The sequence below is a fragment of the Hippoglossus hippoglossus genome, chromosome 14, assembly GCF_009819705.1.
Source record: "Hippoglossus hippoglossus isolate fHipHip1 chromosome 14, fHipHip1.pri, whole genome shotgun sequence".
Lineage (NCBI taxonomy): Eukaryota > Metazoa > Chordata > Actinopteri > Pleuronectiformes > Pleuronectidae > Hippoglossus > Hippoglossus hippoglossus.
In genome coordinates this window covers 6,473,029-6,544,659 of record NC_047164.1, presented here as the reverse complement: position 1 = coordinate 6,544,659, position 71,631 = coordinate 6,473,029, and the positions used below count along the sequence as shown (strand labels likewise).

The 71,631-nt window shown below is 41.9% G+C and overlaps 3 protein-coding genes, 1 long non-coding RNA gene and 2 other non-coding genes across 13 annotated transcripts in view; 1 reads left to right on the top strand and 5 right to left on the bottom strand.

Annotated features, from left to right (window-relative positions):
* Positions 1-3,247: 3,247 nt before the first annotated feature.
* On the bottom strand, positions 3,248-4,958 carry waif2 (Wnt-activated inhibitory factor 2). The gene has a single exon (XM_034605623.1). The coding sequence runs from the start codon at positions 4,708-4,710 to the stop codon at positions 3,649-3,651; it is 1,062 nt and encodes a 353-aa protein (XP_034461514.1). The 5' UTR covers positions 4,711-4,958; the 3' UTR covers positions 3,248-3,648.
* A 14,242-nt stretch (positions 4,959-19,200) lies between these two features.
* smyd4 (SET and MYND domain containing 4) lies at positions 19,201-25,686 on the bottom strand. The gene is made up of 10 exons (XM_034605612.1): positions 25,482-25,686; positions 25,026-25,170; positions 24,180-24,269; positions 21,949-22,948; positions 21,045-21,296; positions 20,601-20,797; positions 20,364-20,511; positions 20,161-20,277; positions 19,628-19,751; positions 19,201-19,394 (listed from the first exon to the last, which is right to left on the bottom strand). Exons 1-10 carry the CDS (start codon positions 25,613-25,615, stop codon positions 19,271-19,273), a joined length of 2,331 nt encoding a protein of 776 aa, XP_034461503.1. The 5' UTR covers positions 25,616-25,686; the 3' UTR covers positions 19,201-19,270.
* Positions 25,687-26,367: 681 nt separating this feature from the next.
* Positions 26,368-26,441, bottom strand: trnak-cuu. The gene has a single exon. It is a non-coding gene; the product is annotated as a tRNA-Lys (tRNA).
* Positions 26,442-26,904: 463 nt separating this feature from the next.
* On the bottom strand, positions 26,905-26,978 carry trnak-cuu. Its single transcript has one exon. It is a non-coding gene; the product is annotated as a tRNA-Lys (tRNA).
* Positions 26,979-27,509: 531 nt separating this feature from the next.
* LOC117773856 (replication protein A 70 kDa DNA-binding subunit-like) lies at positions 27,510-60,323 on the top strand. Of its 8 annotated transcripts, none has more exons than XM_034605618.1 (18): positions 27,510-27,635; positions 28,081-28,128; positions 28,793-28,871; positions 29,042-29,150; positions 29,236-29,327; positions 29,419-29,502; positions 34,533-34,575; positions 34,636-34,869; positions 36,835-36,937; positions 37,056-37,124; positions 39,639-39,831; positions 43,984-44,120; positions 44,679-44,827; positions 46,583-46,712; positions 52,547-52,723; positions 52,960-53,067; positions 53,483-53,569; positions 59,657-60,323. In XM_034605618.1, exons 1-18 carry the CDS (start codon positions 27,603-27,605, stop codon positions 59,792-59,794), a joined length of 2,013 nt encoding a protein of 670 aa, XP_034461509.1. In that variant the 5' UTR covers positions 27,510-27,602; the 3' UTR covers positions 59,795-60,323. The 8 variants fall into 8 exon arrangements, with proteins under 8 accessions (XP_034461509.1, XP_034461512.1, XP_034461511.1 ...); XM_034605621.1 differs by having other exon boundaries at positions 34,533-34,588; positions 34,709-34,869; XM_034605620.1 differs by having other exon boundaries at positions 34,530-34,575; positions 34,696-34,869.
* A 10,795-nt stretch (positions 60,324-71,118) lies between these two features.
* Positions 71,119-71,631, bottom strand: part of LOC117773863 — a 4,146-nt gene continuing 3,633 nt past the window's right edge. Inside the window, exon 3 of the long non-coding RNA XR_004615985.1 lies at positions 71,119-71,259. This is a non-coding gene — a long non-coding RNA (uncharacterized LOC117773863). The remainder of the gene's footprint in view (positions 71,260-71,631) is intronic.

The window sequence follows — 71,631 nt, the reverse complement described above, 5'->3', positions numbered from 1 at the left end:
TATGTTTTAAGGTGAAAGAGAGTTGCACTAAAAAGTTTTGCTCGCTGGTTTTGTGTAGGACAATGATACCAGAAGCAAAATGCATCATTTTTTTACTTTTCTTATGCCGCTGGCGTTACAGTTAAAGTTTAATTCAAGCATCAAACTTTCAGCTTCCTTCTGCACAGCTGCAGTTCTCCCTCTCCTCTCTCTGCCAAACCTTTTCTCTTATCTCCAGGCAGCAGGAGACGCACGTCCAGCGATCAATAACCCGTAATCTGCACAAACTACCAAACTCATCCTCATACGTCACATCATGAACTTCTTATATTCAGCTGCCCAAGACACCGGTTCCCCCTGGGAAGACCGTCAACATTTACTTACTGTTGTTTATGTGTGACTGCACCCGGAGCGGTTTCACGCAGCCCTACAACCTTAGTGACAATGCTATTCAATCAGAGGTTGATGGGCTGTGAGACCTTAAACAGCACCTCATGCTGAAAGTGTCCCTCGGGAGGAGACAATTTAAAAAGTGATCTGAGTTGCAGATGCTCTGATGTGATTGAATTCTTCGACAGCAGCAGCTGTTCTACAATAAAGATAATATTTTCACGTTTGAACCCCCCCATAGTTGGAAGTTGGGATTTGGCCAAATGTTCATATATAGAGCAAGAGGATGAGTCATCATATTGAACGAGGGAAGGACACCGGGTTCCCGGACTAAAGGACTCTAATGAACTCTTTTCTCTACTCCCCCTTTTCTTTATCTTCCTTTTCGCTGCTCTTCCCTTTTGCTGGGCTCAGCTTAAACCCCCCGTCCCCGCTTCCTTACAAAGTCACTCAGCTGGATAAAGTCATTTACCTGGATGAAGGGGAGCGAGAGAGGGGAACTGACAGAGGGGGAGAGTGTAGGTCAGAGAGGAAGTCTTTGACAAACGTCGTGGGAGAACACGGCAAAATAAAAAGCGGAACAAAGACGTGGAGGAATACCGAGTACAGTGCACGGGAGAACGAAGAGTGGAAGCCTGACTGCTTTGAAAGGCAAATTCACTCTTTTTTGATCAGCAGCTGAACATTGTGTTTCTGCTTCTTTATTTATTTCCCAGAATCCTAAAAAGACAGAAAACGCCGATGGTTGAACACAGAGGAAAGATGGAGGACGTACAGTCAGAGACAGGCTGGAGTGAGATGGTGATAAATAACAAAGAAAAGATAATGAAATATCACTTTATCCTGTACAGTGATGGACTGTGTTAAATGGCACTTTGTAGTCTTACTCTATAAATTACATTCCTACGTTCACACACACATTCAACGTTACTATTTTACGGGTGATCCATCCATCTGAATCTGTATCTTTGATTAAATGTGGTGGTGAATAGAAATGTCTATTAATAGCTAGTCTTCTGGGAGTGCTCTGTTTCTGTCTTCTTATTTGATCCTACTTTGTGTCCTGTGCTAATCAACATCATCAAGTCTACACTGTAAATGATGATGTTCTCTCCACTGTGTTAAACACGGGGTATCGATCATGTTGACGGGGGAATAGTGAACACACAAACACACACACACACACCTTATCCCGAAACCTTAACACACGAATCACCCCTGACCTTAACTATCACAACTAAATGTCTAAACATTAATCCATATCGTAACTCTAACCTAAACCTAATCCCAACCCTAAAAGAAAGTGTTAACCTGCAGCCTTTTGAAAGTAAAATGTCCACACACACACACACACACACACACACACACACACACACACACACACACACACACACACACCTACTTCCTGTTTGTTTTCCTCAGATTATTAAGTTTGACATTGCTTCCAGAATCCTTGTGATCATAACTCAGACCCTTTAGCCAACAGGGTTGATGAGCTCTGGGCCGAAGAGAGACACTGACTCCAGAGCTCGATCATAATTTTCAGCGGTTTATTAAACACAAGCCTGATTAGATTAAAACCATATTTCCCTCTTCCCAACAAAAACTCAGGCAGATGAGAAATTGTCTTTTACTTTATTTCATTAGCGCAGAGCTGGTCACGATCTTACAATAGTCCAGACTATGAGTCACGGAGAGCTCACACACACACGCACAGACACACTCTCACACCTTCTTCTACCAAATGTACAACTTTATTTCCTTTTACAAAACACAATAGGGAACCACTTCCTGTGTTTAACGCCTGGCACGGTGCTGCGTGAAGTCAACATTCCCTGACAGTGACGGTAAATAGCACTGACATAAAGAACACTGCTAACTCACCATTTTGTATTTGACCTTTTTATTCACGTTTTGGTTGGTTTCCTATGTCTACAACAATCACATGCATGGTTAGACTTTGTCTCTTCCTCTTTAGCCCCTTCACTGATAAACTGACCTCATGTCAAATGATACACACACGTGGGCTATTTCCAGAGATCGACCACTGCTCACGAAGACAGGGTTGGTAACCTATCCCATGGGGTCGATGATGAAACATGACAGCTTGCTCCGGCGTCACCTGCTTGCACGAACATGGCACTCCGACGAAACATGTCAGCCTCACTCCACCAGTAGATCATCCGCAGAAATGCCTTGTTCTCCCTGCAGGGTGTCCTGAATGGAGACTATTACACAGTTTATAAGGGCTGCACTGATTCATCGTTTCATTCCAGCATCAGAAATTCAATGTACCATTACTGTATAGCTGTCCCTTGATAAATAAGATAAATAGGCCTAAGTTAGTCTGATTAGCTGCTGTAGACTGCGTGAGTTAACGTGATGAGTGAAAAGCATAGCTCTCTTGAGAGGATGCTTATATACAATATGTACAATAGGCTACTGCTTAGAAGTTGTGCAAGTTGAACACTTCACGGTCTCAAAGCTGCTTTCAGACATTCACTGAACTCCGCAGAATCTCCGGACACATTCCGGAGGGGCGGATATATGAGAAGGCAAATGTCCAAGTGAGAAGATCTGGACTTTGTCTGGAGTGTATCCAGCCAGTCCCCTGGTAAGAACTCCAGAGAATGTCCAGATGATTCCACGTGGAAACACAGCAGGAGATTCTCCTAAGGATTCGCAGAGAGCGAGAGGGCGTGTTGAGGAAATTTCTAACACGCGACAGATGCAGAAATGATAAAAAACAAAAAGAATACAAATACCCCAGGATGAAAAGTGCTGCCATACATGTAGAAGACTCCGACGAAGATGTGAAGAGAGCTTCAGGTGATAGGAACCAATGCCTGTGTCAGTGTGCTGTAAAAAAAAAACGAAATGAATAGCCTACTTTACGTCCTGCTTCTGCCTGCTGCACCCCCCTTCACCGAAACAATTGAGTGGAGAATCTCCTGCTGCGTTGTTCATGTGTGAAAGACAAACTCCAGAGAAAGTCCCAAGGAACCGATTCTGCGAAGTTCATATCTGAAAACAGCTTTATAGTCATTTCACTGTCTTTGGCTCTGTGAATATCCCACAGTGAGAGGGACACCACTTACAGTTAATGTTCCAGCTGCTGAGAATGATGAAAATGGTTTTAAAAACGATCGATTTTTGCTTGTGACAGGACACAGCCAGGGAATGACCTCAGTATTTTGTGTATGAAATACTTTTCCCAGCTGGACATCCCTCCTGAAACACTCCACGTCTCCTCACTCATGTTTCATCGGGTTCATTGTGTTAAACAGCTACGTTGGCCAGTCTGGGGTCTGAGTCCTGCTCATAGCGGTAATGGTAGACCTCCATCTGGTCCCTGCACGCGTCTCTGATGTTGTTGAGCCACCGTTTGATGCCCCCACGGTTGAGATAGAGCACCATGAGAAACACCACCCCAATCAGAGCCAGCACTAACCCGAGGAACACGTAGGAGACCGCCTCGAGGTTCTCGTTCATACAATCCATGTCGTCTTCCCGGAGCATCTCCACGGGGACCCCCCTCTTGGCCTCCGGCTCGCTGCACAGGAGATGCCCTGAATCCGCACACTGGGACGAGTTCTTTAGCCAGTAGTAAAACGCCTCCAGTCCACAGTTGCACCGGAACGGGTTCAATGCCAAGTAGACACGTAGGCGCGTTTGCTGGTACATGTTGGTCACGTTTTCCCAGCCGATGCTCTCTATGGAGTTATTCACCAGCACCAAGGCATGCATGTTGTAGATGTCCAACCTCAGCATTGGTATAGACCTCAGTCTGTTCCCCGCCAGCTCCAGTCTGTGCAGGTTTTGCAAAGTTTGTGTGTCGAGCGCGTCAGAGAGCTGCGCTGCGGCTGAAGGTAAAACAGAGTTATTCAGGTAAAGAGAGCGCAGATCAGGTAATCCATGGAAAGCTCTGGATGAGATCAGCTCCAGCTGGTTGTGGCTCAGGTCCAGCAAATGCAACCGGGGGAGCCCCAGGAAGGCGTAAGGCTCAATAGCCTGTATCCCGTTATAGGACAGGGAGAGAGTCGTCATGTCCAACTCCGAGCCGTTGCTCATGAACGCACCGCGCTGTAAAGTTGAGATGTTCCTCCCCCGGAGGATCAGGGTGGACGTCCACTCCGGTATGTCCCACGGTACCTCCGTGTCCTCCCCGTCACGGCAGGTCACCGTCCCCGAGTCTCTGGCACAGACGCAGGAGGAAGGACACGCGTCATCCGTCCTGACGGGCGAACACAACAAACACAACACCGCAGCGTAACGCAAGCACCACTGGGTCCAAGTGGAGGAAAGACGCACTGAACTGTTGGCACCGTGAAATATCCACATCTTCCTCCTCGGTTTCGTCCCAGAGCAGAAAGCTACCGACGAGTCTGGCGACCAAACACAATCCCCTCAGGTGAAGTCGATTCAAACCGGCGGCACCGGTTACTTTGAGCCACCGGGACACAGAGACGCTGTGTCCGGTGTCATGTCTCCTCTGCCTGCTTCTGGAGAAAAGACGCGTCTTCCTGAGGGTTATTACGCATCGGAAACGCGGACAGCAGCCGCGGTGTGGCTGCGTGGAGAGAGCTGCTGATCCGCGCTCCCTTGGTGGTAATTTTGACGCCTGTCACAGAGAGAGAGGGAGAGGGGGAGAGAGAGGGAGAGGGGAGAGAGAGAGAGAGAGAGGCTGCAACACACATACTATAAATGTATCTTTAATATATTGTTCGTTGTTTTACTATCATTATTATTAATATATACTTTTTCTACTCTGTATTTCTTTGAGTCCAACCCCTTACAGTATACATTTTCCAATATAATTACAAATTCTAACAACAACAACAATAATAATCATCATCATTATACATCTGAAGTAAGAAATGTAGGTTACATGAATAAATGAATATAATTATTTGACCAACATGAAACAAGAAGAACAAAAGGAGAGATGAATAATTAGATGCATAAGTGAATTAGGTTTTTTCCGAGGGAGTATCTTCAAATAAAGACTAGAGGCAATTTTGTTTTGCATTTTGTTCCCGTACGATATTTGTTTTCTGTATACTCCGCCATATCTCATCAAATGGCCTGGCTAAGTCTTTGATTTGCTTACTCCATGTTATTTACATTGTTTTCAGAAGATAGTTTTCAAAAGTGTTCACTGTTGTGTTGAATGTTATTTTTAGGCCGGTTTCCCGCATTTTGAACTCAAACGACCGCAAACATCATGACCAGAGTGCTAGAGGATAATTTAACAACCAAAGGAGTCGGCTGTTTTCTTTCCATCATGTTTCCATTATCTCAGCGTTAATTTACAGCATCGTCTTTGCTGCAAATCAGCTGCTGTAATTACATGCAGGCACTAGAGCCTGTTTAATGAGGACACTTCTTTCCAATTGATCCCTTTTTTTCCGAAGACACCAAATTTGCTTTCGGGGTCTTGCTCACGCTCGCGACGTCGGCAGTATAGACTTGGCAAACAAATCAATAGGCTTGGATATATATACGCTTTCAACTGGGAGATTTGCATCGGGTTGTGAAGCTGGAAAGTCACATGGGACTAATCTGTCCTTTTGTCTCTGCTCACAGCTCACCTGGATGAAACAATGGAGTTCTGTATCTAAGTCAGGAAGTAGGCTAATGAGGGCGCAGTGAATTACTCTAATTATGAAATGACTTGGCTGTGTGAGGATGTCATACCAAAAATACACTGCTAAAGTTCAGTAGTATTTGGACTATTCTTCCACCTAGCAATATAATTCTGTGCTCAATAAAGTAATTAGTGGCAAAAACACAAATAAGGTCAAAGAATGTAGAGTATAATAAAGTATTTTTAGATTTTCTAGATGCTAGTCTGTTAATGTTAGAGATTCGGCGGTTCAGTGCAGGACTTAGTTTAGGAAAGATGAAAAGGAGGAAGGAAGGAAGGAAAGAAAACACAACCTGAAGTGAAGAAGGAGACAATATCTAAAGAGTGGACAGTGAAAAAGTCAGCTTCAGCACCATGGACAGCTCCGAATGAAAGCGCGGCACAGTTTTTCTGTAAAAAAACTAAACGAGGGAAGAAAGGAAAACAAATAGAGAAGTGAAGAGGAACAGAGTCTGTTTAAGACAAAGAAAGAGAGATTCAGAACAATGGATAACACAGGATAGTAAAGAAAAGCCAAATTTGACCTAACAGTAATAATCGTTATCAGTGGGTTTAATGTGGTTTCTATTTTTAACAGGACATTGGACACAAAAATAAGTTTCAGGCCGACCAGACCACATTCACCTTTCAACAAGTCAGGTTCAAATCAAATGGTTTGGAAGTTATTTAATTGAATTAGCTGCATTTTATAAACAATAAAACAAGTATAAATAAATGGTGAAGTTTATCAGTGTGTTAAGTAGAGTAAATTATTGTTAATTATTGTCACAAAGTTGGAGGTATTTTGACCAGAATATGAAAAGAACCATGAAAAACAGAATATCCACATTTACTCAATAATGCATTTTTTAGACAATAATGAAATAGGAATGTGATGTGTGTGGATGTGAAAGAGGTATTGATCTTCTCATCTAACTTTCAGCAAAAAAACTAAAACAAATAAGAATTTTATTTCCCCCCCTGAAACAGGAAACTTATTTGAAAAGGTCAATGCGAATGATAGAAGGTTATTTTTTGCAGAACTCTATCTGGAAGAGAGGGACAGAACCGGAAGAGATATAAATACAGAGGGAGAGACGGTGAAACTGAGACAGAGACAACGAGACGGAGAGAGATAGAGGATGATGGAGAGCGGGCTTACTTCTGGTTCTCCTGATAAGCACAACGGGCCGTAATAATGTCAGCTTGTTGTGCCTGTTACAGCATACGGGACAGTATTTCTCCCACCAAACAAACAAGGACATCTGCTCGGTCCTGCTCGTCCCCCTCTCTGGACCCCAGCGCCCGCTCTATGGGTGTCCGCTCTATCAGGAATACACAGAGGGCTGATTTAGTGGCGGCGGCTGCTATTCACAGGCTGTTGCTGGGATATTGTTATGGTGCCCTCCTCATGCCCTTCAACTTGACACTGAACCTCGTAATTGATTTACCCACGGCTGTCCACCCCTATCTCCGGATAACAGTGTGTGTGTCCAAACTTGGGGGAGTGCGACCAGTTGCCAGTAACCTCGGCAGTGGAGTTTTCCCCCAGTCCTCGGGTGTGTTGTTATTTCTGACAGCTCTGGTGCACGTGTTCAATTTGCAGTGGAGTACTGTTTTCTGTGTGTATACGTGAACTGTGCGTTATGTACGTATGATTACACTTTGTGTTTATTTGTCTGCTGCAAACTAAGTTTCCACTCTCACATTTTGGTTTCATCATTCATCCTTATTGTGTTGTTTGTCATTGATTAGGATTGTTTTTGCCGTGTTTTCACAGTGAATGAGGGCCCATGAGACCAGGTGTTAACTGAACATCTGGTTCTTCATCACCTCCACCAAGGAGGTTCTGTTTGCTGCTGCGTTTGTTTGTTTGTCTGTTAGTTAATTAGCAGGATTACGCAAAAAGTGCAGCACAGATTATCATGAAACTCGGTGGGAGGATGGGGTTGAGGTCAGGGAACAACTGGATCTGGATCAGGGGGCAAGATGCAGGATACATTGTGAGATCATTTCAACATTTTCATGGATTTCTCAGAGAATAACTCATGGATCTTGATGTCCAGGGGACTGATAGCCATGAATGCAATTTAGATTATCCAAAATCTACCAAACAAATATCCATGAAACTGAAACCTGGTATAGGATAAGAAATGGGTCAATAAAGAACTACTTGAATTGTATCTAATTAGCTGAGCAGCTCTCACATCAACAAATAGAATGGCATAAAACCGGCAGCATTATGTCTAACAATAAGAGAAGAGTTTTAACAGCCAACCTGCTCTTTACTTCATCCTCCCTCCAGCTGACACATAACTGACACTTGCTCATAATTCGTTATGAACCAATCCGCTCAGGTAGAGGACACAAGCAGCGCAGACCATGTGAAGACTGCAGAAACAGACTTCAATGCTTGAAGGTATCACAATTCACAAAGCAGTCAGTGCAGGAAGCGTGAGCTCAGATCTCCCAACGCGACTCAACGCAGCGTCTCAGAACAAATCAGAATCATTACCTGCACTTTGATGATATGTCAGCTAGAGCCTCACTCAGAGAGGAACTGCTGTGTGAAGATGCAACACAAAAGAAAACACTGCAGCTTAGAAAGTTTGTGCACAGATTTCATTTCTGTGATAATAGTGCTTAGAATGTGCGGTTTGATGGCAGAGAAGTTCATCTTATAGAATAATATTAAAGGTGTTGTGTTATTTGCACTGAATTAAAAACATAAAACTCAAATTTCCCTTTTCCAACTTCTCCCATAGTCGCGTTCAGAATCCCATTCTCAAGTCATGACCTTTAAATAAGTTTATCTTTCTCTGACTATGATACCAAACAGCATTTTGCTTCCCACAGTTTCCAATATTACAGCTCTAGTGGTTCCTGCCCTTCTTCCCTTTGACAGATTAGCAATATTCATTTAAATTTTGCATGAAAAGGAGGTAAAGTCGAGTAATAACTTTAATAAAAGTGGAAATTTCTTTCCAGAGACTCAAGGACTTGAAGTTGTAAAATGAAATAAGACGCTGAGTACATCTCCGTAGAGGATACAGACAGACAGACACACACAGACACAGTCAATCTGCTGTTTCCCCCGGTGATGGGGCCTAGGGGGACACACTGTGCTACACCAGGGTGCTCATGGGTAACTGTAATTCTATCTAAAAACTTCCATTATCCTTCTCCTTGCCCTGTGTGTGTACGTGTGATAGTCTCCATTACTTACGAAAAAACAATTGGGGTGAGACGTTGAAGGACTCTGCAGCAACTGTGAATAATGTGGTTTACACACACACACACACACACACACACACACACACACACACACACACACACACATGGGCTCTAGTACTATCTACCTGACCTCAGAGAGGAGTGTGGGAGTGCTGTGCTCATATGCAGATGGAGATCAGGCTTCATTAATCTTCCATCCAGACTAACTATTTCAAAAAGCCAGTGAAGATAATAACACAACGTTCGCCTCCCTCTCTACTACTACCCCCCCCCCCCCCCCCCCCATCCAGGATGCAGCTTGCACCCGCATGCGTCTGGTCCACCTGTCTCTCAATCTGCCGATCTGTCTGTCCGCAGACCTGCTCCTTAAACAGTACTCTGCCACCGGATGAATAAGAGATGAGGCCGGAGAGGAGAGGATGGAGGTGGAGGAGAGGCGAAGATGTGCAGCCGAGTCCAGTCGGAGCCTTGCGGGGATCAGGGTGTAAATGGATCTTGAGGAGCTGGTGTCACCTGTCCCGGGACCATTAATTAGTTATTTAGACTTGTAATTGAGTGAGCCACAGCCAGACAGACACAAGCGGCCAAACAAAGCCAAGTCACTCAGTCAGACGAGTTAGCTGTGGCTGCTGATCACTCTGTGTGTGTGTCCTGAGTGGAAAACTGAAGAGCGAGCAGGGGAATCACTGAGTCCTTTTCAGAGCACAACACAAGATAAAACACCTGCAGATGCACATGAGAGTGGAATCTATTGTCTTCCTTGGATTCTGGGGTTTTCAGAGACAGAAATAAAAGGTCACATGCAGGATAATTTATGAGGCAATAATAATAATTTAACTTTAATAGCCTTTTATCAGTGTGCAGTAAAATGAAATGCAAATCAAAGAAGGGTACTTAAAAAAACAACAGCAGTAAATGATACCGATTAAGAGACGGGATAAAATGGACATAACACATTAATATGGGATCTTTAAAAATGGGAAATACACAACAAGTAAGTAGAAGTACATGCACATGTAAACAAGATGAAAGAGAATATTAAAAACAAACTAAACAGGCTTTATAAGATCAGGACTTTCTCTTGGTTCTTCTCTTATTCTCTTCCTGTATTGATTAGTTACGTAATATAAAAATAAGTTATTTAAACAATATATTAATAGATTTAATATAATATTAAATTAACCATCTTACCTGCCCACCAAATATCCTTCATATAATGAAAAGTTAATATTCCATGTCAAGGTTGCAGGTGAAGAATGTTTTTAGACTTTAAAGTGACACCAGAGCAGGAATTCATCACTTTTCAAATTACAGTCTGGACCAGGGAGTATGTAGTTTTTATGTGATGTGTCACATTCACTCAGTGGTGATCCATCGTCCTTTTTAAAACTCTTTTTAGAAGATGATTTGAGAGTCTGAAAGTAACATGATGTGGAAAACAACAGCTATTTACAGACTTAAAGTCACTAAATAGATATGAGTCTCTTTACAGATTTAACTTTAACTTACATTTTAATATATTACTTTATACAAGTAATATATTAAAATGTATAACAATTAACATGCATTATTTCTTATTCTGCTAAGAAGACTTTTAGATTGAATAACAAAGAGTCCCACAAGCATCTTTCAGGATAATTATGACGCTGCAAAAATCAAAATCAGTTTTGTATTTCCTTTAATAGTTATTTACTCACTGTTTGAAGATTCATGTATTTTACAGTCACAAATACACTCTTAGGATTTGAGGAAAGTGAACACATTGGATGTGATCAGAGGTGACAAACACATAAACAGATATCCATGACTTCCTGTATCTTTTTTAACCGTCAGACGTCCTTATGCTTTTACGCAGTTAGTATTGACTCCTCCAGTTTCCAGCTGGATTGGTTTCACGTCTCTTCCTGGTCCATATCGAACACTAATGTTCTACCGATCGCGTAACAGAGAAATGTTATGGATACTTGGCTTGCAATGTCTCTATTTAGATTGAATTACAAAACGGTTGATATCTGATGTGCAGGTGACCTCTGTTTGTCCTTCTGGCGGCCGCTGACTGACGGAGCAGGGCCCCCCCGTGGCGGTTAAGACGCTCCTGCTGTGCAGTGTGTCAGTGACACCTTGGAAAGTGAACCAACTGCCCGAGTCAGGGCACAAGACACATGGGCGGCCGCCAGTCCGGTTAGAAAGGGTTAATGAGTCCCGGTGCTGGGTGATCTGGTTACAGTGCAACCCTACGGATAAAGTGTTTTTGGAAAATGGGATTTACTTTTCATTAATGTGTTAATGATAAATAATCACACTATAGATACTGCATAGCATGTTTTTTGTCTTCTGTCCCAGTAACACGGTCATATATATATCCTATTTTATTAAAATACAATAACACAATGCTGATTTTTAACTGTCAAACTACAAAATAAATTATATTAATAATAGTTAATACAAATTATTAATCATATTATTATTCAAACTTTATTTGTATAGCACTTTTCAAAGCATAGTTTCAAAGTGCTTTGTATGCAAACAGGATTAAAGAGTTTGTCATTAGATAATTAAATATACTTCGTCATTATTAAATATCAACACTGGCCTCTCCAAAAACAATTGTATATAGTTAATAAAATGACAAATAAAGGACTAGAACTCATTTTGTTCATGCATCCAGATACTGACTGATTCACTTCCTCCACATCTCTCAGTAAACTTCGGCCCTGGCAGCTTGTCCTGTGGGGGCACACTGAGAGACAATATTTATGTGTGGCAGGGTCAGACCATCAGCGTTAGCGGTGCCCTTCATCCATCAGCAGCTATACACACCTCTGCTCACAGTCAGGGTGGCGCTTCACGCCTGCTGATATGCTCTGCAGCCGAGGACAGTGCGAAGACGGACGAGTGACCAGAGTGTGGTGCTCTCGACTCTCATTTATTCAATAATTCATGTATTTGTAGCTGCTGAGAGACGTGCGATGGGCAGAACTGTGAGTGATGACAGAGGGTAGTCAGGAAATTTACTAAGTACATTTACCCAAGTACTGTACTCAAGTATTTTCACTGTCCTCTACTTAATACATCCACACTGCAGAAGAATGTACTTTTACTTGTGAGCTTACTGCGCTACATTTACATGACAGTTGTAGTTTCTTTGCAGTTTAAGTAAAAAATATATGATAAGTTTATAAAATGTGGTGATGGTAAATGGTCTTTGTTTATATGGTTCTTTTCTAGTCTTCACGATTACTTAAAGAACTTTACAGTACAGTTTTTGTACACAGATTCATACAGTGCATCTATGTACAGTACTTGCTCCATCACACTCACACACTTTCACACATTTGAACCACCGACCCTCTGGTTAGTGGCTTTTGGTTTGTGATCCACTCTGCTTGAGGCCTTTTGTCATGTATCTTATTTGCAGGTTCAACAAAGATGCATACATTTGTACTATGTTTAAAGTACTTAATATGTTGCGTACTTATATGTGCTGTTTACTTATATGTTTACACAAGGCATCAGAGAGAAACAGCATTTCAATCCAGTCTAGGGAGACTAGTCATTAACAGGAGGACCAGCGAGCAGCATCCCTACACGTTGTCCTTGAACACGACTCCAAACCCTAAACTGTTCTGCAGCTGATCCGACACTTTTCTTTTTGCAATGGAGAAAGTTGAAATGAAATTTCCCCCTTTCAATAAAGGATCACATTACATTACAGGGAGGGGCAGCTGATGAATGAGAAGCATGGACAACCATAAGGGTGAATGTCTTCATCATCCATCCACAGGGCTGAAAATACTCGTGCCATTACGGCCGAGAGCAGAGCGGAACATTTGCAGGGAGAAGGGGGTGTGGATAGATGGGCGAGGAGGAGGACGAGGAGATTATCTTACATTTATTATGGTGGAGCAAATTAAACAGGGGAGGTAATTATTTTTATCTGGAGAGGAGAGGGAGAGGGATCTATTCTTAGCTTTTACCCCAATGGCTGGTCCACAGGACAGCTCCACAGCGTTGAGCCTGTTTTACAACCCCAACCCCCAAAGTCCAGCTCTGCTCCACTGCTGCTGCATCAAACACACACAAACGACAGGAAAATACTTGATTGCCAATGAGTATGATTTTATGGAAGTAATGAAAAAAAAGAGTTGAAGGCCTTTTATTCTTCCGTTAACTTATTTAGCTCTGCATAGAGCGGAGAGAACTGCTTACACCACAGAAGATTTCCTAAGTAAATAAATAAATTTCCCCAAGGGCGACTTTCTCCTCAATATTTTTTATATTGAGGTTCGAGGGATGTCAACGATGTTATTGTTCCCCGGAGTGGGATGAATGATGTCAGCAATATTCAGCTTTCATATCTGGGAACATCATAAGAGGAAAGCAGGCGCTCTAGTCGTGAGATGGGAGAAGAAATCATTCCTCTGTGGAGTTTGCTAATAACATCACTCACTGTGGAAAATAATGTGTTGACAATGAAGCCAGGATTTAATGATTATACAGTAAAAACCTCACTCGTGTAAATAAGATGTAATAAAGATTTAAATTACAAGAATCAACTTAACTTCCTGAACTCAAAAACAAAGACACAACAAGTGTCGAACATTCAGGTTGTCACAAAGTCAGAGGTTCGCCAGAATCACTCGAATCCATCATGAAATAGAACAGTAGTGGCACAACAGTGTGAAACCACATTTAAATCCACTAAATCTCGATTTTTATTTGAATCTCAACGCGCCTGAATTCATTTTCATCAAGATCCATGAATTATTCTCGGCGCAATTCAAGAAAAGGTTGAAAAATGCCCTCATGATGTTCAAAGACAGTAAAAAAAACCTGTCCTGTATCCGCCCCCCTGATCCGGAGTCACACCCAGATAACATACGGATGTGGGCCACTTCAGACAATGATGCAGCACTTCTGGTCTTCTTGTGATATGAGCCTTAAGTGGCCCAAACACCCCAAAACAAATGTGGGTCTTTTCTGGCAAACATGTGGTGCTTTAGGCAAAGTGTAATCTGGATGTGAACCTAAAGTGGCCCATGTGGTAAATGGTAGATGTGGCCCAAATAGCACAAAACAAATTCAGGCCCTATTTGGTTGACATGCGGCATTGCTATGACATTTGGCCCAGATCTAGCAAACAGACATTCCACACGGTCTGTGGGCCGGATGAAAGTGTGGCAGTGTGACAGTGCAGAACCAAACTTTACTGTGATAATCTGTCCAGTATCTTTGCTTAATTCTGCTAGATATCAGACAAACAAACTAAGAAACCCAGATGAAGACATAAGCTGCTTGTAGGAGGTGAATATCTGCACAAAGGGTAAGTGAACCCATCGATCTATCAATGATCAAACCTACATTTCTGTCTGAAGAGCTGAAAATAGGCAAAAGCAGAAGATTTTCACGCCAGTCAAAACCGTGTCTGTGAGCTGCTTAGTCATCAGTGTCTGTCCCAGCAAGGTGAACACGCTGTGTGAGGCGAGTGATTGCCGGTGGGTCCGTTTGCCAACTGACCCCCCCACCTTGTCCAGCGCCGTGCACACCTCTCATGCACACGTACTAAAATTAGCAAGTCCCTCTCTGAAATTCCTCCTCCTTGTCCTTTCTCTTTCTAATAAAGATTTGGACTTTGAACTTGTAGCCTCAGAGTGAAAGACAAAAAAACATACCAATAAACGATTCTTTTTTTTAACTCCATTTGAAATCAAGAGTCTTTTCCAACTGTTTTAAATTTTAAATTCATCACTGTACTTAACATTCAGTGGTGAGTGACAATGATTTACCGCCAGCCATTTCCATAATAGTTGGTAATAACCTTGCCTGTGTGAGAGAGCGATGGGGGATTTTATTTTTACATGAGCACCAGCCACATTACCATCATCTGCATCATGTATCAGATGTCCTCCGCTGTGGAGAGAGGGGCTGAAAGACGGAGGAGACGGACTGAAGGAGCAAATCCACTTAAAGGCAAACGCGGACACCGGAGAGTTTGAGGGGGTCGGAGCTCTCGGGGTGAGGAGTGAGGAGTGAGGGGCTCATGTAACTGTCAGGGGGGGGTTCGATAAAGGTTAACATGAGACCCTACACAGGGGTCTACAGGGAGGCTTCAGAGTGCAGGGTGGTGAGAGGGAGATCATTACTGTGCAAAGACGTCATGATCAAACCAAAAGGAGCAACTTCAAACTATTACAGCAACATATACTGTGTGTTCCATTGGAGTGTTGGTGCCATGCAGGCACAAGAAAAGAAAAAAGGAGAAGAGGAAGACTTTGTTTTCATTTCATTTTCTTGAGAAAAGCTGCAATGTGGAGAAGAAAGAAACAATAAAGTCAAAATGTAGAAGTAAACTTGACATTTCAAGTCAAAGTCAAAATTTTAAGATTATATCAAACGACACCCAAGCGCATAGCTGCCTTAACAAATTATCAACGTGTGACATTATTTCTCTTTTCTCACATAAACACAGTGGTAATCAGGTCGGCTTTGTTCTCCAAGGAGAAAAGAATATCTCTCTGATTTAGTTTGAAGTTTCTCTCAGATTTCTGACTTTATTCTTGGCGTTCCAACTTTATTGTCGACACTTCCACTTTATACTCGAAATACAAAAGGAAAAACTAAATCTTCCTCCTCCTATTTTTGTGTCTGGGCCCAATGCTCTTCCTTGTTGGTTTGGTATGCAGTATTTCTCTCATTTCAACAACTATACAAAACTAAGTAATACACATATATTACTCTTATAGCTATTCAAATTCTATGAACATATCTGAAAAACACAGATGGCCATTCCTTTTTTGGGCTGTGGCTCAGTTTGACTTTTCGGGACAAATGTTATGGGGACAATAGTTTTAAGAATTGAGAATCTGCGTCTCTATTGGTCAAATAAACTGACTTACTTCGGTAAAAAACTATTAAGATCAGGATTAAGATTAAATAAAAGATCTGAGTACTTTGTTTACCTGTGACTGATGGTGTGAGCATGTGTGTTGGTCTTATCCCTCACTCCACCAAGGTCAGAGTTCATTGTCATGGCAGTGACAGTGTGTATATAATTCATGCAGGGGGAGGTTGTAACGTTGATGACCAGCAGCTGAGTCAGGCCGGGCTCGGCTGCCGGTAACTCGGCCGGTGTGTGTCACAGATATTGATGCAGGCCTTGTCACAGAATACACACGCGACAGCTTTTTGTTTGCGGTCTGGACAGTTTTGATTGCATTATGTATAGCAAGACATCTGATAAGATCGAGGTCACAGCCTCTGGAAATGGCCTCAAATGGCACCGGACGGTCAAATAAGGGCCCTGGGATCTGATATGCCAGCAGCACGGGGACGTCTGCAGACTTATTTACTGCTGTTGTCTCTCTTTTTCATCCTCCTTTGTCCCTTTCCCTCACTTTGCAATCTTCCTCTCTCGGCTCCAGGCTGATACAGAAGCACGGGCTTAAGAATACAGGAAGGGATGAGCGAACAAACAAACAACTCTGAGGACATAGGATAAGCAGAGATGTAGAGAATTTGCCAGAGAGTGTGAAAACAAACACAAACCGAAGCTGGTCCGTGATTTGACCCTGTTTTCAGAAGTGTCTTTTATTAGAGTTCATCAGAGGAATATCACCTCATTTGAAATTCAAACACTGTAGCTTCATGATGTCTAATTAATAGGAAAACTATGTTATCACTTGCTCATTATTTCAGATTGTTAGGCTGCATTAGTGAACTGTATCTCTTTTCTCTTGATGTCTATGTAAGCCGTCTTATCTGTGGCTCTAGATATGAAGCTGCATCAGTGACTCACCCACTGAAAGACTAAATCTGTCTGTCACATCCTAACGTTCATATTACTGTCGTTCATTAGGAAAGGAATCTGCTCGGGGGTTTTCTGAGAGGGATTTGAGTGGGGGGGTGGAGTTACTGTATCAAGTTAATTTGAATTTAAAAATTAATTATTTGCACCAGACTGTGGATCAGTGTGATTCATTCAGTCACTTCTGATTTATACCAAGAGAAAGTTACGTGTCTTTAAATATATCATAAGTCATTTCATAATAAAACATGAAGTTTGGTTTTCATAGTTTTGAATAGTTTTGTTGGGATATAAGCTTTTGAACATGGAGCAGTTTAACATTCATTTAAGTTCTGTTGTAGGTCAACAAGACATGAGTCATTTGTTTTGTGGCACTGATTATCCCAAGAAAGCCAGGAAGTAAGTGAAGAAAGCAACTTCAAAGTAAAACAGGATCTGCAAACAAAGCTATAAATTTAAAAAATCAATATAAACAAAACCAAAGTCCAGATTGTGAGTCCAAACTGAAAATCCAAAAATCCACCGTGTCAAAATGAGTCAAACGCAAAGTTTCAAAGACAAATCAAAAGTTCAAAACATAAATTAGGTCAATTCAACAGAAAGTATCTCATAAATTCTTCACAGGGGCCGAATCATGATGTAAAGTGTGTTTTACATTTTAATAAGTTGAATATTGAGGGGTTATAGACATTATTGGTGTGACCTTGGGCTGAAGGAGACTGTTGCGGGCATTTTTCATTGTTTTCTGATGTTTTATAGGCTTCAAGTGATTAATCTAGAAAATAGACAGGAGATTGATAGATGATGAAAATGATTGACTTCGAGGATTCTCTGGTTTTCATCAGAGACTCAATAAGCAAGGCAGAACAATCCCTGTGACACCATCATACTCAGTTTACTTCCGGCAGCTCTTCAGTGTCTTCATTTGTTTTGGTCCTGGACCTGCGGCCCCCCCGTCACTGAAGTAATCAGCAGGAACTTGCCCTGCGGAGCCTCTGGGATTCACCGTAAAGACGCCGCTCCTCAGCTGATTTCACCAGCTGCCTCTGAGTTTTTTAGTCTTGACCTTCTGTTTGCACGTGTGCCCGTCTGTCGGATTGGCCGCCCTCCAGATACTGGTGATGTGTTACTGGCAGATGCCTCAGGAGCTCCAGCTGTGATCGAGATTTTATTGTCTTTGCTCCACGTGAGCTTTCCCTCATCCCTGAAAACGAATGAACCTCAGCAGCAGAGCTTTCAATAAGTTTGACTCATTATTTAGATGTTTATGTGGCACACGAGCAAACGTTCCTCTTCTACTAGTTACAGAGAAAGTTATTAATTAATGCTTTGATAGAAGTGGCTCATAAAGACTTTTAAAATAAAGGTATACAGGTCCTGGAGGACACGGGGTGGGCACTAAAGCTTCAGGAGTCACGGCTACATCTTGCTTTTCTGCCGTCCGAGCATGAAATTGAATTTGTCAGTGGACAACGGCTGCCACCTAAAGGTCAGAGGGCCACTGTACGTGTGTGTGGGAGGTGAGAGTATTTGCAGATTGAATGGATTAATTAACTTGCTGCAGTTTAAACAGTTTCTGCAAAAAGCCCAGAGTCATGAAAACGTAGGTCCTTCGGTTTTATTTAGAGAAATACATTTATCCTGGAAGCACCTGGCGGAGAAGTTGCCTCACGCTGCAGGACCACCACTGGAGCATGAAATTGAAATTATTGATGGATACATTCTGACACCAAGAGGTCAGAGTCACGATGAACTGTACGTATACCAGTGGCAGATTGGAAGTTGTGCAGAGTTACATGTTACTTCCAAACCTGTGTACTTACTCCAAAGTATTAAGTATATAGTCAGTATAAAACTACTTTTATCTGTATTTTGCATATGCTTATATTAATTGGAAGCTCTGCAGGTTACCATGTCACTTCCAAAACAAATTGCTCTTAAATATGTGCCATATAAAACTATCTTTTTCTATCTTTTCTTTACATCTAATGTAAATAATAAAATATAAGCTTATTAGTGTTTAGTTTGTACATGTTGCATGCACACCAGTATACTTACTTTAAAGTGTTATACTGTATATAACTACCATTATTTATACTTTATCTTTCATGCACTGTAAACAGTATTTACTAACATAACAAAAATAAAAAAGGATCATAACAAATGTCAGATAATTTCACAGTTTTATTCAGTTTCACTAAGAATAAGATGTATTGCATAAAGCTGTGAGCTGGAGACTACCCGCGTAGACAGTCCTCCATGGCCTGCAGCTCCTGTAGTTCCGGGCAGTGCGGACCAGAGTGCAGGCGCAGGAGTCTGCTGACCTCGGGGATGAGAGAGAGGGCCGGGCCTCTGGCTCCCCTGGGAGGACGAGACGAGAACAGAAGACCTTTACTGATACCGTCAGTCAAAACAATAAAATACAACAAGTTTTCAAACTGTTGAGTTGTAGACTCGTGTCTAGCTCTTCGCCTTATTAAATCTCATTAAAGGAAATGACTTGGACAGCTGCACTGTGACTACACGCCTCCCATCAGACAGTGGGAAGCGGCGTGCCCTGAAGACTGTCCTCACTGTCGGTACAACTTACTCACCCGTTGAAGTGTAGCTGAGCTAATTTGAAGAGTTGCTGACCCAGTTCAATACTGTCATCTCCGTACTGGGAGCCAATAGCTACGGCGCTGCGCTCCAGATGGGAGGCTGCGTTATCCCAGTCACCTACGAACGACAAAGCAAAGCAGTAAAAATCAGAGCTGCTCATACATCTGGACATGAAGGGTGTCGGAGAATTCTAATATTGGATTTAGCTTAGAAATGTGAAATTTTACACATCAGCAGAGATGTCCGTTAATAGTTAAAGTGCATATATATTTTTAAATATAAATGTTCGCAATGGAGTGGAAGGTTTTCCAAATTTAAATTTAAATTCATATTCAATAACTAGCGCTATCCCATTTGTTGAAATAATTCCAATTTAATTTGTAATCATTCTTTCCACTAAACTGCAATGTAAGTTTTTTTAAATCTGTTTATTTATCTTTAAAAAAAATAAAGTTTGTGTGAAGATGGGGGTGCACTAATCCCATAATGGAGTAGCGCACATGCACATACACATTCATTTCCTCACCCACTGTAGCATATGCTCTGGCCATAGCATCAGCCAGCTCTCCCTGCAGAGGGTGCGTCTCTGCAAGGACTCGTGCAGCCTGACACTGAGTCCTACTCAAGAGTCTCAGAGCCTCATCTGAGGGGAGAATCACATGAAGATGTCACTTTACTGTATCTATGAACTGTATCAGCATTTGAAATATGGTTTCCCAGAATTCCCACCTGGCCTCTCTCTCTCCATGAGGTCCACCGCTTTCTCCAGGTCGACTCTGATCTCCTGCAGCATGAGGCTCACTTCAGATGACGACACACGATGACAACAGGACGACTGGGAACACATGAATCCTGTTCCTTTGTCTGCACCGCTTCTCTGAATATCGTAAAATGTTTGAAAACAATTTAGATGGAAAAGTCAACAGTCGTAAGGTTTAAAAAAGCAACTTTCAGACTAGCTCATACTTTGAGAGATCCTTTGCACTTGAAACACAGGAGTCCCTCCTCGAGCCGAGTACCTCCACCACCCGACCGCTGCTGTCCGCCCCCCGTACCTCCCTCCTCCTGAGTTCGGCTGCAGGCCTCACACTGACACAGGAAGTAGTACTGTTCCTGCAGGAGATGCTGGCGTTTGCGGGTCACCATCCTGCTGCTGTGAGGACCTGGAGGAGAGACAGTGAGGACTGGTGAAAGCTGCTAAACTTATACATAAATCAATAAGACGAGAAGAAGGTTATAGAGCCACACAGGAAACTGTAAATAATGATGTGATCATTTCAGGAGATAGAGGTGTAATGTAGTGGTGCTTTAGAATCAGCATGAGCCCTGACAATGGGTTTTCTTTTGCATCAGTTATTCCAAATCTAAAGTGATTTCTATTCATACACATGCTCATAATCATTTTCTTACCATAGCAGTGCAGGATCTCTTGTCCTGCATCGATAACTTTGGCTGCTCTGACAGTCACAGTGACTCCGGGCTCAGACACACTCTCACTGAGGTCTGCAGACAGATCCGACCCGGAGGGCTCCACAGCAGCTCCGGTGCTGAACGCCAGGCTGGTGTTGGGACAGCAGGAGTGATTCAGGAGACTAAGAGTTGGGAATATTGCCGTGGCAATGCGGATTTCCCTGCGGGACTGCACCGGGGAGTTAGTTGCTCCTGTCAGACGCAAGACATCCAAAAGTAAAAGGTCACCATGTAAGCTGAACAGTTGAAGATGTAATTATTGAAAACGCACAAAATATTTTACTGCCTAGTGGATTGTACCAGACTATAAGCATGGATACAGTTAGAGTGGTGCTAAGTTAATTCATTCAATAAGTTGATCAACAAATAAATAATTATGATAAATGATTAAAAGTCAAATACATACACTGGTTCTAACTTTTTAATTGTCAAGTTTTCTTAGTTATGATATTAAACTGAATACCTCTGGATTCTGGATTCTTAGTCAAATTACATTTTGAGATTTTATCAGCGAATTGATAAATTCGTTGAATAATATTAATTAATTTAGTGTATAAATGTATAACTAATCTATTATGAAAATAGTTGTTCCTATAGACATAAAAAAAAAAATTTAAATACACGTTTGCATAACTATTATCATATTAGAAAGTTAAGAGAAAAAAGATTTAAAACTTTGCACAGTCAAACGCTTTCGCTGAAACTCTGAGTTGATGAGTTTGATCAAAGAATAAACTTAGATTTTTCATTCATGTTTCTCACTTTAACAGTTTTAATTGGTTACAGCAACAAAGTTAAATTTGAAGTCAGGCAGATAACACTGTATTAAATCTGTATACGTTACCTGCATCTTGCAGCGAGACGATCGCCTGGGCGTTACACCTAAGTTGCAGCATGTGCCTCAGAACTGCACTTCCCATCAGCCACAGCTCCGTGCTCCAGTCTGCGTTGCCTCCATCCTCCTCTGGTGCCGCTGGGGGCCCACTGAGGGTCCAAGATGCAGGTGGAGGTCCTGTCTCGCTCAGCCTCCGGAAGAGCGTTGCTATGGTAACAGCATTGAGGAAACGCAGAGCAGGGCTGTGGCGGTTCAGGTGGTGAAGCAGGTGAAACACGCTGAGGTAAGAGTCACCGTAGTGTGAAGCAGCAGGATCGGGTTGATTTGTATAAGTGTCACTCGACTCTGTCCTTGGACCGTCAGGCTCCGACTTTGTGTGCTTGCCTCTGATTGGCTCCCTGGCCGTTTGGATGTTTTTTAACCCCGCCTTCAGCGTTGCCCTTAGTGCGAGCTGTGACATCACACCCATCACCATCAAATCTGCTCCCAGTGGACATTCCCACTGGTGATGTTCCTCCCAGGCATCCTGCTGGCAGTCGGAGGAACAGTATCGGCTGTAACTACACCCGTCACACGGCAGAGGACACAGGGTTTCACTCAAACACCTGTGACAGTGTCGGTGCTCGGTTCCAAACCCTCCTCTCTCTGTCTCCAGCCCTCCTCTCCTCCCCTGCACCTCCTCCACCCCTGGTATGAGGACGCAGCTGTACGGCCTGTCAGTCAGGACCACCTCCCCAGCTGCTATTCCCTGCACAGCCACCAGGTGTCGGCCTTTCTCCGGGCTGAACCCCACCGTAGCTTGAGGACAAATCTCACTCGCGGGAACAGATGGTGCTTCAGCTCTGTCCGGACCTTTGTGATTCTTTGAGGCAGCACCGTGACGATCGTCCTTTTCCTTTTGACCTCCAGAGACGTGTTTGAGACACTGTGTGCGACGCTCTTCAAGTTTGTGGAGGAGATGAGAGGGGTAGCCATTCTTCAGGGCTCTGTCAATGTCATTCAGGCAATCCTAAAAAAAACAGACATTCAGGAGTGTGACTCACAAAATTACTGACTTATGAAAAATGATTTTACCCGTAAAATGCTTTAAGTCTAGGACTGAGTATTAATCCAAACCTAAACCAGGAGGCACTGAGCTGAGAAGGCTGAGAAAGGAGGAGTGAATGCTTCTGTCAGACACTAAACAAAGCTGTAAAGACGACTTATAGTTCATACAAATAAGATAGCAAAATATCTAATATTAGATTTTCTGTCACATTATCACTTGCTGTATAAGCAGTTTCAGTCTTTCTGTTATTCAGCCTATACCCTCATTGATATAAACGCTGTGGGCAATTTTATATAAACACTACAACTCATAGATTCCAGAAGAGTTTCAGCACAAACTGAACATTATAAACTTCACACACGAGGAGTTATTGTAGGAATTCTGTGTTAGACTGCATTAGTTTTACACTGACCTGCATAATACACTTCTAACTGAGTGCATATTGCAAGAGTGACCAAGTGGAGAATATAATTTAATGTCAATGATGCATGTGAAAAGGTCAGAATCCTGACACTATATTCTAAAATCATTCATTCATGGGCCCTTATTCATGAGTCAAGTACAAACAGCGAGTTGAACCTGTGACATTACTGTGTAGCAGTAATAACACGAGTTATGGTAACATTTCCCTGCAGGATCAGTCAAGTGCCGTTTAAACTGGTCCCTCAATCATGACTCTGGCTGTTAAACATCAGCACAAGCAGAGCCGGTTTAAAACTAATTCCATTGAAACCACAAGTCACACCGTGCTTCGTTATTTAACAGGGAAAAACAATACTGATATCAGGAGTGCAGATATCGGCCAATACCGATCTGATACCAGTGTTTTTATTAATTAATAAGTTGTATTCTTCACTGTGTGGAAGAGATAATGATCATTATTTTAAATATATGTATATAATTATTATATAAATAGCTGTACTGAAATGTTATTTATTATACAATCCCAAATGATCATCCACCGCAAGTTGGTAAAACAAAATCTTCAAAATGAACGTTTAAAGCCTTCATATAACTAAATGTACAGGTCTTCAGGAATTTACCTAAATAGATCCCCCCCCCCCCATGGATCACCCCAAATGTCACAATACCCGAATCCAGCTGTGTGAGTCAGTATCTGATTCTGTGACATCAGCGTGGGATCGGTGCTTCCCCATTATTTGAGCAGAAGTTCAAGATGGCAGCATCTCACCTGGTAGAGCTGCAGGTGGTAGAGGGCAGCGGAGCGGTTGGCGTAGCACAGAGGCAGCTGCTCTGACCTCAGGGGAGCAAAACAAACGCCCTGTCGACACAGGAGACAGAGATGCTGAGCACTGATGCGCAATTATGAAAGGGATAGTTCACCCAAAACAGAGTTGCAGGCAAAGTGTATTTTGCAGACGTATTAAAACAACAGATCAGGGGACATTTAGGCTAAAAACATGGTGTAAATTACCTCGTTTCAAGTTGAATATGAATGTCGGGGCTTGGGGACACTTGGGTGACACCACACGAGCAGCTGGAGGAATGTTATGTTTTTTTCTGTTGTTTTATTACGTCTGAAGAATCTGTCCCCATTTACTTCAATTGTATTGGATTTGGCTGCAACGCTGTTTACCCCCGAAACTCCAGAAGTGTTTTGTGGACTCGAACACTTCACCCACCCCCCCCATCGGCACAGTGGTGAGGGGATAATGAGTGAATTTTCCTTTTTGGGTGAACTATCCCTGTAAGACTGGGAGGGTTGTCATGTCTGTGGCCTACTGCCATTTAATACACAGTGTATTTTAAGATTTTGAACTAGTTTACATATAAATAATTTCTTTTACATTATACACAATTTTCTATTCTATCAGCGCTTTTACTATATTTTCATTACATTAGATGTCAATATGTGGAATAGCATCAACTAAAAACATAAATTATAATGGTTCAAAATAACTGTACACACTAGTGGAACAAGATTAAAATATACACATCACATGGAAATAAAAAACTAGACAGTATTTTAAATCCACCTGGTCTTTGATTGAGGTTTAGTATAAATCTCTATATCAACCTGTGAGTAGTGCAGAGCGGCTGCAGTGTAGTCTCTGCTCTTGAAGCTGCAGTTTCCCTTCTCCCTGCACTTGGCTGCTCGCTCTGTGTCCTTCTGCGCTGAGCCTCTGTCACAGATCGACTCCAGAAAGTCCAGATCATCTTGTCTGGAGAACAAGAGACAAGTTTCCATTAATGAGACACAGAGGGAAACTCTCTGTATGGGACTGACAGCTGAACCAGGGTCCTGTTTAAAAAGTGACCCCTGCAGGATTATAGGGGAATAGAAACAATGTCATATAGTTTATTCACTTTGGACAACAGCCTGGTGATTATTATAAAAGTGGATCAGGTGGTTTGGTCCAGATCAGTGTCCCCTGAGGACTGACCACAGCAGCAGCTTTTAAACAGTTTAGATAAAAACACACTTTAAAACCTCTAGTGATAGACCAAGGTGGTTTTAGCTGCAGCTACTCACGTTGTCAGAGTTGAGGCACATTTAAAAACATCATCTACTTCGACCAGGGATGTAAAACGCTCCCGTGACTCGGGATCGAGCCTCGTCCACTTCTGTGCAACGTGGTCCTGCCACTGGACACAAGGAAGGTCCATGATGAAGACAGACTCGGTAGCGCAGGAGGAACGTGGGAGGTTTATTTTGACTCCGTGTCCCGCCGCTTCTGAAGCGGATGCGTTACAGGACGTTACAGGGAGTTTCCGAGAAGGACTTTCAAAATAAGACGCATGCTGTTCAACACCTACAGCCCAGCAGAGGGAATCAATAGCGCCATAATTAAAGGGATAGTTCACCAAGATACTCATTATCTACTCACCACTATGCCGACGGAGGGTTTGGGTGAAGTGTTTGAGTCCAATAGACACTTCTGGAGTCTCAGGGATAAACAGTGTTGCTGCCAAATCCAATATAATTGAAGTCAATGGTGAAATATTCTTCAACCTTATAAATAAACAGAAAACCACTGCTTGCAAGACAAATGTTTCACGACAATCAAAAAGCTTAAGTATAAAGACAACCCAGGTCTGAGGAGATGATCAGATCTCAGAGACAGTTTTTCCCTAAACTTCTTTGACCACATGTTCCGAGAACTAAACCAGAACCATGTCACATATCTCTTTCACCACAAGATCAAGTAAATCCATATCATGCTTTGGAAAGAGACAAATTGTTGGACTCAATCTAAAACAGGGGCTACTGATCAACTACACATGTTTGATATGTGTGAGAAACATGTGGAATTTATATCCTCTGATGTTTCATCATATCAGAAATCATTAAAAACTTTAGTAGAACTAAGACTTGGATGAGCATTCTTGTGCTCAATTCCTTCCCTTAAAAACTCAAACGCCCAACGTGGGGCTCGAACCCACGACCCTGAGATTAAGAGTCTCATGCTCTACCGAACTGAGCTAGCCGGGCTTCTTTCACTGACTTATCACATCACAACTGAAACATCTGTTTGCAAGACACATGCTTCATGACAAGTAAACAGCTTTAGTCTAAAGACAACCGAGGTTTGAGGAGATGATCAGATCTCAGAGACAGTTTTGCCGTTAACCCTTTTGACCACATGTTCAGTGAACTAAACCAGAACCATGTCACATATCTCTTTCTCAACGAGATTAAGTAAATCCATACCATGCTTTGAAAAGAGATCCAATCCCCTGCGGTTTCCACTCTTTGCTAATCTATAGCATCAAGACAAATTGTTGGTTTCAATCTAAAACAAAAGGTACTCATCAGCAACACATTTTTCATATGTGTGTATGAAACTTATGGAATATATATGGTGTGATGTTTCCTTGTATCAGGAATCAACTTTAGTAAAACTAATACTTGGATGAGCATTCTTGTGCTCAATTCCGCCCCTTAAAAATATTAACGCCCATCGTGGGGCTCGAACCCACGACCCTGAGATTAAGAGTCTCATGCTCTACCGAACTGAGCTAGCCGGGCTTTCCACTGCCAAGTCATCAAACCTTATTCAACATAAAAAACAGTCTATGTCTGAGGAAATGATCAGATCTCAGGACCAAACTAAACTTCTTTGACAACATGTGGCGTATTTGTGCAGGTATAAATACAACAAATATAAAAGAAGGAAGTCCATTATTTGCCATGTGAAGTTAAAGTGTGACGATCAGATCTCAGAGACACACTCTCTCTCTCTCTCTCATCATCATCATCATCATCATCATCATCATCAGTTTTCTCTTCTCTGAGCTTCTTCTGACTTTGTTTCTCTCTCTCCCTCCAACCCACCACCAGTTGAACAAACCTTACCTCTCTCTCTCTCTCTCTCTCTCTCTCTCTCTCTCTCTCTCTCTCTCTCTCTCTCATATACACACACACACACACACACACACACACGCGGACACACAAACCCTGACCCAATGTACTCTTTTATTTTGAAGGTAACAACCGGCCACTTCCTGTGTTGTCCTCGTCTCCCTCACGTTTCTGTTTTCATATCGAAAGTAACGTCGCTAGTCTCGCGAGATCACCCGCCCCTTCATCTCGCCTACGCGTAAGCAAAGCTATAAGGTCTGTGCGCTCTGAACGCAGCTTTATCCTGGAGACATGAGTGTAGAACTCACACCGGGGGCCATTGGCGTAAGTGTGAACTTTAATACAATGCAGATAATCTTTATTTCCTCTTAACTCGGTGTTGCCAGGCTGGTATTTTAGCAAACGTAGCTCCACCAGCAGAAGCATGCTAGCACTGGTTGCTAACGGGATTTGAAGTGTCAGCTGTTTCTGCAGTTGTTTACAACTTTTAACGGTAAATAACATTTGATTTAAACGATCAGAACTGGGAGAAACAGTGAGTTTCTCTGCGTGTGTGGTAATTAAGTCAACACAGGTTTATTGTATTTGATTCAGTGGATAGAAAACAATCATGATTCCTTAATAGTCAAACTAATTAGCTTATGAGCTAATGTTTAGCAGAAAGTTGCTTCACAAAACAAGTGTGTAAGTTTATATTAGCACTGTGTTAATGTAATCAGACAGAATGAGACAAAGCAGGAGGCTTTAATAAAACTGTTTTGTGTTTTAGATCCTGTTCAGTGGCTCACAGGTCAACAACCCTGTTCTGCAGCTGCTGGTAAGTACAGTTCAAACAATTCATCTGCCAACTCACCCATATTCCATTTAAAACACCACCTCAGAAGGGAAATTCAATGGTTTGACAGGTCGTGGATTACGTGAAGTAGATTGGAGTTTCTGTTTTGGGTTTATGTTGTGGTCACAATAATAACATTTAAAAGGAAAACGTGTAAAAGTCCAATGTTGCTGTAAGGAAGTCTGACTCATTGATTTCACTCGTCCAGTACAACTGAAGACATTAAAAATAATAGCTACCAATGCAATAAATGGATAGTTGGCTCTTTTATTTATCCTAAGGGAAATTTGGGATTGATCTTTATCTTTACTGTCACACTATCAAACTAGAATGGCACTCAGTAGAGCCATACCTCCACCGAGGCCCGAGTTTTGTGTAATCCTGCTCACAGACAAATGTTCAGGGGTGAAATAATAACGTTCTTGGCGATGAAAAAACATAAATGTCCTATAAGTCATAGCATTTAAATATTTGTGTGCTCATGTGACGATTATTTTACATTATTGTATGTTTTCCCTGTGTACACAGGTCAGTTGATAAGTCATCATGGAACAGTGAACTGTCCAGTATTGAGCAAGAGTATCCAGAGATTTTAAAGGGTTGTTGTGTTGTGTATAACATCCTTTGCTTCCTCTGTGTTTGTCAGAGCTTGCGGAGGATCAGTAGTTCCACTGGACCAAACCGGTTCCGGCTTATGATGAGTGACGGTCAACACTCATCAACTTGTGAGTATCTTGCCGTATGTAATGATACATCTCTGGTGTGGTGGCAGCAGACTAATAAATGATTAATTATTATAATTAACAATTATATTTTAGAGGAAAACAGAGATGATGGATGGAGAGTTTTCAGTGGTACATGAATGTATTTGGTTTTGATGTGTTTGTGTACGCAGCCTTCCTGCTGGTCTCGCAGTTAAACAATCTGGCTGAAGAGAACATCCTGGAACCATACTGTGTGTGTATGCTGAAGAAGACCCTCACCAACACTCTGGCGGATGGCAGGTATGTGTTTCTTGTTTCTATCTCCCTCTCCTTTCTATTTGCGGCATGAAATCAGCTTTGTCTTCGTTTTCCACTTGTGTTGCAGGCGTATCGTGGTTGTGATCGCTCTGGAGATCTTGCAGTCGGCTGAGGAAACTGAAGGAAAGATTGGAAGTCCCACTCCATACAGCACAGATGGTATGTTTCTTTAAAAATGTACATCCATGAAGTAAGAAACATTAATAAAAAGCGTCTGCAGGTTCCCTTATGCTCTTTATTCAAATTGCAGATGGATCTCCAGAGAATTCGGGCTCAAGCACGTTGGTGTCTTCATCGGCTGCAGCACCTGGACCCTCCAATGAGAGCAGCAGCAGTGAGTGTGTCATGTTTAACATTTTCTATATGATGTCATGCTTCTGTAAACACGATTCTTTGGTCTCATCAGTCATTACACATACTTGAAGTGCTGGACTGTGGTAAATCCTCTTTATCCGACTTAAAGGATAATCATTTCAATACCAGTGATTTTCTTGCTTTGGCAAAGCAGCTTCTCATCCACAGCACCAGTTATTAAAGTGAAATCTGATTGCTTTAGCAGTATCAGGTTTTTACAGTAAATAGGCATCATCTGCAAGGCTCCACTTATTTAACAAAAATCTTTGACAGCTAACAAATTGGATGAATGTCTCGCATATTCGTCAAGCACACACTTATTGATTGCTACACTTACATTCTAGATAATATACCAAGATTATACAACAGTTAATCCTTTGGTTTCCATAAACACAAGAGCAGCATGAGGTTGATGCCGATTCAAATCAATGAAGACAGTCTTAGAGTGATTTAGTTTTTAATAGATCTGGTTTTTAAAGCAGCAGCACCCATGGAGAATTGACAGAAGCACAAAAACAACTGTATGCTTAAGCTTTTCAAAGCCTTTATATAAAATATTGAGATATCTCAATAAATCATTTTAATCCTTAGGTTCATGGGTATTACATTATATAGATTAATACTTATTTCCTCTAAACCTGTTCTTATTTCTTTATTTAGTAGTAATATGCACTGGATACCTGAATAGTTTTGTTGACTAGAGGTTACTAATTGAACTCTATTCTGCAGTCATGCAGAAGGAGCTCTTGGAAAGTTGTGCTTACATATATAATAATATGAAGTCAGGGATAAAGTAGGGATCATTTAAAATAAATATCTAAGGTAAGAACTAACTGAGTTTTGCCCCAGTTATTTTTGAGAACATTTAAATTTGAAAAACGTATCTCACCAGCAGAGGGAGCCATGTACCCTTTGAAGGAGGACTGCTGATAAATGATGTGCCGCTCTCTCACTGGTTCTTCTCAGTGTTGTTGTTCTGCAGACATAGTTTTGCACCCTCAGATTCCTTGTTGTTCATTTTTCAGACACTTCAACGTGTTGGATAAAGAAAGTTGTTTTCAATCCTCTAATATTCATTGGACTTTAGTGTTCACAGGCTGTGGTCTAAGTGTGGGTTAAGAGCAAAATGAAACAGGATCAGGTCCAATGCTACGTTAATGGAAAATCACAATTCCTTCAGATCAAGTTTCTTTTTTTCAAATTACACTTTTATCATTAATACTGCTCAGCTATCAGAGAAGAAAACAATTTGTTATCGAATAGCCATTGTGGCTGGTAGAGTTAATAACTCGCTGTTTCACTGTTTTACAACCAAACAGATTTTTATAACAGAGTAGGAACCCCCCCCCCCCCCCCAAATAACGTTTGGTTTCCTGCCAAAGCGACTGGTGCCATGTATCATGCCTAAAGTAGTCTGTGTTTTATCGCAGCTTCTTTTATTAGCTTAGCCTTTGTTTCACTCAGTTGTTTTATAGCAACGAGCGCTCATAGCATCAACATTGATTTTGTTGTGTGGCAGAAATGTACCCAATAGTCCTCCTCCATGGAGGATGTAGGCAAGTGGGTGGATAATGAGCACTTGCTATATATTGTGTGTTTGTGCATGCGTAGGTGTGTGTCCGTATGTGTGTGTTGTGACTGGGGGAGCTTGTGTGGGCCGATGGCTCCTCGAGTTCATGGTTTCATGAATATTGTGTTGTGGACTGAATCCCCACGTAGCTGAGCACAGACGGCGGGAGAGGGAAAAAAGTCGGCAAAGAAGAGGATCTGCATTAAGTCTTCATCAGACTCTATCCTTATTATATCCTCTGATCCATGTTACCTCAGAGATCCCGCCAGATACAGGAAACCTGCTGCTCTGTTTAATTGTTCTGTTGATGAAATGGCCCTGCATTCCTCTGTAGAGCCCAAACTGAACCGTATGCATAACATTTAGAAGTGTTTTCTCTGGCGCAATGCAGCCAAGTGTTTGATTACTTCCCAACTTTTTTGTAAATTGCATTTTCAGGAAGAAGGTACAATTGTGTGCATTCACAGAATTGCTTAATGCTACACATTTCCAATGAGCTGTGGGTGACGCAGTGGTTATAGGGACATTGCTGTTGTGTTGGAGGATCTGGGCTCAATCCTCTGTAAAGACTTCACTCCTCGCTTCCTTTACTCATGTCTCATCCTCGTGTCTCAGCTCCTGTCAGTAGGTTTGCTCGAGAGAGAGCTCAAATGCGAGAGGGTATAGAATTTCTGCATTTCTATAGTGCTTTTCTCAACCTCGGAGCTGTTAAACTACAAGTCTACACACACACACACACACACACATACACACACATTCATTACAGCGCTCTTATACCATTCACAGATGACACAGACAAAATTCTTAGTTTGGTGTCTTGCCCAAGGACACTTAAACACGCAGGGATCGAACCCCCAACCATCTGGTTAGTGGACGCCCTCCTGAGCCTCAGCCGTCCAGTGCATATGATTCAGGCTCAAGCTTGATTTTAGAGGACAAATAATAACTGCCCGATCAGCTGAAGAAGCATTTTCTCTGAATTAGTCTCGAGCCACCTGAAGCAGAAAATAAGAAAAAGAAGAAGAAAACATCGGCCAAAGACTTCAGATTAAACATTTAATAATTTGTGTTCCCTCTGAAGACATGAAAAACAGTACAGCCGTCACCGGTGCTGTTTTATTTCTACAAAAACTGTCACAATATTGCTGTTTCTACAACCGTCCATCTGTCCACTGACCAATCGCTGAACAGATTCTGACTGAAGCTGTGTTGCAGTCTAGTTCAAAATAACTTCCACACAATGTAAACCTTTGATTCCTCCCTCCCTCGCTCCCTGTCTCCTCCAAGATGAACATCAGGACTGGAATTTTCCAGTTCAAGGGCTGCAAGACGGAGGAGGAAGCATAGTTAACTGAATGAAAAGCACTCCGCCATAGTCAGTTTTATAGCGACCTCTGACATTCTCGGAGTGGGTGGATGTGATCAGAGAACCTTTATCTTCAGGTGATAGCATTTGATGGTGTTTGAGCTTGTCAGCCACAAGTGACATTTAACTTCCTCTATTTAAAGAACATCAATATTCGAGTCACAATATCAATATTCTGAAATAACAGGCAAAAAAACTGTCTTTAAGCAGTAGGTGTCGAGTCACAGGTCATGACATCATGCCACCGCCGGTTCTGTTACCATTTAAATATTCATCAGGAGCCATCACTTAAAATAGACTAAAGTCAAACTGCTTCGCGGATGATATTTAAATTCCGTTGAGATCTGCACTCGCTGAAGTGCGGTTAAAAAAATATTCATTATTCATCAGTAACCGTTCTCTGCAGGTTTCCTTTGTACTCACAACTCTTTCTCTCTTCTCCTCTGTCTCTCCACAACCCAACAAACACTCGCACGCTGTGTCTTATTCACTTTCTCTTTTTATTGCTTTATTCACGTCTGTATGTTTTCTTTGTGTCTCTACCTACAGGGTCCTCACCACCAAGCAGGCTTTACAAACAGGGGCTGTTGAATACGTTATTGGCATACACATTAGGAGCCCGTGCTGATCTTAATCGCAAAAAATGAGGATCCTTGATAAAGCTCTGTGCACCTCACTGTGCTCCGCTCCCCCTCCACCCATCCCCGCCACCTATTATCTCTCCTTCTCTTCTTTCGTGACCAGCTCCTTCTTACACTCCATCCAGAAAGCGTGTGCATGAATATTGATGTTAATTACCCCGCGCCTGAAAATAGCTGTTCAACCTGTGATTTTCCCCAAGGAATTTGTGCAACACACACACACACACACACACACACACACACACACACACACACACACACAGAAGAACACACCCCCAAAGGAGGATATCATAGAGGTGCATTTCCTGTTCACCAGCATATGAGCTTAAATCAGGGGAGGGACTCTCTGTGGAATTACATCTTTTATCGCAGACAGTTCTTCACCCCCCCAAACGCTGTCGTTCAGTGGGGCAGGTCACTCGTGCAAAAATTAGGCCTTACATAAAAACATTCTGGTAACAGCTAACTGTCTGGTCTGAATCACTGCTGGGGGGGCTGATGCTACTTCATTGTGGGAGGTGAGATAAAACCTTGTGATTCTGTGGGCTGGACAAACTGTTCAAGTTTTCTAGCTTTGCCATTTGTAAAAAGAAGCAGAAAGAAAGCTGAGTTGTTCTTTTAAAAACAAAAGGGACGTTATTCTAAACTTTTAAAGTTTTTCTGTTGCTAATGTCAAAACAAGGTGGATGTCTTTGGTTAAGACTAGTATTTACAGGAATCGGTCTGGTGTGTTATTGGCCACAAGACTGCTATTCTGATAACTAATCCTAATATTTTTCTTTCGTATGACTGAAAGTAAAGTTAATATGAATTTAACGTATTACTCGAGAGGAAAAACACATTGAAATACAGTGGCACAGACTGATGTTAACAGAGAGTCACTCTGCAGAGAGGTCTGTAGGGGGAGTTTAACTTTCTCAGGTATTTTATGATTTTGGCAGCAGCTCTCACGATCAGATAACAGAACTACCATTTATATTTTAGAACTAATGAAATATGTTCATCCGGGGGTTTAATTAAAGTTTGTGCTGCCTCATGGCAAACGGGTAGATGCTCTGCTGGTTACAGATCAGTGACAGCCGGTAAATTTGTCAATGTCAGAGACTGTTTTTCTTCACTTTGAGGTATTATCTAATGTATATCTCGTTAAGACACAAATGTTCTTGCCTTCATAATAAACCTAAGCCTAAGGAAACATCTTCACAGTGTGTGTTATATTTGACCCCACAAAAAAAAACTAATAGTGCAAAACCCAAAGATATTCAACATAAAAAGATAAAATACAAAAATGAGAAACTTTGGAGAGTCAATAACTACAAAATATTTGGTATTTTTGCTTTGTCAACCAATACATTTACTTACTAATCTTGCAGCACAATTAAAATGTCATCTGTGGAATTTGCCTGTAAGTATTTCACTTTGTTTCCAAACAGCGTATTCTCCTCCCCGAGGCAGTGGAAGAGGTTTTGTGGGGACATCACCCATGAAGGCTTCACCCATGATGGCCTCACCCATGAAGGCCTCACCCATGGAGACATCAACCATGATGGCCTCACCCATGAAGGCCTCACCCATGAAGACATCACCCATGAAGACATCACCCATGAAGACATCACCCATGACAGCCTCACCCATGAAGTTTTCGCCCATGAAGACATCACCTATGAAAGCTTCACCCATGAAATTTTCGCCCATGAAGGCTACGAGCTCTTCTCCAGGTTCTTCAACAAAAGTGATGCCTATTGAAACCCTCCACCCCTACCAAAGCAGGTAAGTGTGTGTGTGTGTGTGTGTGTGTGTGTGTGTGTGTGTGTGTGTGTGTGTGTGTGTGTGTGTGTGTGTGTGTGTGTGTGTGTGTGTGTGTGTGTGTGTGTGTGTGTGTGTGTGTGTGTGTGTTTTTGCATGTGCCTGCTTTCACATACATCTATAGTATTTTTAAGAGATTTCAAAACAAATTTATTTCGGCAGTGGATAGTTCTTTCGTGTATTTCCTCTCTAACTCCAAGCAAAGTCTTTAGTGTGCACGTTATTCACGATGTTATTTCCCTTTGCCTGCGTTTCCCCTTGTGCTCATTCATCACCTCGACTATTTCCCCTCATGCTGTGCTTTCTGTTTGCTGCCATTTCTTACTGCCACTTTGGGGCATGTGGGTATATGTCGTTGTATGCGGCTGTGTGGATTTGTGCGTGTGCGCGTTGATCATCCCATTTGCATGGAAATGGAATGAAATGGAATGAGCGATCTTGCCTCAGAAACTGACACTTAAATAGCAGGTACTGCTGGGTCTTTCTGATTTGCTGCTGAGGTTTTCTGTTATTTGAGCCCGTGGGGATTTGACCAACCACCCGTTTTCTTTTTTACCCACATCCTTCCCTCTCACAATTTCCTCTCCTCCTCCAGGGTTAAATTTTACTGCAGTTTCTTCCCCTCTTTCTTCTTATCATTTCATTAGGCTTATGTCTCTGCCTCTGACCTTAAAGTTGAACCACAGAAAGACAAAAGCACAGAAATGCCAAGATGTAGTTGTCCAGATTGGAGTAAAGTTACCCTGTCAACTCTCCCTCTATGTTTAGGCTCTGATAACGTGGCCTTGTTTGAAATTGCACGCTGTAAAGATAACTGCGCCTGCAGGTGCTGTAATAAACTGATGACTGTTCTAACTTTGATGTTGGGGAGTACCTACAGTGAGTAAAAATGGATGACTTCAGCAGCGGTGGTTCTTCTGCGTGCAGTTGTGTTAAATGAAAAGAGCCGGTGTGTGTTTGTGTGTGACAAGTGCTACATACAGTAGATTATATGACGACGATTTGTATGTGCACGCGGTCCTTTATGGCCGTTTACATGGCTTTCTCATTCCTTTCTGCTGGTATTAAGTAATAGCATCTAGAGAAGACTATAATTGGCTTTTGGCTGCCATAAACCTTGGTGGAGCAGTCTTATCCATACTGAGCAGGGAATGGGGTTCACTCTGGGCCAGCAGCTGCTCTCATGATAGGGGATTTAATTGCAGGCAAAGTTATGGTATGAATATCCTCCACTGCACAATTATCAACGCAGTCAAAAAGCTCACTGCTGCATAAACTGCCGAGCTTGGCTGGCTGTTGTTAAAAACGGAAGGAGAGGCACATTTTAAATGCATCCTGGAGTTGGAAGATGTACAACACCTAGTTCACTCTTTGAAAAAGAAAGTTGTTCGATGTTTTCTTTTTGTTTTTCTTTCAAGGAACTTTAAAAAGACGGAAAAAGACACTCGTCCAATTTCCTCGGGAATTGTTCTGTTGCGCTGTTGTGTTACACATTGGTGACTGATGTGAGCCGAGCTTGGATGCTCATTAAGAAAAAAGATTTTCAAAGTGTCTCTGCAGCAGTCTTCTCTGTTTGTTCTGACCTTTAGACCACAACTGCTAGTTCACTTGCACATAACTGTGTTGGTCAAAGAGAACCTTTAAAATGTATTTATTAACAAGTCTATGCTTTATATTTAGTGGTCTTTTTGCATATACACAACAGAAATCGGATTCAATTTCGAATATCTAAGTTTTCCCTATCAGCAAATTAATAATATCAAGGTCATTTTAAATTAAAGTGTTTTTTAATTTAAATTGTTGACTTTTTATCGACTGTTTTTTCCTCCAGAGTATTTTATAGCATGTTGTGTGATTTCATTTTTGTTGACATATACTTTGTACGTTCTGATTTAGTATTGCTCATGTCTACCCTGTGTGTATTCCTAGGTGGACTATCAGAGCCCGAGTTACCAACAAGTCCCAAATCCGCACCTGGAGTAACTCTAGAGGAGATGGCCATCTCTTCTCCTTTGATATAGTGGATGAGAGTGTGAGTAGAGGAGTGGAGAGGTCTAAATATCTCTTTATTGCCAACATATGTCACACATGCCTGTTTTTCTTTTTATTAATGCCACAAAATGTCTTTAATGAAATGTGCTGGTCAACAGGGGGAAATCAGGGTCACAGCATTCAACAAGGAGGTGGACAAGTTTTTCCCTTTAGTGGAGCAAGGCAAGGTGAGCAAGTCCCACTCCCACATATCCATCTACACTTTAGGCGATAACAGTCTCTTGGAAAGCTCACAAAAACGATAACGTCTGCATGCACTTTACCCAGGATGGCTGGAAGCTGCAAGTAAATGTTTTACTAGCGTTACTTCGAAAGGAACACAGCCGCCTTAGTTATTAACTCAAGACTCATTTTGTCAAGAGCAAGGCAATATCTTAAGGATACAATGAATTCACAGACAACTTGCAGACTAAGCCTCAGTCACAGACATCCATTTTGTATCCACATAGTGTCGCAAACAAGTGTATCATTTGTAAAGTAGTGTCTAATAAACCGCTTCTGCAAAATCCCCCATGCCTGCTGGTCTTCTGTCCAATCACTGAGCCATAGGCAAGTAGTTGAGGATTTTGTGGAAGGGATTTATTTAGTCATATTTTACTGAAATATATGTGTTTGAGACATATTGAGCAGTTGGGTGGATAATATTTTATTGTTTTGCTGTTGTTAAAATGTCTGGCAGGCTGTGTTCTCTGTGGAGTATGCATATAACGTTTGTCTCTCAAGCTGCTATCAGAACTGCACTGGACTTCGCAGATCCTCCGTATTTTCTCCGGAGGATGTGCATGTGCGAACGCAAATTTCCGAGTGTTTCTACGGACTTTACCTGCCTGACCCCCTAGTATAAAGTCAGGGGATCTCCGCTGGCTTCAGTGTTTCAGACTGTGGGGCTTTTGTGATTGATACAGAGATAATATCTTTTGATCCTGTAAGATATGAAAGGATAGGTTTTGGTTTTTAACTCTCTTTACACAATACTCACATTTCCTTTTGCAATTTGATGGAATGAATGGTCATTGTAATCATTCTCTCCACACCAGCCATGAAGAAACCTCTTCATTGTGAGAAATGGGGGAACAAAACCCACAGTCCTCATCGTGTGCAAAAATACATTCTTAAGTTTAACCAGTCAGACTAAAGTCTAATTATGTCTCTGTCCCAGAAATGTAATTCCCAAGGATGCGTCCTTCAGTTGTGTCTCAAAAAGAGCATGTCCACACAGAGAGCATTTCAGCTGCGAGTGTCACCTTAAATTTCACTTCACCTTAAATTTCACTTCACTGCAAATTTAGTACAAAGAAATGAAACTTAAGAAGGTACTGACATGATTATATATGTTTTTTAAAAATGGTTCAATTTCTTTTCTCGGCTGCCAGTCCAGTGGAAATCCATAAGGAGCCAGTTAAACTCTGATCCACTGGTCAAATGAGCCTGTGAGGAAAAAATCTTATGTTGACACGAATGTGTTTGTGTTGGAGCAGACAACACAGTGAGAGGCAGACAGAGCAGAGGGGTCTGAACTTTACGAATTGTCAAATATTCAGCAATATTCAGAAACTTTTAGCCAAAACACTTGGCGGAAGAGTCTCGGAGGCAGACATTGTTAATAGTATCATCTTTCGACCAGAGAACCCTGGTTCAAGACCTCATGTCAGAAAGCATCTGCTTCCCTGTCCCTTTAATAAGAAATGTATTGCCTACCACCTCAAGCTGCTGTTTCATAACTGACGGTGACCTCTGACCCGGCTCTAAGGCTGCAAACCAAACAGAATTTCATACAAAACTAAAGTACAATAAAAACACCATTAGTTGACAAAAGATAAAGTTGAATGTAAGATTGAGGTGTATAGATACACGATGACACAGTGAGAGAGCAGATTACAGATGTCACCAGTCTCAGTGACAAACCCTCAGAACAGGCGCTTTGCATGTTCCCCCTCTATCTATGCAGTTGCAGCCAGGTAGAACACATGTTAAAGCCCACGCTCAATTCAGTCTGTCCCACAGAGCTTAATGACTCAATTAACCCCGGCCATCATTTCGTTAGTTGCACTGATTCAGGTATCAGCAACTGGCAGTGACTCCCAACGCAGCCCCAGATCCAATTTGTGCCCTCTGCCCTTCAAAGATAAATAAAGGGATGAATCCGTCTTCCCTTCGTGGTCTGATTATTGACGGAGAGCGAGTTGGTGTGACTGGCTCTGACTGGCTCTGACTGGCCCCAATGCTTATCACATTAGTTTCATGCTCCTATCTTTGTGTGGGGTAAATCAGAGAGAAGTGAAGGGGAGAGAGTGGGCCACAGATACAAACTGAGACAGAGAGAGAGTATGATAATGGATGGTGAGCTGGAGGAGTAAATGAAGAAGTGTGCCCTGCAGATCCAGTTTAAATTGTACTGTTTAGCACACTTGCTCACAGCAGCTGCTTATTTTCTGGTAAATTAGAGAAGTGATGGGGCTGATATGACACCACATCTTAAATGGACTTGAAGGGTTTTTCCATTCCTATTAGGAGGTTTTGGGGAAACACAAGTTTTGTTGTAACAACATTTCCTTGGCAGGATCAATAAAGTGGTCGCTCAATTGGATCAGTCATAGTTGCTCCGGATTTATGGGAAATAACCATTTTGATTAGGTGTAATTGTACGACGCCATCACACCTCATTCATCTGTTCCCTACAGGTGTACTACATCTCCAAGGCTACGCTGAAGGTGGCCAACAAGCAGTACACCACAGTGAAGAACGAGTATGAGATGAGCCTCAATGCCCAGTCGTCCATTGTGTTGTGTGATGACAGCCAGGGAGTCCCCGCACTGCACTGTGACTTTGTGCCCATCGCCGAGCTGGAAAACAGAGACAATGACGCCATCGTTGGTAAGACAAGTTCATCTGTGAGACCTAATTTCTACATTTCATACACCAATAAAAGAGAAATTAAACAGTGAGTGAGCAGGTACGGTCTCAAGTCAATTGGGACTCCATCTGAGGAGCTAAATATTCAATCACAAATCACAATCAAATCCCCAAAACGTTTACAGTCATCTAATCGAGAGGTATGTGTCAAGCCAATGACTTTCTGTGTTCAGATATAATGACTCACTCCGTCTCCAAACCTTGTGAATACCGACTGAAACAGGGTGTTAATGAGAGATTCAGTGATTGTGAGAACCAAGAATCAAGAAGTGTGGCACATAGGTCCCGTCAGGTGAAGTTTGTGTGATGAAGAGAACTGTCAATCTTTTGCACCTCAAGTTACTTGGTGTCGTTAAGTCCTCTTAAATGATGATTTTTGTCTACAATATTTGTTTATTCACATATCAACGCCCCTAAAATGTCAATATACTCTAAAGCAACCTGCTCTGCTCTATGTGTTGGAAGTTTTAACTCACAAAAACGTTTCCCTCCTGCCACAGAGCTTCAGGTCCTGCCGTCAGAAACAGAAAACAAGTTCTGGGGTGTTGGTTTAGAGCAAGGGGACCTGAGACAATAAGGAAATATAAATAGTACAGCTGTCATTGACGTCATCAGAGCAGCACAACACAACGATGGCACAGAAATGAGTGATTGTTCTGACATGACAGTTGCTCAAAGATGTCTTTCTTCTGCAAAGTGGTCCATGACTAATGTGAGAGGCAATCGGGGAGATGTGACAATCATGTAGCTGTTAGATGAGAGAATATTACAGCCTAAAGTCTTATATACAGATTGTCAGGTGCAGCCGAGGACTTTACTTGACAGCTAGCTCCGTAAAGACCCGAAGGCAAATGTTGGGTTGAGAGAATTTTCCAACAACTACTGAACTGTATAGGTTTGTTTACCTTTTAAATGCCAATAAAATCAACATATGAAAATCTTCTCAAACCATGATGATGATAATTATGTGAGCACCCTGAGGATTTAGCAATAATTTTGTGTAAATTACAATTCCTAATTTATTCAGATTAGTTTGACATTATGACTTCAGGTGAAAATTGTGTTTATCTCTGTGGAGAGAGTCAGAATATCCATACATGACTGGTACAGCAGGTTTGGACCATTTGGGAATTGTGTTCGTTCTCATGACAAAAACTGATGAATGACACAAATTCTTGTAAATCACTGGTATGTGTCTGTTGAGCAATCATGACATTTCACCTTGTTTTGTTTTTTTATATAAAAAAACTCATTAAAAACATCAATGTGTTAAGAACTATCAATAATGACAGAAACCATATTTGAGAAAAACTTATTTGACGTGTACTTTGCCTTTTTAGTTTGGCCCATGTCCCATCCGTTAACATGGAGTAGGCAGGGTTTATTAGCTATACTGCAGGCAGCCACCAGGTGGTGATGGAGATGGTTTGTTGTCCATCTCTTTTAACAGTCTGTGATTTAAACATGTGTGTTATCAGCTGAACCATCTCTCTGCTCGGCCAATGTAGACACTTAAATACCATTGTTGAATATAAAAAAAAAGACACATAGACAGACACATGCCTGTCAGTTGTGAACCAGATGTCATGGAGGAATGCATTATGACTGGGTCGCTGGAGGGTTAATTCAGGCAGACAGTACAGAGTAGAGATAAAGAGAGGATGATGCTCATTCCACTGTTTTAGTTGGGGTGCCTGCCCTCTGTGCCTGACAGGTGGGTCTTATCTCTGCCACAGGTAAATTGGGACGGTCCATGTGTAGATTGGGGTTGAACGTGGTGATTCAACAATGTGCTGAATGTTATAAGTGATATGATGCACATGTCAGATAGTGGTGTCTCTGCAGGTGTGGCAATTAGGATGTAATTTGTTTTAAACTTTAGAATTTATTGTATTTTTAGAAAGTTTAGTTTGTCTTTACCAGTTACATTTTAATACAGATTTTTGGTACGGATACAAAACAACACGGATTTTAGATAACTTCCTTCTGAGAAATGCAAACATGCTATTTCTACAAAAGCCCATGTTTCTTCAACAACACAATCGAAACTGTAATAAGAAAGTGGCATCGTTTCTTTAATGTAATCAAACATGATCACAGATCTGAAGTCTGACATGGTACTTGACAGTTTCTGGTACTTGGTGTTCAAACACATTTCAGTCTGTACCCAACAGATAACAGGTTTTCAAAGCAAGATGAACACGTGCTAAAGAAGAGTGAGAATGGGAGGAAGAAGCTCGGCTTAAAGGGGACGTTTCCTACCAAATCTTGTTTGGATGCAAATTATTGCTCTTCTGATTTTCCATGGGTTTGAAGCGGCACTTCTCACCACACCTATCAGCACAGGTCCATGTGGTCTCTTGTACCTGTGATCACACATCCAGATGGGATTGTTGAATTGCATAGTTGAATAGCTTTTTTTACTTCACTTGCATATGCTCATGAAAAACATACAGCAACTACTGGGTAGCAGCACATGGAGGGCTATTGGTTCGTTTAAGTGTTGGACATGCCATAATGGAGAACTTAATGGTCGAATCTACTGAGGTTTGAGCAGTAATATTACATGATTACATTAGCTCTGAGAAATACAGGGCAGCACAGCAGAGCATTACACAAGTTAAGGGATGCACTGAGCGGTTTACCTGGAGGAGTGTGTTTCCGTTGGTCGCAGAGGGGCAGCATTACATGTCCCGGGCATCATCTGTTGTCTCTCCCTTCACACACTCTCCACTCACTCTCTCCCCGCTCCTTTGTTAAATAGGGGATTATAACATGGTAATGAGAACTGTCAGCCTGTTCCTGTGGTGATAATGGAGTTCAGAGGTGGGTGACATCGTTTCAATCATAATGGAATTAAGGAGAGCTGGGAGAGTGCAGACAGAGCAAGGGAGGACTAGGAGGCGCGGGTTTAAAAAAAGGTTAGCAGACGGGAGGATGGAGTTCAGAGCATGACCGGTTTCAAAAGTCTATATTATAAATTCTGTCCAGTCATCTTATCCAATGCGTGGGCAGCTAGTCCTGACGGCATGAGATGTTCGACAGAAAATTAATCACCACAATTGTCATCATTGTTAAGCCATTTGAAAGTGCCCTGTGGCATTTCTTTAGCTAGGGTGAAGAAATCTAAGAACCTTCATAGACAGCAATATTCCTGACCCCCACTTTGGAATTTTTATTGATATGCGTTCTTTTTTAAACTTTCTTTACATACGATTTGAATGTGTGTATATATATGTCTCCTTTGTTTTCATGGGAACTATGTGAAAATCATATTTGTTAACTCTGCCAAGGAGGTTATATTTTTGCCCCTGTCCGTTTGTTTGTTCGTCGTTTGTCAGAAATACACAAAAAACTACTGAACGGATTCCCCCTAATGGGCCGGAAGATGGGCCATAAAAGACCCAATACAATTTTTGTGTGGATCGGGACAAAGGGGCGGATCCGGGAATAGTTTTTTTGACTTTTTCACAGACTTCCCAGCAAATTATTTATGGATCTTGAGGGGAAAAAATCTGGCATCTTTAGGGACTGATATTTATGAGTGCAGGCAATGTGGTGTGGCGTGATTGAATTTAAGGAGAGCGGTTGGCCTTGGCGGAGGTATGCGCTCTACTTAGTGCCATTCTATTTATACAAAAATGTGCTTTGGAAATTGATTTTCCTCGTTCTGATTATTAGTCATGGTGGTCCACCTCAGCAGTGACTGCTCCTCAGTGCAGTAATCCTGAATGAAGTGTTTAGGCCTTGAGCCTGACAGGAAACATGAATGAGGAATGAGTTTGTTTGTTGTGATCTGGAATATGGGCCTGGGTGTTAGCCAGCCTGTTATGACATTTATGTCAGTCTGCAGCAACTTGGCAATATCAAAGGGATGTCAATTCTCTGTCGGGTTAGATCTTTACTGCTCATGTTGCGATAATAATTCACATAATGTCGAAAATATCTAGGGGGCCTTTTTACTCTTGATACCATATATAGACATTTCAAAAGGCTCTGTTCACATAACACACTGTTTTATTATTTTTCTACTGTCTCTGAAATCATATTTGACTCCCTATATCCACGAGGAGTCATGGACAAACACCTCCTAATAATTGTCTCCGTCTTCAGATGTTATCGGTGTCTGTAAGAGTGCGGAGGATGTATGCCGGATCACCACGAAGACCAGCAGAGAAGTCTCCAAGAGGGCCCTCAGCCTAATAGACACAACGGGCAAAGTGGTGACAGTCACACTGTGGGGAAAGGAGGTAACAACTATAATCCTTCTATCTGTCTCCCTGCTCTCCCTCTGCATCCTGGGAGGGGTTTTAATGTAAAAACATGTTGAGCAGACTGTAATTAATCGTGTGTTTATAAAGGTGTCCATGCGTGTATGTATCCGTGTCAGTGAACATGGCACAACGGTGTGTGTGCTCTTGCATGCAGAGTGGTTTGATTGTGTTTCTTGGGCCGTAAAATTTAGATCGGTCAAATCCTTCCTGTGACCTTCAGGAGTGTTTTGGACCGTGGTCCCTGATTTGAGACGAAGGGCTAAATAACCCTCGAATGTGCATGAAATGGTGCTATTCTTCTCTAAGCTCATTCAATCTGCAAGAGCTAATCCCTCCTCTTTGCTAAAATCCAAAAACGACTTTCAAATTAACTGGTAGGTTGTCCAATTATCAGAGCAAACTACACCACACATTACTTTCCAAGCTGCAGACATAGACTGAACATACAAGAGACAATAAAACAACTGCTTTTGCTGTCTCTTGTGTTCAGACTGTCTCTCCTCATTGACACAGTTTTTCTTTCTCTTTCTCCAGGCAGAGAAGTTTGACGGCAGCGAGCAGCCTGTGGTCGCTATCAAAGGGGCTCGCGTGTCTGATTTCGGAGGCAGATCTCTCTCTGCTTCGTTCAGCTCAACAGTCATGGTCAACCCAGACATACCAGAGGCCTTTAGACTGAGGGCCTGGTGAGTCAGTGGTGTGCAGCGCTCACACAAACATGAACCCACTCAAAACACACATAGACATGTCTATACAATGTTGTCATGCTGGCATGTACAGTGTGCATGGACACTTACCACAAGACATATGTGTAAACATAATGATATCACTCTGATAATAAACACTAAACCCACACACACTCACAATGACACTAATAAATAAACTTGAATGCAAAGCCCTGATGATCACGTGTCAGGAAACTGGTGGCGTGTGCCTCATCAGTCCCAGTGGGACTCTAGACAGGATTGGATGGTTTGAATAAAAGAAAAGCAGAACGCGGATATTTCTGGATTCTCGCTCTGAACTGGTTCAGTATGTGCGCAGAGAGACGCTGCACACGACGAGCCACATCAAACTGGATTCCAGTTCCTGTGGAGGGTTTTGAATTATGACTCATATGCTCATTAGGGCTGTTGCCAAGTCTGGCCACCGCTGAAAAGAATGGCCTTCTTTCCCCTTTTTATTACATGTGTGTGTGTGTATATTAGACTTCAGTGTGCATGTGATTGCCTCAGAGTTACACAGAAATCTTTTCTTATATAATTGAATGTAAAAACATGCTCACAGCTTCAGTGTGAATACAGTAAATAAAGGGGCATGCATCATGTACCTGAGGGCATTGTTGTGTTCAGTCTTTCACTCGTTAATGTCTGGTTCATTAATTTAGCTAATTGGTCCTTTCACAATATTGTCTGCCATTATTTTGCGTGTCTCCTGATGCGTTTCCGTCTGCCATAATCTACCTTTGAGGACAAGCAGTGAATGAATGACAATGATTGTTTTTCCTTTTGAACATTTAGACCTTCACGAAGAGTGTGACTCGAGCTCCTGTGGCGATGCAGTGCGTTGTGGGATTGTTTTGACCGGGCTCGCTCTTAATTGAAAGAAAGTGATGAAGTTGGATGATGCCTTGATTAGATTGTTCTGCTCGTCTAGAATACAGAGCAGGAGTCACACTGACGCATTAAGATTTTAAAGGGCATGTTTAAAAAGGTAGATAAATGAAGAGATGAAGTGGGCAGACAAGAGCACAGATGGGTGAGTTTTGTTCCCCTCCTCTTTCCCCGAGTGTATATGGCCTGAAATATATTTCAAGATAAAAGGCTGATTGATGTGTGAAGGCATGTCGACAGCAGTCAGTGTGTCAGATAAAAGAGATGGCAGAGTACAGATGCAGTGGCTGTAAATCAGTTCAGTCAGAGATTAAGGGGGAAATTCAGTCACGGCTGAAGATGGTTTCTTTAGATAGCAATAGACAAATACAGTGTCATGTGTAATACAACTCAGTATCTCCTTCAGAGGAAAACTCAAGGTGTATTAATACAACATACAGCATGTCTATATAAACAAACATAATTGCTTTTACAACCCCTTTTTTAAAAAAAAGATAGAATCACTCATTTACGACTAATATAAACAGTGTACCCTCTGTTATATAATAAGAAGAATCGCTCATATACGACTAATATAAACAGTGTACCCTGTAATATAATAACCTCAGTATGAAGGATCATTATATCTGCTAGGTACGCTCTGTTTGTGTGTTTCTTTATGATTATCAACACCTCCCTCTTGTATTTACTTCTTTCTCTCTGTCTCCCTATACTTTAAATAATGTATGTCATAGTTCACATGTATGAATCTGTATGTTAGTTTTGATGCACAAGCGTGTTTGCGCATTACTTTATTTGCTTGTGTGCTCCGTGTGTGTTCATGTGCAGGTACGACGAGGATGGCTTCGCTCTCAACAGCCAATCCCTGACCAGCACGTGGTCAAGGAGCAGCGGAATGAAGATCAACTGGAAAACACTGAGTGACGTGAAGGACGAAAGCATGGGACAAGGAGAGAAGGTACAGTGCACATAGGCCAACATGCAAACTGTACATACACATATCAGGGAATTCAACTAAAAAAGGTTTGTATAAGTGCAACCAAAAAACTGTCATGGCTGGACACAATTAGTTGTTGCACTTAAAGTTACAAGAAATCCTTATCCAGGTGGTAGAACGCGCATCCACTATTGTGTCAGCCGGTGGTTTGATTCCCAACTCCTCTAGTCCTTATACTGAAGCCCAAATTGCCCCTAAAGTGCCATTGTTGAATGTGAATATGAGTCTGTATTAGAAAGCGTTTTGTGTGGTCCATTAGACTAGAAAATGCGATATATAACGCAGTTCATTTATCATTTACCATTTGAAGATCAAGTAAGTGGTGGAAATTGCAAGCAATGAAGACATAATCTAAGGTTTTATGTCTTCATTTCACTCAATACATTCCATATATGTTTAGTATTTCTGTTTCATTGGCTCTTTTATTGCTCTGTGTAACTCAAGGTTTGATTTTTGAGTTTTAGATTGACTCAGCCTTTTGTGTTTGAGTCACAGAAAATGGAGATCTACAGTAGATCAATAAAACCACAAGGTGTGTAAGAACAAAAAAACGAAACCTTTTTATTTCTGCTGCAGTTTTAGTTGGATCACTGAGGCGACTCTACAAAAACTTTGGCTGGAAACTGATTTCGGTGTGAGTCAGTAAATCCCACCAAAAGTCACTCAGGCAGCTGGCTGCTGTTTAAAACAAGGAAGGGGAGAAACCACACACAGATGACATAATACCAGCACAGCCACGGTACAACAGAATTTGATGACAGGAAATCTTTCGGTGTTGTTGGACAAGCATGGTAAACACTGGGTTTTGGTGTCAGTCCCTCGGAATCAAAGGGTTAGAGCTTCACTGGTTTGAACCCACGTTTCACAGTCGCACCACAACAGCTCCTTCACATCGATGGTCTATGACTTTAAGAGTAAATCATCTTGAGTTCTTTCACTTACTTACTCTTACTATGTAGCCATACATACAGTAATCAGCTCAATTACCGTCTAACAGGGGCTCGTCAAGATGTATTTTGGAAAGAACCCTGAACTGGAAAGACTGAACTCACCGTTGTTGTGATCGACCGCCGCTACTATTGAGCACTGTTTATTCAAATTGTATTATTATTGGACATTTTACAAATCGAACCAAATTCTAGACTGCCATTCCTTCGGCCCTTAACAATACACACGCCAAGTTTGAAGCAGATAAGATGATTGGTTCTGGTGATAAGCCTTCCACACACAAGCAGACAGATACCACAAAGTAGAACACTGACATCAGGTGTGCTTTAAACCCCCACTTCTGAACATCAGTAAACACAAATGTTAATTTATGTTTTGGGGCTTTTTTTAGTTGGTTTTGTTTTTTCAGCCCCACAGAGATCAGCCCGAAAGCCTCTTATTCAAACTATCGCAGATAATATTCTGTGAACAGACACAGGTTTAGTGATTTATAAGACTGACTGCTTCCTCGTCTCATTTCAATGTAAGCACTTAGACAAACACAAACCCACAGTCAGTCTTCCATTCACGGTAAACAGAGCAGCTCTCGGTTTTACTTTGCTATGACGTCGTGGATTAGTCTCATGATTCTAGCAATGTGAACATATTAGCTGAAATGAATGAACTGCCATCCGTGATTGGAGTAGCATGTGTAGAAGTATAACTGTTTAATTAGCTTTATTTTTTCGAGTAGTCTCCATCATTCCTCATATTTAATTAGAAGCCACATATGGGTAGCTCCTGTATCAATGTCATTTCTCATAAGAATTTCTAATTACGTGTTGGAGGTGGAGGAAGCCTGAGGGCATAACATTACCAGAAGGGATGTGGCGAGGGCTGAGAACGCGGTAGAGTGAGAAGGTGTAGAACAGCCAGGCAGAGCCACTTACACTGACAAAGCTGCGTCGAAGGATGGAAGGAAACAAGGCCACAGGAAGAACAAGTGTGCGGAGACAAAGAGAGACAAGTGTCAAGGGATGTTTAGGAGAAGGATAGAAATTGGGTTGGAACACTTAACTGGCAGAAGTGAGGGAAGGAGATGAAAGGTGAGAATGTGTAAATAATTCAAGCTCTTATTTTTTCCCTCTCTTTCCTTATTCTTTGTCTGCCTGTGCTCTGTCCCCCCCCCCCCCAAACGCTTCTGTAATTGAACGCCTTTAAGGAGGACGTCTGTCACATACTCTCAGGCTGCTTTCGTTCTAATAATGAAATCCAAATCATTAGTTTCTACTTTGAAGCTATCTAATTTGACATTCCACCTGTTTGCCTCCATGTACTGTATGTGTGAGACTGGTGTGTACAAGCCACTTCTAATTAATGTAGCTGTGTGTGTGTGTGTTTGTGTGTTTGGGTTTTGGGACAAGCATTAAAGTTGGCATGTGCAGCCACGTCAATTATGTGAGGAAGATTTTCCCTTGGTTGCCCTTCCACATACAAATTTTAATTGCATTTAGGTGCCAGAAGGTGACACAGGAATTTTCTGTGATAAGAATGAAAACTATTTTCTCTCTGTGTGTGTGTGTGTGTGTGTGTGTGTGTGTGTGTGTGTGTGTGTGTGTGTGTGTGTGTGTGTGTGTGTGTGTGTGTGTGTGTGTGTGTGTGTGTGTGTGTGTGTGTGTGTGTGTGTGTGTGTGTGTGTGAGAGAATCTTTAGGTCGGTCGGCACACATACTTTGTTTGTGTGCCTGAGCGTTTTCTGTGTATCTGTTATTGCGTGCAGCGTTAGTCACGCTGTTCTTCTTGGTTCTCCACAGCATGCTTAAGGTTAAGACTTTGCCCCAAGGCGTCTGTGTACACACTGGAATTTAGAGGGAGAGGGAAAAACACACTCACAAGGAGAAGAGGAGAGATGATGGCAAGTGCAGGGGGGATTTATTTAGAGTGGTCTTGTTGTGATGGAAGAGCCACGGTCCAGATCCTGCCGACCTCCATCCTCATATTCTCGGTAGCATCTGCCAACATGACGAGCCGTGAACGAGCCTCGACTAAAGGCATCCTGTACTTTTCCTCCTGCCATGTCCACCCTCCCACCACCTTCCCCGCCCCTCGCCTTCCCACCTCTCCAGGCTCCCGGCGATCTCATCTGCCCAAGTCTGAAATGTGATGAGGCAGGCACATGGGCAGGAACATGGGAGCGGAGTGTTGAGGAGGAGAGGGCTATTGCTAACGGGAGAAATTCTCCTAATTAATAAAACCTTCTGAGTAAGTGTTTTTTTGGAAGGGGTGATCTTGCTGTGTGGCATGGGTACTGGGAAGATGGATGGATGGGTGGACAGATTATGATGCTGTGAGTCAGTGTTAGCTCGCGGGAAGAGAGTGTCAGAGAGCTCTAAGTCTGACTGACAGTCTCTGTAGAGGTCGTGGGGACGAAGGACTCATCATCAACCATCTCGCAGGGAAGGCAGAGAACACAATGGTCTTTTCACATTCAATGCTCTTACCGAACACTTCACACAAAGTGTGGGTTGTATAACGAAGGAGCAGCAATACTCAGTCAGTGTGTGTTTGTGTGAATTTGGCCTGTATCCTAAAGAGGGTCTTTGATGGACTCATTTAGGCCATCATTAGAAATGAGTCTGGCCCAGTTCGAGCTTGTAGTTGCTCTTGTTGAGAATGGATTTGAAAGCATTTATTTTTAATTCTGGCTGTAATTCCAACATCTTGTTTAAACTCTGGTTAAAGAAGGATTTCTTTCTGGTTTCTTACATTCAGTGTGCAGCACATGCACATGAATCGGTTTGTGCTTGCACTTGTGCATCTGTTTGAATCCACCTGTGTTTATTTGCATGTAGGCGTGTACACATGTATGTGCCTCTTCCAGATGAGACACAGTTCATCTACTTTGTGCATTCTTTATATTTATGGAAATCAAACGCTGTGCTTCTCCACAGGAAGAGAGAATATTTTTCCCCCAGAATTGGCATTTCTTTCCTTTTTAGCTGTTGATTTTACCAGTGTGAGCTCTGCCGCCTAAGGTGCTAATATCTGTTTAAATTACTGCAACATCGCTGCATTTTAATTTGATTCTGTTTGACTGTGTACATTTTAATTTAAATTCATAACTGAAAGAAGTTTGGCTCCTTGTATATGCATTGCAAATGTGTAAGTTTGGGTCTTTGCATATAAACTTGCATGTTAGACGTGTCTGTGTGTGCATTTACAACAATTTATGTATCTGTAAGGCAGAGAGATCCATCTCATCTTGCATCTATTATACATAGAATTCTCAAACTCTCCCTGCTTTTCTTTTTAAACTCATCCAAGATTGTTTGGAAGTCAAATAGAGATCTGTAAACAGCGTGCATCTACCAGCTGGACTGACGTTCTGGCAACAGTTTCGTGTATGATGCCAAGTTTGATCTGAGTTTATTTTTATTTTATTCAATGTTTCTCTCTCCACCCGAAGCAGCATATTCATTTTCTTGAAGTTTGTCCTGCCGGCACTAGAAGGAGAACTTTTGCGCCTCCTCAACTCTTACATGTTTGATGAGCTTTAGTTTTATCTTTGTTGCTAAGATTTAAAGATACAAATAATGATTATTCAAGAAAACTTAACATTCAAATGAGAAGAGACCATTTGATGAGGGCATGTTTCTTTTTATCGCTGTTTGCTAATGCTGCTGTTATATGTGTAATGGTTGTGATATCACAGATAGTATTCACATAAACCTTTCCTGTAGTGGCAGCATTATTTTTGTATTCTGTTGTTTTAGGCTGGTTGATCTGCAGTTGCACCCCAACAGGAAAGAGTTTGAAGTATTGTGAAGTTGGTCATTGTCCCTACGACTGTGTTGTGATTGTAACTCTTGTGCTGTGGACCAGTGATTACTCATTGTGTGCCTGTGCCACCTGGTATCTTGTTCATCTACCAAGATGCAGCCTCCTACATAACAAACACTTTGATGAGGTGTCTTTTTCCGGTTTATTCATTGTAGGCCTTTTAAAATTGCATCAGTGGTAGAGAAGTGTTGCCAGAGTTTTCTAATGTCCAGTCTTCTTCTTCCAGCACACACATTAATCAAAAAGATCCACATCTTGATTTAAAATCAGACCAAGATCATTACTCAACCAGGACGTTTTGACTTAAAACTTTATTTTTTAAATAAAGTTTTAAGTCAAAATGCTCTCAACAGAAAATAAGAGATAGTTTTGATTAATGTCAACAGTAAAGGGGCTCTGTCGTCATGAATATCACAATTTACAATAAGACATTTTTAGCTGAGAAATCCATTATCCAACATTTTCTGTTGCAAGGGCACTTTTGTAGCAATAACAGATAACGTCTGTTATTTGTTATGTGGGCTTGAACTTTTCATATGATTTACTTTTTTCACGTTGAATAGGCAACTAAACGCTGTGTTACTCAAGACTTTAAAAAATGAGTTGTTTGATTGGATTAAGGCAACGATCAGGCAGCTACAGGAGCAGCTAAAGTCGTCTTTATGATTTTAATATCTGCCAATATGACAAGCAACTACCAAAAGAGTCCAATGAGAAAGGCTACAAGTTAAACATGGAAAGAGATGATCACGATAAAAGGTACAGAGCGCAACACAAACATTTTCTGTAATTAAATGGTTGTGTTCAGGTTCATTTGGTTTGGAATATTCTCCCCGCATGTAACTTGATTTGCAGGTCTGATTTCTCCTCGGCACAATATTGTGTAAGGAGGCAGCACCTGCAAATTGACTATGGCCTCTTAGACGTTCAAATTGCAGCAGTTTGATGTGATTCGGCACCTTTTATTGATCTTTCCGCTCTATCCCCATAATTAGATTTCTTCCTCTTCCATTTCCTCTCTCCATTCAGGTAGACTACTTCAGCTGTGTGGCGACGCTGCTGTTCACTCGTAAGGACAGTTGTCTGTACCAGTCCTGTCCATCTGCAGACTGCAAGAAGAAGGTTATAGACCAACAGAACGGGATGTACCGCTGCGAGAAGTGTAACAAAGAGTTCCCCAACTTTAAATACAGACTCATACTCTTTGTAAGTGCAGAGTGCATACAGTGCACATCATTAATGCCTGTTTGACACACATACGGTGATGCTGACTGCGAGAAATACTGTATCTTCTGTTATCACACATACACACACACACACACACACACACACACACACACACACACACACACACACACACACACACACACACACACACACACTCAAACATGCACATAAATAATCACTCTCCCCTTCATCATCCCTGTCTGTCTAACTCCTAGGCCAACTTGGCAGACTTCGGGGATAACCAGTGGGTGACATGCTTCCAGGAGACAGCCGAGGTCTTATTAGGTCACACTGCAGAAACACTGGGCGAGTTAAAAGACACAGTAAGACACACACACAGACACACACACTAGTCTCTCTATAGTTGTGAGGACACTCATTGGCATTCCCTAGCCCCTTAACCATCACAACTAAAAACCTAATTATAACCCTAAAATCAACCCTTTACATTTGTGAGGACCAGCGAAAATGTACTTGCTTTAAAATGTCATCATAATGAGCACAGACACACACATGCATAGTTCTGCATGAATTAGTTTGTTTATGTCTGACAAGAAAACTGCCTTCAACATTTTTCCAGGAGGTCTTTAACAGATTACTGCAGTCAACGTGTGTGTGTGTGTGTGTGTGTGTGTGTGTGTGTGTGTGTGTGTGTGTGTGTGTGTGTGTGTGTGTGTGTGTGTGTGTGTGTGTGTGTGTGTGTGTGTGTGTGTGTGTGTGTGTGTGTGTGTTCCTAAGGACGAGACGGCCTTTGATGAAGTCTTCCAGAAAGCCAGCTTCACGAAGCACATCTTTAAAAGCAGAGTCAAGCTTGAGACGTACAATGTAAGTAACTATTAACGGGAGCACACAATAGAATTTGATACAATGTGATGCAATTTAGTTTCCCAGAAATAATTGGATATAATGACATATGATTGCAAGAGTCTGATGTTTATCAACCAAACAGGACTCTGTTGCTTGCAGTGTTACAGATTTTGTGTTTTGATCTAAAGAACGTTGGGATCAGCAGCAGCCTTTAAGATGAACTGGTGTCAGACCAGGGTGTGAGGGATGTTTTGTGACTTGAGGTTGTACAAGGAACCTGCTTGATTAAACACTTCACAGTGAATACTACAGTTGAAAAAGTGAAAATTTCCCCCCGGTGGTAAAACGCGTGGTACATTGCAGTGTTGTGTTTTAATTAATTAGTTGTATGCCGTCCGGGAATTCATATCAACAAGACCGATCATCAGTTGTAATCTTCCGCTGAACTTCGGTCCCAAGAAGGTAAAGCCACAAAACAAGATGCAGGATTGTAATGTAACGACAACACCCTGTCAGTCACACAACATGAATCCAAAATCATTTTAATTAGCTTCACAATGACAAGGGAGTTGTTGCGTAGCCAGTGTACTTTGGATACTAAAACAAATACAGCTGTGGATTCATTTCTCTTAATTAGGCGCTAATTAGCATTTAGCTATTGTCTGTCGAAGCCTAATTAACTTAATTATTCAGAAACTAATTTGCTACGGAGGGAAGATGCTCTCGGTCTGAGAGGAATGATTGAGATGTAGGATGAGCGCTGAATGGTCTGTGTCCTGGCCGCAGGAGAACCTGCGAGAGATGCTGTTCAGAGTTCACCAGACATTCTTCACGGTCTGGAAAACAACATCTTCTTCAAGGAATCTCTCAAAGTCCAGGCAAAATATTGCCATTCAGTCTTTACACACTCGAGTGCACATTTCCCGCAGATGCAAGTCTAATTTTACATACAAGTGATATGTTTGGCAATGAAGAGTAATCTTACCAACTGAAGTCAAATGAGCTTGACTCTCTGTTTACAGCAAATGTCAATGCTCCACTGCTACAGACCAACTAGCAAGAGGAAAGCCCGAAGCCCTTCTGGCAGACACTGGAGGCTGCATTTTTCATTACAGCCCACAATACAGACATGTCGGGCAAAACAAACAACATACTGATATTTATTTTTCTGAGATCACAGTCTTACCAGAAGTGGAGCTCACGATACAGCTTGTCCGCAGGGCTGCATTACAGGGAGAGTCATGGGGTCATTTAAAACAAATAGTTGGGAGCCCCAATGTTCTTGGTAAATTGTCCTTTGAGGAACATGAGTACACAGCAAATTTAATACAGCGTGAACATATAGACTGACAGTCATCACAATCCAGAGGCCCCACCCGGCAAATAATGGGAATAGAAAATAGTGTTACAGCGGCAGTTTGAAGGATTGTTATGCAGCTTTTTCTCATTTAAAAACAAGAGTTTAGGCACCTCTGGGTAAATGACATATTTTGCCAATTTTTGAAGTCAAAAAGGTAAATACATCACCTGCAGCAGCAAGTTAACATGAGCCTTTCTTCACACTGTTACTTTAGATTTCAGAAAAACTAATGATTTGGTAATAGTGGCACGTGCATCAGTTTGAGCTTATCCTCCTTATAGAAGACTCTGAACTAAATCAACTAGTTAGGCCTTAATTGACTCATTAAGACTTGTAGGGTGGACCAAGAATTGTCATTAGGAGATGTCAGCTATTGGCATTTCCAGAGCCCATAAAGTCTTCAAACCTTGTGGCAGCGCTCGACAGCCATGGACCCCTCCGAGCAGCCGGCTGAGGATCTGAAGATGAAGCTAAATGATGCCTGCAAAGCAAAGGAGGTCGTAAAAGAAGATATCAGAGCTCTTACAGCTTGAAATTTCCACAGTCTGGAATGTCATTAAGAAATGACAGTAGAGGGGAGTGATGAAAGTTAAAACGAGATCTTGAAGACCACACACTGAAAACTCACTTCACATGTCAACAAATCATCAAATGTGTAGTTTCTCAGAAGTGCCCAGACATTTGCTACAACTGTATTATGTTCTAGTTGCTTAATTAATTAACTTTCATGAATGTATTTTTGTACAGAAGAAACTGGCAAGAATTTAAAACCCAACAAAATCACAGCCGCAACAATGTTAAATTGATAAATACAGTATTCCACAATGTAGATACAATGTGCTCTGAGCACCAGGGAAGTATGCAATATTTATTTTCTGTGGTTGTTAGTCAAAGTTTACATTTTTATTTCAAAGCTTATGATTGGAAATGATGAGTCGGCCTCAATATGTCTCAATACGTCCTTCTACCTCAGTTCTTGCTCACAGAAAAGATCATCCACTTGGGTTTTCAAAAAAAACAAACAATATAATGAAATCTTTGAAATAACAGGTCACATGACATGGAAAAATAAATTAAACTAGTTTTAATCCTGTTTTAATTGTGAATTTATCTCTTGATTTAAAAAAACTAAAAAAAAACTAGTATTGTAAATCTCTCTTTTCTCGCGCTGTAAAACTGTTTCATCCGTGTGATACCTCAGAGGCGTTTACTCATTCTGTGAATTTTTTACCACCTCCCCCCCATGACTATAAAATCTGCACGTTACTGACCTGCACACAGAGACGCTCACTGTCTGATTCATGTGTTGAATCCGCAGGCGAGGGTGAAGGTGGTGGTGAGAAGTCGGAGCAACAGAGAGCACGCTGTGATCATGACTTTCCGTGTTAAGATGCTTTTTACTGTCGACTCTGATGCACGGGCCAGATTCTGTTCTATTGGCTTCTGTAAACACTGATCAAAACCAATTCTTGCCACTCGTGTTTTAATGGAAAATATAGAAATATGTGGAATCAAATAGCATCATTAGGATCTTTAAAGAGACAAACTTTTTCAGTGGGACACAGAAAGAACTATGCTTAGGATCATATTTTTTGTGTGAACTTTAATAAGTGGAAGTTAAGAGCAGTGAAGATAAAACTTGCACAATAATGCACTCAAATCTCTAAAGGCTTTTTCTTCTGTCAACTGTTAATATGAAAACACAGATGCCTTCAGCTGAATGTTGTGCAGCTGGTGATTCCGGTGCAGCCGCAGTCTTCGTCTCTTCTCTCGACTTAATTTTGAGTTTTTAAAAAGCATTATTTCCACTCCAGTTAAAGACAGAAGGGTTTTATGGTGATGTGCTGTATTTTGATTAAAACGTGTTGCACAGAAACAGTCAAGAGGTAAGAAAACAGATTAAGAACAAGATAATACAGCAAAATAATACAAAACTGCATTCAAGCGGCTGCATTCTTTACATCACTCAGGCCATATAGAGGATTAATGCATCGTCCAAATAAGTGTGCAAACATCCAGTTCTGTGTAAAACTCTTAGGCACCGAAAGTAAAGTGTAGATACAATAACACCATGGAAAGTTTTAATTAACCCTCCAACACAGTGCAGTGAAAAGAACAAAATAAATCACATCAATAATTAATGCTGAGTTTAGGAGGCAGGCAAATGTACATATATAGATCAACAGCTGTTGTCTGCGGAATGGAATCGAATGTGTCTGTGAAAAATAACTGTGTGTGTGTGTGTGTGTGTGTGTGTGTGTGTGTGTGTGTGTGTGTGTGTGTGTGTGTGTGTGTGTGTGTGTGTGTGTGTGTGTGTGTGTGTGTGTGTGAGAGTGTGTGAGAGAGTGTGTGAGAGAACTCTGTCTGAAGTGAATGAATTGATTTTGTCTCAGTGAATACATTAGTAGAGGGCACCATCTTTTTCCTGACTCATGTTCACAGACAGGCCATTGAGTCCCACACAGTGACACCTAATGCACTCACTTTATATCATCAACAAACCGCACGAATCCAGGTCCGTCCACCGTCCCCCAGCATGAGAGAAATGCAAGTGACTCATGTCTCTCTACATGGCTCAAGGTGAAAACTTCCTGTGCAGATAGATAATGAAGAAGCTGTCGTTCAAATCATTTATGTAACTGACACCGTTTATGGCCTGGATGTTCAGTTACGACGTTTAGCACGTTAGCACCCTGACGTTTGGTCATGAGCACGAAACACAGGCTCCAGAGAGGCTCATGGGAATGTGTTCTATAAAGTTCGGACCTGATGATGGGGCTAAAAAGTGATGAAAGGTAATTGCAATGTGTCCTGAGTTGTTGAGACGTTATGGTGACGCTACAGGAAATGTCTGCAGGTCATCTGGAAACCATGGATGTCTTCAGTATAATGTAATGGCAGTCCATGGGGTGATCCATCTCGTGAATGTTCAGATATATTGGATCATCTGATAAAACATTTCACACAGCACGTTGGTGGTTTTAACTGTTGCCAGAAAGGTTCTCGGGCTGGGTTTGCCTGTGTGGAGCGTGAATGGTTCTTTGTGTGTGTGTTTGTGTTTGTGTGTGTGTGTGTGTTGGCCCTGTGATACGCTGGCGACCTGTACAGGCTGCACCCCGCTTCTCACCCAACAGTCGGGATTGGCTCCAGCTCCCCCTGTAACCCTCAAAGAATAAACCGTATAGATCCTGGATGGATGAAAAGTTGAGAGATCACCAAAGTCCGTAGGATTCATCCTCTGGGGACCATTTATCTTACATCGTGCCAATCTATCCAGTAGTTGTTGAGATACTTCAGTCAGGACCACAAGCTGAACATTTGTTTTTAAATGTTCTGTAATACTTGCTACTATTTACTACTTCATTATCAAAACTTCTCAGCAGGTTTCCTGTGTTTAATATGACTCTTCAGCGTGTGTGTTGGCTATTTGTTTCCAGTGTGTGAAGGTGTTCGTCTCCATCTTCTGTTTGTGAACCAGCATCTGTAGAAGTTGTGTTATTCTTCAGGGAACAACCCCACCCAACCTCACCCCACTATCAGAAATCGAGTTGGAGAATAGGGGTGAATGTCAGGCCACTGAATAATCTTTTCTGATGTGGGCTGGTGTGGAATATTAATCCATTAAATGAACAGTCCCTCAGCCAGTATCCTTTGGGGGAAACCATTAGATTTAAATATGTGTTCACCTCTTGTCAAGTGGAGCCTTTGTCGTGACAGCCACGTGTATTGTTTAATTTGCCTGATATCCTGAGTTAAATGCAAATTGTAAAATACTAACAGAGGTGTTGAATCACATATGAGATAATGGGAAAGTGTCAACTCTTTGATGCTGGCTATGCCGACTGAATTGCTAATTGATTAATTAATCGTCTCGGGATTAATCCCGCTCATAGCAAGAGCGATTAGAATGGAAATGAGTTGATGGCTCTATGTCTTAATCATAAACCTCTGCACTGTTTGATGATATGCTGACTATTACTGGATGAGACTGAAATGTGTAGCCTGAGCTTTCTCTTAGGCATCTGTCATTAGTGGTGCTTTTTATCCTTGAAACAATAACAACAATAATCTGGAACAATTCAAAATAGACCAAATTTGTATCTCTACTTACCTCGGCAGTTAAAGTCACGTTAAACTGAATTTTATGGGGGGGAAACAACCTGGTTCTCCAGTCAGGGACCAGCTTGAAACCAGGTGGTTGAAGTAATGTAAACTTCAGATTTGTCACTCTGAATACAAAAGCTCAATTGGCTGATAAGAGTCTGAGATGAGGGAACATGTACTGAAATGAGTCTGCACGCTGAACTCTGCAGGGTTTTGCTCTTGCTGCCTCTGAGAGATGAATATACGTCCTGGAGTTCAGTCGGAGTGGTATTGCCCATCTCATCATATGTGTGATCCAGCTTTCTCATCCCTGGTAGAGATGAAAAACAAGAGAAAGGGCCGCACCCCTCTGGAGTCAGACCATTTATTATTACTGTTTTATCCCCATTTATTTCATCTTGTTCATTTTACTGTTCTTTTTGCCTTGTCTGGTTTGATGTTCCTTTCTAAATCACTTAGTAACATTTAAAATAAAAGTAAAAATAAGAAGTTTATAATTAGTATCATTATTTCTATCACTATGAGTTGTTATTATTTGTTTGGTCAACCCCTCCAATAGCAGAATTTGTAAGAAAAAGTATTTTTTATCAGACGTTGCTGCTGCTCTTTGAATCCACACTAAACGTTTCTTCCCTCCTCAGGACGAGAGTCGAGTCAAGGTAACCGTCATTGAAGTCCAGCCGCTGGACCACAGGGAATACAGCAGGAGACTCCTCAGCAACATCCGCACATTGTCCAGCTGTACTCGGGACGAGTCTTTCCAAACGGCTGCGTGGTAATTAAACCCGTCTCCGGCCGACCTCTGGTGTGTCAGACGTCTTCCTCCAGCGAGATAACGGCGTATCTGACAGAGGCGGCAGAGGGCGGACGGTGATTCACCAAAACAAATGGCAGCCAAACAAAAGACTGTTATTTAGTTGTTCGCTTCCTTCAACAGTTTGGAAACATTGGAAATTGCTTTAACCTTTTTTAATTCATTGACATTTTAAGAGAGAGGTTTGACTTTTATAATAGAAGTGACTTTTAAACTGTCTGTATTTTTATGTCTTTTAATCAATGCACGAAAATCAACGCTTTTTTATTTTACAAGTTCAATAATGGTCAGTGTCCGGGAAGTGAGACAGGTACGATTTATTTGTGTGGTTTTTAAAAATGAAGACGTGGCTCAAGTGTGTGGAAGATGTTTGCATTTGTTTGAACTGTTTTCACTGTGTCCTATTAATGGGATTCTTTGTTATTTCAAAAAAAAAAGTTTGGTTTGCTGTTTGCACTTTAACGAAGGGATGATTATAAAAATGTTCTTAACACCAAATCATGGCTCATATTTATCTTTTGTTTTAATGAACTTACTGCTGCTGATGTCTCTGCTTCAGCTGTGTGTGTCTCTGTGACTTGTGTAGACTGGACTCTGGATCACCAGCAGGGTGTGGACAGGCCGGCAGGTTCGTTAGAGCTCATTTTTATTTGGTTTTATTTTATTTTTTCACAAAACCTAATATATTAATCGTATTGGGACAGGAAGAGGCTTTGAACAATTAAGATAATAAGTGTTACAGAACAATATAATAGTTATAAAACGTCTCGGATATATTGTCCCTACAGATTTTACCTTCATATTTTTCATTGTTAATCATCTAGTGTGGACCCAAAAGCTCTTAAAAAGACTTAATAAAGTGTTTCACTGCTCTCAAAGCAGATTTACACTGAACGTCTTTAAAATTAAACGTGTGTATCACATTTCAAACCGCTCCGTGTTCCCTGTGAGCACACATCCAGACACTGGAAAAGCAAGGACGGTGCTTTGGTGGCACTTCTCTCCGCCAAGGTGTGGCTCAAGGTTACGACGCTGATTTATGTTGGCAGCGGGCCGCCTGCTCCCCTCACTCCGAGCATCATCAGTAGCATCTCCTGCCTGCTGCCTGCCATGCTGTGTGAGGAGGTTTGGGAGATTAAACACACACACACACATGATCTTTTCATCCCGGTGTCACCTTTCCCTCCGGTTTTTCCATCATTTCTCTCCAACTCTTGCTTTTGTAGCTGTAGCCTCTATAAACGTCTCCAAACCCAGAAATGAAGCCAAAAATATTCCGGATAGAAACGCTGCCATTTTGTGCTGACAAAGTCATTTCCAGACTTTGCAGTGTTGTGGTGCTGTCGATACACAAGCTCCACCCATATCATGAGTCGGTCTCAGGTGTCAATCATGACATTTCACGCTGCTTTTATGGCATCAAATAACGAATTAAACACTTACACTCCTTAATGGCCCATGTCCCATCCACTAATATGGAGAATGGGTTTATTCTAATACTGCAGCCAACCACCAGGGGGCGATGGAGACACTTTGCCTTCACTTGTGATGTTTGAATCCTCTGAACAATCCTAAATGCACGTTCTCCCCGCGTGTTTTCTCCAGGTATTGGATGGTTGCATGACTCGTGTGTCACTGATGAACAAACACACAACATGTGAAGTGACACCCCCGCTTCAGATTTGCTTTACTCCCCCAACCCTGGGTCAAATCTCAAATGGGGACATTTATAATTTTTGCAGCGAAAGCAGATGAAGCGACTCTGTTCAGTTCTGCAAATCTACACCAGAGTCCATGAGATCAGAAAGTAATTTCCAACTTAAAGCCTCACTGGTGATTGAGACTTAAGATGGAGACCCGTCAGTCTGCATCCCCAGTCAGCCCCAAGGCATTATGGGACGGAGGAGGACACACTGAACAGATAAAGAGAAATATATATATATATATATTTTTTTTTTTGCATTATCCTTGGAGAACCTTATCTGAATGTGACGTGCTGAGCAGCGGTGGACTGAATCACTGGTGAGGTTGTCATATCTTCTTTCTGTGAATGCAGGACCTTCAGTCTGGTGAATGTACCGTTTGTCTCTATCTGTGTGTGATGCAACAAGGACGACAAATGGAAATGAGCGGAGGTTATCGGCGAGGTCGCGCTCCTGATCACAGTCTATCTGTCGGCAGTCTTATCGGAGAACGCGCTGGAGTTCGGTCGAGCTCTCGTCCACGTGTGTGTGTGAGAGAGACAGACTTTCCCGTCTCAAGACCCCCCCCCACACATGTAAAACCTAGAGACTGTGATGTTAGACCAAGACCTGGAACCATCAGTTATCCAACATCACCTTTATTTAGTCATAACATTTGCTTTTCATCCAGATACTGTGCGCATTCTTTGCTTACAATGTAAAGAAAGAAACCGTTATTTCAGTAGGTTATAAATTGGGATTCAAAAGGTCAAATGCTCCTCTAACCCGAATACGTGATCAACAGTGTTGAAAAGAGATTTGATCAGAATGTAGAGTTGAGAACGTCTGTGGAGGACAACAGAGATCACGATGTCAAATGTGGACAAACCACTGTGCCACTGACGTCTTCAACCCCTTGCAATCACTCATTCAGCAACTGTCTTTCTGCAGGAAAATGTACGTTTGTCTCGTGGCGTTTATTTGCCTCATTTGTGGTTTTAATTATTGCATAAATGTTAAGAGTTTATTTCTAAAGTTTCGAAAGACTCGTATGACCGGCCTCACTCTCCTCAACCCTGGATCATACACACCCTCCCAGTTTGGCTGTCGATTTGAGCTGCAAGGAGATTTCCCACCTCTCCCTTTGGTTGTCAGCTCCTCTGCTGCTCTGCGTCAGTGTTGCTGCCTGTCAGTCGATTCAGCCCCCCCCCACCACCACCACCTCCCAGCCTCCACCTGCAGGCTCCGACAGGGGGGTTAAAGATATTTGCTCATCACTCCCATTATATTGATGTTTATCTGTCTTATCTAAGGGAAGTGATGAGGTCGGTGCCTGGAAGCTAAACTCTTAACTGACTTAACTCTTAACATGCTGCTGTAATCAACATTTTAAAGAGTTGTGGTTGCATTGTGGGTAATGTGTCGTTATAACTTGGTTTTGGCTCGATCATCTCTTCTCATCTGACTTTTTTAATCTGTCTCTGTAGTTGTAATCCCTGCTGTTTGAAAACTTCTCTCAGTTATTACAGACATGTCTGAATTACATGTGACCCCCCCGACCCGTCCGTTCAGCTCCATGATGTCCGGTCCACTGCTCGTGCATCGGAGGAGGATGATGGCACGAAGAGTTCCTTGGGAAAAGTTTGCATATTTGCATGATGGATTAGAAATAATTGAGGTTTCGGGGCTCAGAAATTTCTCATTTGAGTTCCATATGAACTAATGCATGTAAAAGTAATAAGACCAGCGGGAACCCAACCCCTTCATGGAGGCTGCGGACGCTGTCGTGGTATATTTAGCCATGTGCTCAGAAAATAACTAATATGGTGCCGTTTGGTTCCCGTTGTAATTAACTTCACTTGTGTTGCTGCTCAGTCGACTCTCTGGGTTAAACACAGGAAGTTGATTGTGATTTTCTCCATCTCCTGAGACCTGGGGTTTGAGTGGCAATAAGTGGCCGTGTAATGATTTCCCTCGTACGTTTTCTTATTAAATTTCACACAAATCTACACGTGAATTTAAAGCACTCGTCATTAATGAACATTAGCATCTGAGGCGGAAGTGTATTGAGGGTCCTCGGCGGCGAGGGAATGTAAATTAACACAGTGAGAAATGTCTGTGAACATTAGTGGAAGAGTGTTTGAGTCGCAGATGCAGACACTTAAATTGTTCTTATTTCACTGACTGTTGGTAAAATACAATTCAATTAAAAGTGAAATAAGTTCAGTCCAGACACTTTACACACACACTCACCTGCAGTAACTGGTTCTCGCAGCCTCCTGTGAATGAAAACGGGGGGGGGGGGACTGCAGGACTCACAGAACCCTGAAGCTGCTCCACCGCTGCTGCACAAAGAGATGTTCACCTGTCTAAGCACACAGAAGCACTGGAGAATCAGCTGCCATTGAATGCACCGTTGTCTAGATCAACAACATCAGTGAGGTCAATGAGTCGCTGCTACAGAACGCTGTTCGCCTGTTTGTTCAAGTTGTTGATCTGGAGACATGCGATCCACACACACACAGACAGAGATTACTGGAATTAGACTGATTCATGGATAGAGTACATCTCCCCATTTGTCTTTCTTCTGCCTCCCTGTCCACCTTCTGTATCATACAGTTTCCACCTCATCATCATCATCATCATCATCATCATCATCAGTTTTCTCTACTCTGAGCTCTTCAACGATTTCTTTTCCACTCCGTTCTGCGTCTCATCTTCTTCTGATTTTGTTTCTCTCTCTCTCTCTCCAACCCACCACCAGTTAAACAAACCTTACCTTTTGCCTTCTCTCTCTCTCTCGCTCTCGCTCTCGCTCTCGCTCTCTCTCGCTCTCTCTCTCTCTCTCTCTCTCTCGCTCTCTCTCTCTCTCTCTCTCTCTCGCTCTCTCGCTCTCTCGCTCTCTCTCTCGCTCTCTCTCTCTCTCTCCATCATAAACAGATTTGGCCCGAGGGCATTAAAGTACAGTTTTTTTCTGCTCCACTAGGAGAGCCAGAGGCCATGCCCGAAAACAAGGCTAACATGCACAGTGAACGCTGTGCGCCTGCACTTATGCACGATGACTCTTCAGAGATGGACAGATTTTAAATTGAAAGCTGTGAACAACGTTACTTAAATGGTGAAATGATTGGACGCAGTAATGACGCGTAGTGTTTGAGGTGCACGTCACAGTGGTCTTTCCCAGTAGGGGCAGTATAACGGGCAGATTGGATTGGCGTTGACATGTTTATATGGCCTGTAAGTAGATGGTTAAATTAAAACAACACTCTGAGGCAGGCAATGAGTGGTGTCAGAGGGAGATGGAGCAGTACAATAAATGTTATAGTGGCAAAGACTTCACAGGAAATGAAAGGTTGATGATGGTGCTACGAGCATCAACACGCTCTCATAACAGGTTGAATATTTATCTCACATATTTACCACCAAGGAAAAAATGACACAAGACCCTGAACAAACTGGAACCAGGGACTGATGTAGCAATAAGTAGAAGAATCAAATAAACAAGAAATACAAAATAAGATACAAATAATGAAGAATACAGTCATAATACAGGGCTTTTAGTTCGTTAGGTTGATGTGCAGGTGAATGAATCCAGCAGTTTGTCTTTGTTTGATCACTAAATGAAACAAAAGCAAATTAAAATACCAGCAGAAGAAACATTGCAAACAAACATACATCCATATATATAACAAGTATTTGCAAATGTTACTATTATACTTACAAGAATACTCATCATGTCTTGACTGACACAGCTAATCAATCCCTCCAGGTTTTTTTCCCTTATTCAACATGAAGAATCTAAAGATAAACTTTCTATTCCTTTACAGAGTTATGTCTAAGTTATGTTTTCTTGTTGAATGTTAAAGAAATATTGTGGTCGGGTTTAATACAGAGAAAATTCACTTTAACTTCCGATGCAAAATGTTATTTCTAACCAAACCTTTGAATCTTTTCTCGAATCTTAACTGCAGCGCCAACCAACCTTCAAATGTTTTTGAAGTTAAGTTGGTGATGCGTTGCACTTTCCCCCGAGGAGAGTAATGTGGAGAGGACATTTAACAGCAGCAGAATGAGAAGAATGCAAGTTTGGAAAAATAGTGTTCATCCCTCCAGAGTTCAGAGACATTAAAACTGGTTTAATGGTTGTTTCTGCTTGCGCGCGCGCACGTGTATGTGTGTGTGTGTGTGTGTGTGTGTGTGTGTGTGTGTGTGTGTGTGTGTGTGTGTGTGTGTGTGTGTGTCTGTGTCTGTGTGTGTGTGGTGGCTGGGTGGCACAAGCACAAACACCTGGAATACACAGCATCCAAATTGCATTGCCTGCTATGATTGCCCCAGCCACAGCTTTTCATCCACCTGGCCTCACTTGTGGGTTCACGGTAATTCCACAAAAAATATGAGCAGGTGGGAAACGTGTGCAGCCAAACTAAATGTCACTTCACTGGCACAAAGTGGGCGACACACCGTCTTCTGATGGATGTTTGCCTTTTAATTGTTGAACACGGTTTGGAGGCAAGTCAACAAAGACGTGAGTTTATAACACACTGCAGCAAAGCTCAGTGTTCACGCTGTGCACTGAGTTATACACTGCCAAGGTTTTTAATTCAAATAAAACAAGAGACAAGGATATACACTTTCTTCCAAGGCGCTGTGCATCTTATTTATTTATAGGGCTTGGATCAGTGTTGTAGCTTTAAAGTATTTCCTCAGATCTTGAGTACAGGAAACAGTGCTCCTGTTAGTCGAGATAATAAGATACATATTGTACAGATAAGAACACACAACCTATCACCAGTGATATAAACTGTAAGAGAGAATGAGAATCCGTTCTCCTGCGCTGTAATAAGGTGGAGACAAAAATCTCCAAACCTCTGCAATCAATCCAAACTCACGGTGGCCGAGACGTCTCAGACAAGGGCATTAACAGAAAACGCAAAATGTACATACATGTATATATATATATATATATATATAGTATCTGACATTTTTCTTGGTAGTAATTGTAGTAACTGTCAGATTGTCTGGGCTACTTTTCTTTAGCCTCCCACCCATGTTTGGCTCTGTTCTGCTAGATTTGACTGAAATCCAGAATTTCTATTAAAACTGTACCTTCAGCGTGGCGGGAGCACGACAGCTGTGCAAAACATGACAGGATATTTTAAATGATATTTTATTCCTCAGTATGTTTATTAGCTCCTAATGCCGCACCCATCTGGCGGATTAACGTCTTTGCAGTCGGTCCTCGTGATGCCATTTTGAAAGTGCACCTGCAGTGTCGTGTGGATGAGCCGGTGGATAACTGTCTCACGACCTTATCTTCATAACCTCTAATCTGATCACAGAGAGATTAGGATGTGATAAATCCTGTTTGTTTTGCTTATCTGCGGGATTAGATACACCTACTGTACTGGAATGGCTCTACTTATTCTACTTTTCCATTACCAGGAGACAGGAAGGAGAGGCGAGGGCTTTAACTAGGGAGTCGGCACAGATGGGGATGACTTCAGCTAAATCCACTCCTGAATAAAGTTGATTCTTGCTGCTGAAAAAGTCTTTGTCTGCTTTTTTGTTGTTGTTTTTAATATTAGATCAAATATAGATGATGTAAAAAAAAATCTTTATCGCCCGTCCCTGCTGTTCCCTGCAGCTTTACACAGCGTTTTACTGTCTTCTGGCCCTAAAACCTAATGTTTCACTTAGCTCTCAGCTTCTCATCCAGATGTGGCGGACAGCTGTTTTCAGTTTCCATCACCAAACAGCAGACAGACACAGTTGGCTACTAGCAGGTTAGGTAGCGGAGTATTTAACAGCCAAATAAAGGGTCGGATATTTCCTCGATTAAGCTGCTTTCAGACCTGCACTGAACTCCAGAGAACCTCCGGACATTCTCTGGACGCAGATGTCCGAGTGAGAGCCTCCGGACTTTCTGTGGAGTTTCCAAGAATATGAAACAAACAAAAACAATCAAATATCTCAGGATGAAAACGCGGTGCCACAAACGAGGAAGACACAGACAAAGATGTCAAGAGAGTCCAGACCCAACTCTGTGGACATCCTCCAAAGTATGTGTGAAAACGACTTTATAGGAAAATGGTAAAAGGTGATTGCATACTGGACTAACAGCAGAAAATCTGTGCTGGCGTTGCTTGTAATGTTGCTCATCATTGAGCGGAACATTAAAGGGGGCCCGTGGTGATTGTATACACAGCGTATGAAGTCATTCTCATTATGCTAGTATGTGTTTTGTGATGATTTGTTCAGGAGCTGAATTATCCCGCGCTGGAATCACAGTCAGCAGATGTGCTGATGCTTCTGTCGGCTGCCGCGCTCGTTCCCCTCCGCGACTCCAGCTGAGAGCTAAGTCGAGACACAGCTAATTATCCAGTTTAAACCACAAACGTAATTACACCCCTATGGGAAGTTGCACATTGAGTATGCAGCACGTACTGAATATGAGGAAGCTCGTTGGTGGATGGGAGGGAGGCTCTGTGTCTGTGTGCGTGTGTGTGTGTGTGTGTGTGTGTGTGTGTGTGTGTGTGTGTGTGTGTGTGTGTGTGTGTGTGTGTGTGTGTGCGCGTGTGTGTGCGTGTGTGTGTGTGTGTGCGTGTGTGTGTGTGTGTGCAGGTGCATGAGTGTTATTGGGAGGGTTAAATGTGAGGGTTTGATTTTACAGCTCGAGCAGGATTAATAGAAAAAGAAATGGCATTTCAAAAAGGCCGACATAATAGAAAACGTCTGCTGAGCTTTTCAATACCCGACGTAGAATAAAACAATCCTGTTTGAAGCTCATAACTCTGACTCCCAGAGGGACGGGGCTAATCACAGATGCACCACATCTCTGAAACTCACTTATTTGACCAGGTTATCCGAGCGAGCAACAACGCTGCCGACCACATTCCTAGAAGCACGACCTCGGGAGGTGTTGGTCGCTGAGAGTTTCTCTTGTTTTAAAATTTGATTTTAAAGAAAGCAGGAGAAAGCAGATATTAAATGGGGGATTGGAGAGTTAAGTCTGTCGGAATCGAGTTAATGTGTAACAAAAAAAAAAGAGCTTTTCTTCCTCGTGCTGTTATTATCAACTTGCTCGGTGAAGTTATCGGTGGTGAATTTGATCCACACTCACATGCAGCGTAGAAGAAGTCGTCGTCTCATCAATCCCGCTCCCAAAATGCTCCGAATATTCAGCTCATTTACCGTCTTTTTATCTTCACAGCCCGGAGTCTCATTTTCACACCCGAAGAGATGAAACCCACAGAAATAGGGGGTGGGAAAAAAACTGAAATAGTCCCAATCAAAAACCTATCGTCATTTCACATGAGGTGTAAAGTCTTTGTTTTTGAAGATGCTGAACTGCAGAGAAAGAGAGATCATAATTTAATTGTCCCTGTAGGGAAACGTCGCCTTTGGCTCTGAGTTGCTGCGTCATTACAAACACGGTCACAGCTTCATGCAACTGACACAACCGACGTGTTATTAAGAAACAGTTTACATCAACATATCGCACAAGAGAGGGAAAAGAAACAAAAGATGGGGATGTGACCTGTCAGGGAAGAAATGTTCGTCTTCTTTCTAAAAATGGATGTTTGCCCCTCTCCACCCTGACCGGCCCAGTATTGCCATAAAATGAAAAAAAGGAAGCTTAGTTGTGGATCCTTGTAGGAAATGGCAAGTTAAGGTTCTGAGCACATTTTTCACCACGGACGATGCTGCTCACCCATGTTTTTTATGATTAGTTCCCCCACATTGTTCGTGCCTCACACATGGTGGCGTCATGCACACATGTCTGCAGCCGTGATACATATGAGAGTTGGTGCAATGTGGAAGGTGTCAGTGCACCAGTGGAGGAGGTGAGGGAGCACCAGTGATGTACGAAGTGTTGCTGGGAATAGTCCAGGCTCTGGTCATCTCACGCTACTCTCTAGACTACTGCAACTCCCTCCTGGCCAGTCTACCATCCAGAATGCAGCAGCTCGACTGGTCTTCAACCGACCTAAGTTTACTCCAACTACTCCGCTCATCTGCTCCCTTCACTGGTTACCAGTAGCTGCCAGCATCCGCTTCAAGATGCTAGTACTTGCGTACCATGCTGTGAACGGATCGGGTCCATTCTACATCCAGGACATGGTCAAACCTTACACCCCAGCCCGTCCACTGCGAGGGACAACTAACCACCTGTTAAAGACTACACCTTGCATAAGAAGATGATGTTATAATAACAATCGTCAACTCTGGTGTTTATATAAAATAAAATAGTTTAGTTGCACTTACATGTAGCACTTTGTCATTTGTTTTTTTTGAAGACTAATTGTACTTACTTGATTCTTGCTGTTCTGGGTTTGTACCCTCATGGTTGAATGCACTTAGTGTAAGTGGCTTTGGATAAAAGTGTCAGCTAAATGAAAAACTAGAAAATGATCTTCAGCAAACTTTCAACAAATTTACTTCAAACTTAAAACTTTTATTTTGGTAGTGTGTGTGTGTGTGTGTGTGTGTGTGTGTGTGTGTGTGTGTGTGTGTGTGTGTGTGTGTGTGTGTGTGTGTGTGTGTGTGTGTGTGTGTGTGTGTGTGTGTGTGTGTGTGTGTGTGTGTGTGTGTGTGTGTGTGTATGTGTGAGTGTGTGTGTAAGCGAGAGAGAGAGCGATTAAATACTTAAGTGAGAATATTGTATTTCATATACGTATACGAGTGTTTTTATATTGTTGGTTTGGCTTATCAATGCATATTTTCTATCTCATTTGTTCAATGTTTTTTATACTTTAGTGTAAAGCACACCGAGTCCACCTCTGTGTGAACTGTGCTGTACAATTTAAATTTAAACTCCATAAAATCACATATCTAGGAGCCAGTTTGTGAAATAACTGACATTACCGAGGCTTTAAGTCAGGTTTGTTTTCCTTGATTAACCAACATCTGCTATCACACTGCAACAAGGTGGTTGCAGGAGGATTTTTTAATTATATATTTTTTAAATCAAACTTTGCTGTGCAAACTTTGATTTTTGTTTTCCTGGCTGATTAAAAGGCAGCGAGCAGTAAAGCCCAACTATAAACTTCAAAATGTCCATTTGGGAGCTTATCAGTGACAGACTGTGTGATTTTCCCGTGGCACACACACACTGCAGCCAAATCAGATTTTACATATACTTTTCCAGCCTTTATTAGGTGGAGACAGGAACAAAAGGCTGAGGCACCAGTCGAATGGTCTTGTTATATATGCCCCTGTGACGACCCTCTCCACTATGTGTGTTATTGGTTTGTGTGTTGCTGCCTTCTTTGCAGACACTGGAGGTGCAGAGGGTCTCAGCACCTGGACTCTGTGTGCCAGGATGTTACTGTTAAAAGCTGTTGGAGCTCAGTTCTGACTCTCTCTCCTCCCTGAGAAGCCTTTGATTGGCGTTTTGTTTGTGTTTCTGCACCACACAGCGTTGGTCTTATACACGTCATTCATCACGTAGCAACCTACATTAACTGCTGTTAATGACGACATCTGCTATTGTTAGTTTTTCCCCCTTTCATTTAAAGTAAGTAATTTGCTAATTGGTTTGGTTGGGTGTATTTTCTTCTTTTGTCATGACTGTACAGCCCAGTTTATGACACCCCCTCCCTTTCATTTAGCTGACGCTTTTATCCAAAGTGACTCACAATAAGTGCATTCAACCATGAGGGTACAAACCCAGAACAACAAGAATCAAGTAAGAACAATTTGCTTCAAGGAAGCCAAACCACAAAGTGCTATGTGTAAGTGCCATATACTATAAGTGCTAATATATATATACATACATATATATATATATATATATTTATCCAAGGTGTAGTCGGAAGATGTGTTTTTAGTTTGCGGCGGAAGATGTATAGACTTTCTGCTGTCCTGATGTCAATGGGGAGCTCGTTCCACCATTTAGGAGCCAGGACAGCAAACAGTCGTGATTTTGTTGAGTGTTTAGCTCACAGTGAGGGAGCAACAAGCTGATTGGCAGATGCAGAGCGGAGTGGACAGGCTGGGGTGTAACGTTTGACCATGTCCTGGATGTAGACTGGTCCCGATTCGTGCTGCTAACCGTGTTTCAGATTGGGGCAAAGAGAGGATTAGTTGGGTGTCATCTGCGTAGCTGTGGTAGGAAAAG

What these genes read in the sequence shown, in the direction of transcription:
- waif2 (XM_034605623.1), bottom strand. Translation starts at nt 4,710, where the DNA reads ATGTGGATATTTCACGGTGCCAACAGTTCAGTGCGTCTTTCCTCCACT.
- LOC117773856 (XM_034605613.1), top strand. Translation starts at nt 27,603, where the DNA reads ATGAGTGTAGAACTCACACCGGGGGCCATTGGC. An exon ending in AGACAATGACGCCATCGTTG is followed by an intron (nt 39,832 to 43,983) that starts GTAAGACAAGTT and finishes CTCCGTCTTCAG; the next exon opens with ATGTTATCGGTGTCTGTAAG. An exon ending in GCATGGGACAAGGAGAGAAG is followed by an intron (nt 46,713 to 52,546) that starts GTACAGTGCACA and finishes CTCTCCATTCAG; the next exon opens with GTAGACTACTTCAGCTGTGT.
- smyd4 (XM_034605612.1), bottom strand. Translation starts at nt 25,615, where the DNA reads ATGGACCTTCCTTGTGTCCAGTGGCAGGACCACGTTGCACAGAAGTGG. An exon ending in CAGAGCATATGCTACAGTGG is followed by an intron (nt 19,752 to 20,160) that starts GTGAGGAAATGA and finishes TGTCGTTCGTAG; the next exon opens with GTGACTGGGATAACGCAGCC. An exon ending in GCTCAGCTACACTTCAACGG is followed by an intron (nt 19,395 to 19,627) that starts GTGAGTAAGTTG and finishes TCGTCCTCCCAG; the next exon opens with GGGAGCCAGAGGCCCGGCCC.